Genomic DNA, 63,263 nt, shown 5'->3' with positions numbered 1-63,263 from the left:
GAGTCAGTATACAGTGGCTGAGTGGGATATCCATGTTAAACTGCGGTATCTCGGTAGGCCAGCACTGTGAAACTGGTCTAAGTCGGGACCACTACAAACTCTCACACCCATACGCGAGCATGGACGTCGCTTTACACTAATAGGTGTAATAATCGTGAACACAACGTTAAACCAGAGTGAGTCGACATCACTGAAAGCCAACTTACTGACAATGAGAGATTGTATGAACGACACGTGGGGTGTGTATTGAAACCGTGACAAACCAAATGAGGTGAGGTGAGGTGAAATGGGGTTTAACGTCGCGTCCAAGATTATTGCATTTATATAGCAACGTGCATGTACGTGTGTGTGTTTGTGTGGCTGCTTGTACCAGTCCTGACTGATGCCGATTTATGGTGCTAGCTCACTGAGATACCATGCCGCAGTTTAACACGAATACCCTACTCAGACACAGTATACTGAATCCAAGCCGACCTGTCCTTGTTTTAGCCCCTTAATGCCGAGCGCTAGACAGGGTAACAACAAGTACCATATTTTAACGTGTTTTGGTATGACGCGACCGGGGATCGAACCCCGTACATTCCGCTCTCCGGGCGGACGCTCTTCCACAAGACAGACATGCAGGCAGATACATACAAACATCTCCCTCCCAACTTGGCTCATCCATGACGCTATGCAGCAATATTCAAATATAAGGAAGAAATGAATTTATTACGGATGTCCCCAGGTATCATGTTGCTGTCAAACCTAGAAACATAATCGGGGCGAACTTGAAGTCGAACCCACATTCAAGTTGTAGCGCCTTAGACGACAGGGCCACCCATGCGCCCCCAATGAAAAGGGTATTCGTGGTGATGGACCTCTGTGTCAAAACCACAAGCATTGCGAAGACGGTAATAAAAGGATCGAGCCACTCCATCATGTCCTTGACCTTAAACTGTGGACTTGTTGAGTGAGATAAAATTAAGTGGCTTCTCTACACTGGTACAGCCTCACCTCATAAACGAATCACTGATAAATCTTCTCAATCATTACACAATCCTCAATACTGTTCTTTTTGTTTATGTATATCAAAATTATTTGGTGAATCATGGACTTGAGCTACTTTCAAAGATTTTATGCACGCTTCTTTAGATTGAAACTGTTGTTGACTCTCAATGCAATTTGTGCAGTAGGGTAGAATGGAGCTCTGAAACTCATTGATCAGGGAACCATAAAAACAGTCTTCGTATGTCACAGCTGTAGAGGACTGACAAACGTGACCAACCCTTTTATGGCATTTAAAAAAAAAAGAATTTGTTGATTCCTTTCATAAATATAATTTATTGTACAAACACTTTATATGTGTCTCTGTTCATGTTTTTGATCTGTTCGTAGGAAAGTCCTTTCATTGTAAAACTCTTTCAGTCCGTAGATAGGAATACTTTGTCGACGAATGCTGAAACAATTTTGAATAATTCTTCAGTCCAACCAAAGTTGTGTTCCTTACTGAATTTTTTTTTCAAATAACTAATTCGCACCTTCATTTAGTTTGGTGTAGGTTATTTTACTATTTTGACGTCAGCTTTAGCCCATTGTCGGACTTTCGTGTAGTGTGAGATTGTAATTATACACCAACTCAGATAAATAAAGCGACAAAACCTTTTCCATATCCAATAGAAATCGCTATCTATCGATTGTACAATTCCGACTATATCATGAGGATGTGTTTATGAATCACTATCAAATAGTAATGATAACAGGCGTTCGCGAAAAGGTGAGCGTATCCTGTCCCTCCGGTGGCACACGTCACAAACACATGCAAAGGCAAGTCAATTTTTCACCTCGCCCGTGAAGATCAGGGGCCGAAGAGGTCTACAGCAACACATGCTTGCCGTAAAAGGCGACTATGCTTGTCGTAAAAGGCGACTAACGGGATCGGGTGGTCAGGCCCGCTGACTTGGTTGATGCATGTCATCGATCCCAATTGCGTGGATCGATGCTCATGATAATAATCACTTGATTGTCTGGTTCAGACTAGATTATTAACAGACGTCATATAGCTGGAATATTGCTGAGTGCGGCGTTCAACAACAAACCAACCAACAACCAATTGTTCACCTGAAAAAAACATGGGAACATATGGTACAAGTTATAGAAAAATGCATCTGGCATCATTTTTGCCACTGACACGTCAAATTTGGAAATGTCCTCCACATATCTACCATAAAACCTTTTGAAAGCCTTACTGAGGCCTTGAATGTTGTAACCTTGATCAAACAACTTCTGAGTAAGAGTCGTATGACGCTCTTTGAAATCTTGTTAGAAAGAGCATGCTCGATCGTATCTAAAAGTTGCGAAATGTAAACACCAAAGGCTGGACCTGCTTGAATATTGTTCGACATGAAGGGAAAATTGATTATTGGAAAGTTGAAGTCAACCCTCTTGTCATACAGTCTTGTGGAGAGTGTTTTGTCACTCTGAATCTTTATGTACAGATCTAACTAGGAAACAGATGAGGCGGTCTCACTGGTCTCCTTTATGTCTAGTTCAGGTGGGTAAATCAGTGGAAGGGAATGGGCTATTTGATGGTTATTGAACGATATCAGATCATCTAAATATCAGGAGTTTAAGTTAAACTTCTTGGACAAATAAAAGAAATTCCGATTCATATGCATAAAGAAACAGATCCGCAAGAAGGGGAGCACAATTGGTGCCTATGAGGAATGCCTACTTCTTGCCTAAATTTCTTACCCTCCAATTTTACGCAGATGTTATCAATGAGGGAGTCAAGCATTTCACATATTGTTTTCTCAGTAAACGTCAGATGGCATTTGCTTTCATTTTTTCAGACATTGTCCTGAACGTCTGAGTATAGATACGCAACTGTATCTGTGTTCACCACGTTTGGAACAAAAGGCCTATGGTTCAAGGAATGAAGGTATTCCTTAAGTTTGTCATGTTGGATAGTGGTGTACATAGTTGAAAAATCAATTTTTTTGACAGAATGGAACTTGGTTCGACATCAATGTACTTATGTGTGTTCTTATGTGTTAAATACCTAGTCATGAGCGATCTTAATGGGCGAATTACCCTTTCCGCATATTAGGCTTTAAAGTAACTATCAGTTTTATACCTTGTTTACCTACTTTCTTTGAAAACACAAGCAAACTCCCTACCTTTGTCTACACGGGAGACGACCCTTATTGAAAATGTTTCAATCCTTCTACCACCATCTCTGGTTTTCTGTTCTTAAGGGGGGCACGGGTGGCCCAGTCGTCTAAGGCCCCGCGATTCGCTGTGCAGAGTTGCGTCCCTTGGGCACGCCAGAAACCTATGATTTCGGGTTCGAATCCCGGTTCGCCCCGATGATGTTTCTAGGTTTGTTAGCAATATACCCGTGCTCGTGGGTTTCATCGAAGTGCTAAACGTCTGAGACTTGCATCACTTCGGGCTTTCCTCCCACATTAAGCTGACCCGCCGTGATATAACTTGAATACTGTTAAAAGCGGCGTCAAAGCCAAGTCACTCACTCATTCTGTTCTTATGTGGCTTGACCCACAAGAATCGCAATAAAATGTGTATCACTATGAGTAAATAATGCACACCATGAATAACGCACGCTGGAATGATAACTGACGTCAGCAAGGTCCATGTCCAACATTTCATCTAGCTCATTGACTCGTACAGTGGTCTGGGAAACCTATGCTTCACTTGCTTGTTCAATGAATTTGCATACTTGTCTTGTCCAGAAACTCCTTTACTTTCTTCACACTGATATATTTCTGAAATTTTGTTGTCTCATAATAGGCGCGACTTTTTTAGGATCAAAATATAATTCTTCCTGAATTTTTGTTGGGAAGCTAGACATGACTGTAAATGATAAAGAATAACATATATACTACGTTAAATATATATTAAACTGTTAAATTGGTACACTGTATGGATTTATAAAATCGAGTTTGTAAGTACATTACGTTTTCTTTCCACTGTGCAGTCATGAGGTTTTCTATTCCTTCAGTCAACCAGTTTGTGTACTGTATTAAACCGTTGTCACCGCCTCCTACGCCCTGTCTGTACAAGATGAATGTGCAGATGTGTAGTTTGCATAAATTGTCTAGTCTGCTTTTTAATTAGCAGATCCAACTGGAACTCATCGCCCAACAACGCAACATGGTTCTGAATGTGAACCTTCTCAGGTCAGAATATCTATAGTTCGCATGATTCGCATGTCATGAGGTCTAACAGGTACTAAGCTTCTGATGCTTGTTGTAAGAGGCGACTAACGGGATCAGGTGGTCAGGCTCGGTTGATGCATGTAATCGTATCCCAAGTGCGTGGATCAATGCTCATGAGGTCAATCACTGGATTATCTGGTCCAGACTCGATTATTTACAGACCGCCGTCGTATAGCAGGGATATTACTGAGTGCGGCGTTAAACAACAGACACACTAAGCTTCTGGTCAAAAGAAAGAGTGCCAACATTTCCTTTGAAATTTATTTTGTCGTTCTCACATAAGTCAAAATCAATTTCATGGCCCTTAGGGTGAATTAACAAAAAGCAATCAAACACATATGGAGTCATTACTGTCAAGAAAAAGCAGATGCCACAAACAATCACTACGCAGGAAACAAGGGGCGCGTTGCAAGCCACGAATCGCTCAGATAAAGCAAATTAATCGCTCATTCTGATGTCTGCAACAGCTTGCCCACTCTTCCAAAATGGCGGCGCAACTAGCGCTTGGTTGCCATGACGTAATGAAGAATGTAATAGAAGAGGCTCGATGACGAGCTGATGGAATTTATGACTACTTTGAAGATGTAGAGCAGGCTGAGGAGGATGGGGTCTTCGCTGCCGTTGCTGATTTCCTCGTTGATCCACTCAAGAATCTCTTGTTCCGCTGTCAAAGTAAGCCGCCATTTTGGTTTGAGAACGAAGCGACCTCAGCCAGCGATTGTTTCGCTTGCAAGCGGCTGAAAGTTAGCGCACTGTTGTGAGGCGAATCGCTGTACATCGCTTGCAAGCGATTGGCGCTTTGCAACGTACCCCAGAAATCAGTACAAACAGAGCTAAACTGTGAAATCAGTAGCCACACTAAATCAAAGAAACATCAATACATTATATTGAAACACACAGTTTTAGGTTCGCAATCAAACAAGGCAATACAATGGGTCAAATGAGGGGCAGCAGCAGTAGGGCTTGTAATTAATGTTCAAACATTCACGAATGTTCAGTATAATGTCTTTCAAACATGACTGTCCAACTTCTTGAATCAGATTAGTATTGGATGCTGTTGGAGATTCGGTGATTACAGAAAATGTTGTTTTGAAGTAAATGAGGCAGACCTCATGTCGAAAAAGGCCTCAACTCACACTCTTGTGGATCTTATATATGGAACCGCAATCCTCCTTGAAACTGTCCCACGTCTCGAAGGATCAAGCATGTTATGTTTGCAAACAAACAGGGATGGTAACTCTTAATTCCATTCACTTGCTGCCGCCGACATTGTACTGGTGCTTCAATCATTTACTGCCACTGAAAATCACTGCAAGTAAACCTGCGACGATCTCTGCTGCAACATACCAGAGTGTTGGAACAGATATGACTGTAGCTGTGCTGGACACTATTTCTGTACTGGTAGCTTGTTTTGATGGAGGTGAAGAATTTTGTGTTGTGCTGGCTGTTGTAGGAATTGTTGATGTAGTTGTGGTAGTTGGCGTTGTAGTTGGTGTAGTTGTAGTTGATTGCGTAGTAGGAGAAGTCTTCGGTGTAGTTGTGACAGTTGTTGGTGTAGCTGTGGCAGTCGTTGGTGTAGTTGTAGTCGTAGTTGGTGTAGTTGTTGTAGTTGTAGAAGTTGTTGATGTAGTTGTGGTAGTTGTTGGTGAACTAGTGGAAGTTGTTGTAGGTCTAGTAGTTCTTGGCGCTGTTGTGTTAGTTGTTGATTTAGTGTTAGTTGTTGTGATAGTAATTGGTGTAGTTGTGGTAGTTGGTGCAGTTGTAGTAGATGCTGGTATAGTTGTTGTAGTTGTTGGTGTAGTAGTTGAGGTTGTTGGGGGCGTAGTGGTAGTTGATGGTGTAGTTATTGGTGCAGTTGTGGTAGTTGTTGGTGCAGTTGTGGTTGTGACAGTTGTTGGTGTAGCTGTTGCGGTCGTTGTGGTAGTTGTTGGTGTAGTTGTTGTAATTGTGGTAGTTATTGGTGCAGTAGTTGTTGTTACAGTTGTTGGTGTAGCTGTGGCAGTCGTTGTAGTAGTTCTTGGTGCCATTGTGGTAGTTGTTGGTGTAGTAGTTGAGGTTGTTGGGGCAGTCGTGGTAGTTGATGGCGTAGCTGTTGGTGCAGTTGGTGTAGTTGTTGGTGCAGTTGTGGTAGATGTTAGTGTAGTAGTGGTAGTTGGTGTAATTGTGGTAGTTGGTAAAGTGGTAGTTATTGGTGCAGTTGTGGTAGATGTTAGTGTAGTTGTGGTGGTTGTTGGTACAGTTGTAGCTGTTGTAGTTGTGGAAGATTGTGACGAAACTTTGCGACAAGTGTCACAACACCTCCCAATGTAGTCGGGACCGGAAGTGATACAGTTGCTATAGGCACATGGGCCAGTCAACGTGTTGTCGCCATAGGGACAGTCTGCAACATAATCAAGCAGCATTTAAACGTTCAAATATTTGCTAATTGCTATATTGATGACAATAGTGTCGAGCATGTTCGTCTTTCGATTATCATAACCATCGTGTAACATTTCACTAGACCATGGTTAATGTGGAAGTAAATCCCAAGGTAATGCAGAGGGAACATGTTTAACCCTTTGGTGAATCCGATGATCAATGGTAGCACATGGTGGTAAGAGGCATAGATTCCATTCGCGGATAGATTCACAGTAAATTTATGCAACTCCGCATAACTATTCTTTTCAACTATAAGACATATTTCATCACTGAGACCAGTTCTCACATGTTAAGTCATCACCTAAATTATAGATACCAGACACTGCGATGACGGACGACTAAGCGCTGCAGACAACAATTATGGAGCTTTGGAATCCAGTACAAAAGAGGAATTGACATGTCTTCAGGTTTAAGAGTCAAAACAAAAGGTGTTAGGACATGCTATACAGTCTAATAAATTGCAATATTGACACTCGTTCTTCAGGAGACAAGGAAAGCCATGCACTTACCTCTCTTTCTATCTTACTCTTATCATCAAATATTCTACATTATATGAACTGGATTCCTTATTAACTGCACCCCCCCCCCCCCCCCCCCCGCCCCCCATATATCATATGGCATACATCAGACACTTTAGTGTTGAAGCTTGGATTTACAGTTAAAAAAATCTGTTAAGTGGCGAAATCAACCGAAACAAAATCAGAATACGGAAGAAATACACACTTTGGGTTAATGTATGCAAAGTATTGTACCATAACATATATAACCACCAAGTAAATCCAATTTGAAACAAAATAAAACTGTTAATAGATATGTTGTAATATTGTGACTGATTACACGTGGTCCTTTCTGAATAGTTCCTAATATAAGTAGACATGATTTTAGTTTCCTGTAGAGGACACATAGAGGAGAGGTAAATATAGAATAGTGTCAAAATGGTAACTTATGATAATACTGACAATGGCCAACAGTGTGCAGAAATATCTAGCATTTATGTTTCTACGAAGCAGTTATTAGAAGATATATTACTATGAACTAATGAGCCATAATGCTCTGTAGGTTACCCATGGCTCCTCTATTCTTTCAAACATTAGATCGTAATCCAAAACCCAAACCAGACCTCACCAAAACCCCTATTGTCTGTACTTACCACCTCCTGACGAGTGGGCTGAGCAAGTCTCACAACAGCCATAGGCATTGTTTTCATTGTAACAAAGACGTTTCCGTTCCTGAGTAATACCAGTGTCACAGTCAGAGTAACGATCCCCATATGTGCAATTGGCTGGAAAACATACAATTCAATAATATGAATATTGACGAAATACACACTTTGTGTTAAAGGCATGAAACTTTGCATGTCAAACTGTTAATAAACCAGTTGTAATTTTGTGATTGATAATATCTGATCCATTCTGAATAGTTCATAAGATTAGCAGAATTGTGTTAGGATTCATGTTAATATTGACAATGGTTAGCATTGTGTAATTACACCTGTCATTAACGCAATAGATATGTTGTAATATTGTAACTGATTACACGTGGTCCTTTCTGAATAGTTCCTAATATAAGTAGACATGATTTAAGTTTCCTTTAGAGGAAACATAGCCGAGAGGCATATATAGAGTAGTGTCAAAATGCTAACTTAGGATAATACTGACAATGGTCAACAGTGTGCAGAAATATCTAGCATTTATGTTTCTACGAAGCAGTCCTTGTTTTAGCCCCTTAATGCCGAGCGCCAGGAAGGGCAACAACAAGTACCATCTTTTAACGTCTTTTTGGTATAACGCTGCCGGGGATCGAACCCCGGACCTTCCGCTCTTCGGGCGGATGCTCTACCACTAGAACACGGAGGCGGTCTGCAACACCTATGTGAAACACCCTTGCGACTATGATATATATACCCGTCAATAACCTCAATGTTGCAGATTAGAATTTGAGCAAATCACTAATATTGTGATAGATAATATCTGATCTATTCTGAATAGTTCATAAGATAAGAAGAATTGTGTTACGATTCATGTTCATATTGACAATGGTTAGCATTGTGTAATAACACCTGCCATTAACACAATTATCGTATATCCAAAATAACGACTTGCAACACCAATTTTATGAATAACATATTACTGCTTCAATAATTAGAGAAGTAGATGGTACATATTGATACGCTGGATTGATATATTTGATATGGTTTTACGCCGCTTTTAGCAATATTCCAGCAGGGGACACCAGAAATGGGCTTCACACATTGTACCCATGTCGGGAATCGAACCCGGGTCCTCGGCGTGACGAGCGAACGCTTTAACCACTAGGCTATCCGACCGCCTCTGATACATTGGACTGAAGAATTAGATTTATACATTGTTTTGACACATCGTATTGATACATTGGGTTGATAGATGATATTGATATGCTGGATTGATATTTTGTATTGATACATGAGATTGATAATGTGCACTGGTTTATTGGGATGATCTGATACACTGGACTGACATATTGTATTGATACATTGCATTGATACATTGGACTGATACCTTGAACGTAAACATTTGACTGATACACTCGACATATATAGTGGACACATTTATTTGAGTGATACACTGGACTGATACATTGGATTGATATGCTGGTCTGATACATTGGATTGGTACATTGAACTGGTACATTGGATTGAAACAATTGACTTATACATTGGATTGATAAATTGGTCTGATGCAATCAATTAATACATCGGACTGATAAAGGGGACTTCTACATTGAATTGATTCATTAGGCCTATACACTGGACTAATAGATTAGGTTGAAGTGATACATTCGAGTGATGCATTGAATTGATACATTGGACTGATACAGTGGACTGATACATTGAACTGATACAGTGGACTGATGAATTTGGTTACAGATCCGGTATTAAATCAAGTATTTTTTATTGTATGTTAAGGGGAGATATCCCAGTTTGGAATTGTTGAAAGACATCTAATCATTTAAAAAGTATTTTATTCCACAGAATAACTTACTGCCACTCATTAACGTTAACAAATTAACATTTTAATAATTTCAACCTCACATTTCAGTGTGCAAACTTTCGACTTACCAGTGTCTGTATTTATAAGATTCTCCGAAACTCAAACCGTCCAAAGGTCTCTATCATTGCTTACCTACTGCCGACTTGAAAAGTGGGCATGTTTCACAACAACCCCGGGCATTTCCTTCATTGTAGCATAAACGTTTCCTGTCCTGAGTTATTGTGTCACAGTTTCTATATCGATCTCCATATGGGCAGTTTTCTAGAGCAAATGAAATATACAAGTACACATAAGAAATATGAGGCAAATAGATACAAACGTATCTTAATCGTGAAGATGACCCGTTGGTTAACACATCAGTCAATATGCCCATGTTCAACAGACACTGATGGCAACATTCCAAATGTCACAAACCGTAGGGGAGGTACGTAAACCACGTGCTGAGTACCACAGAGGAGTGAATGTCATACTGGATTATCACGTGGTACTTGTATCCTCAATTCACATTTTGGAAGAGGATTTGTTATCTAACATACACTCAACAGTAAGTACAGTCTTGAACATTACTGCTTTATGCTTTTATTGAATATGTTTGCTGGATGTGTTTGGCTATTACATCATTGTATGGTTTTATCATGTCAGAATCGCAAAAATCAAGTAATAATATGGAAATGGGGGTGATTTGTATTTGAGACAGTTCGTGTTTTGTTTGATTCTTGTTTCTAAACACTAAACTATTGAACAATAGTTTATCATTGTTAATAATTCTAAGATCCTACATTTTGGCTTCAATCACACTAACTAAAATCTTCAGATTTTCAACAGACGTCCTCTTCACTGTCAATCACACAATTAGTTGTCGCCAAGTAGTCTCGTAACTACCCAAGCCAAGGCGTCTTAATGGCGGGAACACCATTTTCATCTACTACTAGAGGTAGACGAATTCGAGACGTGGGAGGGAGTAATGCGTATGTAAAAGAGGTAGTATTTTTAGAATTATTAACAATGATAAACTATTGTTCTGTAATTCTAGCGAGGCTTCTCCCTCTATTACATATCTGCCATAAATCCTGCATTTTGGCTTCAATCACACAGACGTCCTCTTCACTGTCAATCAAACAATAAGTTGTCGCCAAGTAGTCTCGTAACTACCCAAGCCATCACGTCATAATGGCGGCAACACCACTTTCATCTACTACTAGAGGTAGACGAATTCGAGACGTGAGAGGGCGTAATTCGTATGTGAAAGAGGCAGTATTTTTAGAATTATCAACAATGATAAACTATTGTTCAATATTTTTTACGAAGCTTCTACACCTGTTACATATCTGCCAGAATATACCAGAGGGACCCCTGTGTAATTCACAGCAAACCTCTTCTGGAAATCATTATGTACTGATTCTAATCCTACTTGAGATAATTTCCTCTGAAATTCCCCTTGAGGACTTGAAAATCAGATACTGTGTCAAGAATCAGTCACATATGTGATATTTACATTAGATTTACCACATATTTGCTGATGTTGATCGTAAATAAACCTAGATTTGTGACTTTTAATACCGACGATTACGTCACTTCCGGTATGTCACTTCCCCCTTTTGGTAATGGCGTCTTTCTAGGCCTATTTCTACCCCAAAGGCGTCATTTAGCAACTTTTTTTCCGGTGCTGACGTCACTTTCGCTTATTCTCTCACTTCCGGTCTAATGGTGATAGTTGATATTTAAGGTGCTTCTTATCCTCCCTACACCTGATATGCAGAATAATAATCAAGGGTGTCGGAGGATGAAGGTCTCCCCGATCTTGCAACAGCTTCTGAGGCAAGTTCAGAGTATACGGATGTCTGCATCTTCTGCATGAAAACTTCCAGGCTAGATGTAGACTGGGCAGATTTTCGTGAAATATGTTGGACTTGTCATAGCAGATCTCGACGAAGTGGTAACTGTATAGGTTCCTCCATTTGTAGCTTAAGGAGACCGGGGAACCACGCCCTGCTGGGCCATATTGAAGCTATCAGTATTATTACACCATCCGTCTCCTCCACCTCATGGATGACTTTGTCAAGGAGAGACCATGATGGGAATGCGTAGGCGAAAAGATTGGTCCAATCCATCGAAAGAGCGTCGATCTGGTGAGCTCTTTGGACGTGAACTGGGCTGACATAGACCGGGAGTTGGTTGTTCTGGCAGGTGGCGAATAGATCTATATGTGATATGCCCCATAGCTTTATTATCCATGTGAAGATCTGGGGATGTAATGTCCATTCTGTTGCCACTATTCTCACCCGAAAGACTGTTCAGTTTCCTGGGTATATGTCTCGATCCGGCAATTGAAGGAGTCTTCGTGTAGTCTTCATCATCAGGGTGATTGTTCTGGTTCCTCCCTGCTTCTGAATATAGACCACTACTGTGGCGTTGTCCGTGGCTATGAGAACAGATGATAGATGAAGATGTATCCACCATTCCAGGATGGCGTTATATATGGCCTTGATTTCCCTGCAGTTGATATGAAGGTTTTTCTCCTCTGTGTTCCACGATCCCTGTACGATGAGATCGTCCATATGGGCTCCCCATCCCGAATCTGACGCGTCTGTGAATAGATGGTGCTCTTGCGTCGGATATATCAGAGGGATGCCACTCATCACATGTTCTCTGTGATTCCACCAATGGAGGTCTCATAGTAATCTAGGAGTTAACTGAGTCAGGCACTCTTGGCCGTGAGATCGTATATAGTTGACACATATCTATAGAGGAAGTAGCATCAGCCTTCTTCTGAAGATCATAACCTGTAGAGACGTAAAGTTGCCTTGAAGAGACATCCACCACCTCGGCGACTTGCTGGGTTGACTTGAAAGTGATTGAATCATCTCTATAGTCTTATCGAATCGATCCTCCGATGGGCATAGATATCCCATGTCTAGCTGGAATCTTACTCTGATGTATATAATGTCTTGAACCGGAGTAGTTTCTGACTTGGATGGATTGACTAGAAGGTCATAAGTTGGACCATGAATATCAAGTTCTGATGTAGCTGATCTTTTCCTTGGTCTGCTGCTAGGAAGTGGCCCAGATAGCTTTGAATTCGAACTAGCTGGAGGTGAGCGAACTTGATGACTGGTGCTGTAATCCTGGTGAATAGCCAAAGCTCTATTGCTATCCCGAATGGTAGGACTTGGAATTCGTAGCGTCGACCATTGAAGCGTAGATAGTTACTCGAGAATGGGTTTCTCGGGACGTGAAGATATGCATCTGTTAGTCTAGGCTGATAAGCCAGTCCCCTTTCTTCAACCTAGACCATAATTTCCGTATGGACTCCATCTGGAATTTTAGTGGAGGTACCAGATCTCTTGATGAGGGTTTGTAAATTTATAATCATCCTCATCTCGCTTGTATTTTTTTCCAGAAGACCAGAGAGTAAAAACCCTTGGCTCCGACCAGGGGAAATCTTCGGCCCACGGCGTGTGTGTTCAGGATCGGGTGTTCCCTGAAGTGTAGCTTGTATCCGTGATCCACGACGTGTGGAATCCAGTGGGCGGGCATAACTCGCTTCCAATTTTTGGCGTATGACAGTAGACGCCTTCCCACTGGGCCCGGATTCGGCATTATGTTGAAAGACGATAGGCGTAAATCACAGTCCATAGACATAACTAGGATAATGGATATAATGGATAATCGTCGCACTCTGCGTATATACCGTAGGTTTCGTCACCCTCCGGTCACCATGATTCCGGTATAATCTGTCTGTGTGGCTTGTGGTCCATGGGTAGCGGAAGCCATGCGGTGGTTGCACTTTCGGCCGGCTGGCCAGTCGGCTGCCTGGGTAATCCCGTGTGTGCCGTGCGGCTGGCTTGGGAACCGTTGGCTGATGAAGGTCATACGGTAAGCCGTAGTCGGTCGGCTGGGTAGCTGTGGGTGGCTGGCCCATGGAGTCCGTGCAACTGTTCAGCGTCTGGCTGGTGTGGCTGGCTGGCTTGGTTGCCGTGGACGGCCTGTACATGGATACCGTGCCGTTCCCGTACGGTATTCTCCCTTGGTTGGGTAACGCCTGCAGGCTGACCGTACGGCCCAGTTTACTGGTCTATTGTAGATGGGCCTACGGCCGTGGAAGAAGATCAGATAGTCTATGCCAGAGCTATCTCTTTGATCTTTCCTATCTCTGTATCCATTGCTGAGAGCTTCGTCTCGAGCATGCCCTTCACCATCTCCTGCTGTTGAACAGTTGGTTGATCAGACTCATGGTGGGTGCAGGAGATGGTGGGTGGACTGGAGAGGGAGGCACTGGAGTGGAAACTGATTTTCCAGTTACGATGTTTTCCACTTTCTTCTTGGCAGCCTCGCGCCTGCTGCATTGTTCACATCTCTTCTCCTAAGTGCAGGTCATACCTCTGCACTTCGTGCAGTTTTCATGAGGATCTCACCTGACCATGAATCGGCCACACTTCTTGCACCCAGGGGTAGAGGGAGACAACATGACGACCTCACAAAATCCCCAAACACAGGCTTTGATGTCTGTTATTATAGAAAACTTATGAGAATTATCTTAGCTTAATGTGCCTTACTACCAAGTGCTAGATTGTTACTAATATTACTATGGGAGTTAACTCAAGCACACACAGGAAAAAAAGTGATGTTGCCGCCATCATGGCGTTATGGCTTGGGTAATTACAAGACTACTCTGCGACAACTAATTGTGTGATTGACAGTGAGAAGGACGTCTGTTGAAAATCTGAACATTTTAGTAAGTGTGATTGAAGCCAAAATACAGGATTTATGATTTATATATGTACCCGGGGTAGATGTTTTGTTAGAATTGTTTCTAGAACAGAAAAGCAGCGAAAACCCTTTGCTCACAGCCCATTTTCCCCGGAAAACCAGCATGTAAAATAGAACTGATATTGCCGTTGGTTAATTCTTTTTCAAAAACAAATAATTTGCTGCATCACAAATATCAGCTCAGTCACCCCCACCCCCAACCCACCACCACCACATCACTCCACCCACGATCCCATAGACATCAACATTACAAAGTATTCCCTTTTGGAACATGATATTTTCTCTGTACATATCGAATACATGAAACATGTAGATGTAAAGCACATTAGATTTATACTTTAGAAATATTGCCAAATAAAATTAAACACATTCTGTACAATATGCTTGAAATGACTTAACGAGAGACTACCATCATTAAGAAATAAGTACCGTCATTTCTCTTGTAGACAGGACAGGTCTCACAGCAGGCCGTCAAATAACCAGGATTGTAGCACAAACGTGGTGTTGCACTTATCAGCTCAGCACATGTTCTATTGGCCGGGTAAACGATTGGCTGGTTCCCAAAGAGACAGTCAGCTGAAATTGTTGGCAGGTTTCCGAAAGTGATCATTGCATTCAAGGAAAAGATGTCGTCCGAGATATTATGGCGCTCTCTAACGAGGTATTGCATACACACCCAGAAAAAAGTCAAGTACCACTTACTATTTCTTAAATTTGTATCCTGTATTAATGTTCTGACGACAAACATTTGTTTTTGTTCACCGTGTGACATACTCGAATTGAAATACAGAATATCGAATATTTATGATCATTAATTTGTTTTGTGACCGTTTCATGACAATATGACCATGACTACCATTTCAGATGCTCCTTTGCTTCTTTAAATGATATTATGTACACTTTTTTTGTATCGATTGGTGGTCTGATGTGCTACGACACATTTGGCAAAGTTGCATCCCTTAGTGCTTCCAAGATCCACTGCTAGTGGATTCGAATTCACAGATTCACCTTTGTTATGATCCGTAGTTTGTCAGCATCATACCCATGCTCCCGAGAAGCGATTCCTCTGACTTATGTGTAAACGTATACTTCAATAACTTACTATTGTTTTGTTCTGGTGCATCTATGGAAAACACACAGTGTCCAGCAACACACCACTGAAATCACAGTGCAACACATTTAACACTACTAATGATAATAATAACAACAATTTATGAAACATTCATAGCAATTGCTACACCTATCAACTTATACAATCCAATTTCATGAACATGTTTACATTCAATTTCCATTCACAGTTCCCTGGGAAGTGCATACAAATGTTAACATGGGTTAAGTACAGACACATATGCACGTTCAGATGGTGTACCTTTTTATCGCCACATGGCGTTCCGTCTGCAGCGTTTCGGGACGATTTAAGCTGTTCCTTGCCACAGACCATTCTCTTGCATATGTTTTCTGAATTACCTATGTCGATATCCTGTAAATGTCATGTTCAGTAGTGAGTAAAATGTCTATCGTGATAATAGAAATATAGCAGAAAGACAGTTTTACACCTGTCTAGTATATGATGGACCAAGCAGGATTTCTTCTAATGCTAATAAATATATTGTTCGTACTGATCGCAAGACGAAGCCTGGCCCAAACATCATTTGACACTGCGTGTGAACGTCGTAGAGCTGCCCCGGCATCGTCCCCGTGATGTTTGTCACAGAAGCCGGCTCGAGACTCGTCTGTAGGCATTGCTGTTGGGCATATGTACTGAAAAATATACGATACTGAATAGGAAATATCACGGCTGTATTATGTTATATGGATATACTCATGGGCATAGGCACCAGCACATATTGTAAAATGTCACAATACTGTAGGTGAGGTGAGGAGAAATATTCTTTTTATGTCGTGTCCAAGATTATTGCACTTATATAGCGATGTGCATGCACGTGTGTGTGTATGTGTGTGTGTGTGTGCGCGTGCGTGCGTGCTCGTGTGTGTGCGTGCGTGCGCGTTTGTGGCTCCTTGTAATAGTCCGGACTGATGCCGATTGATAGTGCCAGCCCACTAAGATACCATGCCGCAGTTTAACATGAATACCCCTCTCAGACACAATATACTGACTCCGAGCCGACCAGTCCTTGTTTTAGCCCCTTAATGCCGAGCTCCAGACAGGGTAGCAACAAGTACCATCTTTCAAGGTCTATTCGCATGACGCGGCCGGGGTCGAACCCCGAACCTTCTGCTCTCCGGCGGACGCTCTACAACTAGACCACGGATGCGGTCCATAATGCTGTAAATACGTTACGCAGAGTTATTAATTTTGCCTTAGCTGCGCCAGCAACCGACGGTCTTGGTCTCGGATTCCAGTGAACACACCATCACACATATTCACTCCTAACAATGTGTCACATTTACCAATCACCTTTCGCACTAACCAAGTTGAAAATATATTGGTTTGGAAAACATATTTTAACAGGGCTAATGGAAAACAACTCACTGAAACTCAGCTTTTATTGTAAATAATACTTTATAATTAAACAAGTTTATTTGGACTAAATCAAAGGAAATAGTAATGTATTCATAGTCAGGAAAGAAATGCCGTGGACAAAGGTAATGAAATAATTCTTAGATACACCTAACAAATTTATAGTATTAGATGACTTATCATGGGCAAGCACACAACCACTTTGGCATACACCGTAAAAAATGAATCACGTGAAAAGCTGTCGACAGCAAATGTGTGACACCCCAAAACGAGTCGGATTATTCCAGATCTTCAGTAAAAAAGTGTTCATTTCACATATAGGTTTGAGTGTTAAGGTTGTTTTTATTATAGCACCAAATTTTTATAAAAGATAGCTACAGGTTAAATCGCAAAGAAGATGAAGAACGAAGCGTGGTTTATTTCACGATAAAACATTGTTCTATCATGACGTCATTTCTGGAGATTCGAACATGCGCTCGTAATCTGAAGACGTCGTAAATTGGATGACGTTATTTTTGAGAGGTAAGTGTCAAGTGAGTTGTTCCCAATAGATGTAGCTAGACACAGCAGATACACGCAATGGCCAAACGATCGTATCCAAAAGTGGAAGAGATATGACAATCGGTATTGGAAGAAACGGTGCAGATAATCTACGTGACAGTTGTGATAATACCAAACTTACCCCCCCTTGTACACAAAATGGAATTGTCCGACATTGCCGAGGTTTGACTGTATTCAGGGAGTCATCATTATTTTAAATATTGATTACTGTCTTTAAAGCTTGTACAATTTATTGACATCCTTCAAAAGGCTGTACAAAATGTTCATATCTCATATATGATTTAAACGTCTCGTGGTCGTTGTTATATATTACAGTTTATTCTCCCTGCAGTGTTTTATTGTACGATAAATAACTCCCTCTCGTCGTTTATTTCTTAAATATGTCGAGTTCAAACGATATACATATTTCATAATGCACACACAAATCGTCTTTACAAGTAAAATTCACTTAATAGATAAAGAAACTACCATCTAACTTTTGAATCATGATCCAAAATCTAGCTTGGCTACATTTAAACAAAATGGTTAACTGTTTATAGTAAAACCTTGTTTAACTGAGGCTCCCATCAAATAAAACGTATAAAAACATGTACCGAATTCGACGTAATAAGCGCCAAGGGTGCTTTCAAAATTAGAAATAGGGGGCTCTTATTAGAATATTATTTTGGTGAAAAAAAAACTGGATTGAAAGATAAATTTTGCGGTTTAAGCTGACATCCTGAAATGTTTATATACAAGAGATACATTTTTCCAGAACTTAATTGTTCATAATTAAGGGTGCATATAACACACGAGTGCGTATTATACGCAAATAAATAAGTTTTGTGTACATTGATCAATCGGAAGGGGTGCTAATTGGGATTGTTCACCAGCCAATATATCAGCAAATATCGCCGTTGGCGCTTATTGGAGCGGGGCGCTTATTACGTCGAATACGGTAATTGATCGCATGATCAGGAACAGTTAATATAGTGGTCACCACTTCATAATACCTGTCTGCCTGTCTGTCTGTCTATCCGTCTGTTTGGAAATACATGCATGGTAACCCCATCTCCCATGTCGATGTGTGTCAGGTTTCTATTCCATTTATTTACTTTTTCACTGTTTCGTCTTTCATACCAACCCGTTTGTTAGGATTCCTTGGATGAAGGTTTGAAAGTAGCGTGACGAGCATGTAGAAAAGACGTAGTAGTTGTTGTGGTCAAGAACATGGGTCCTGCTGTACCCGCTGCCGGTCATGATGTACTTGTATGTAGAGTTACACGTGTTGTTGTATTCCCCGTCATGCCTGGCGCTGAGCCTGCGAAATACCAGGTTCGATTTACAAGATATATTCATCTCTCTTCATCATCCTATTTTTATCAATATTCTAGTACCATCTCATGCGTTTCACAATGAAGGGATTTAACCGTAGAAATTTTTATGCTGAGAAATTGCTTTATTCACACATTTAAGCGTCCGTGAAGATCTGGTGTAGAATAGGTGTACAGCAATCCTTACTTGCCCTAAAAGGGGACAATGCTTGTGGTAAGAGGCAACTAACAGGATCGGTTGGTCAGGCTCGCTGACTTTGTTGAAGCATGTCATCGATGCCCATTGCGTCCCGATGCTCATGACATCAATCATTGGATTGTCTCGATTATTTACAGACAGAGTGCGACGTAAAACAACAAACTAACCAACCAACTTGAGATTAGGTTAACGTGAATAGCAACAGATGTCCAGTACATGTGTCTTTTCCAGGTTTTGCATGTCGCGTCCGATGTATATATAAGTAATCTAGCGTAGATTCGAAATCACTGGCGACCAATAAATATGAACTATTAAAAAAAAAACATGGTAAACTATACATTAAAAACACTTACGCATGTCCGACTTCGTGTGTTGTGACGAGTATGTCGTCAACCAGGTTGTCAGTGTATTCCACAGCTGACACACTGTTATATGGTGTTTCACATATTGTTCCTACATATGCATATCCTGTGACAAAACGACGTTGGAAACTGAGCATGAAACACATTAACATATAGCAAGAAAGCGTATGTTTTTAAACCTTCTTTAGAAATATTCCAGGAATTTCACAACGGGTGTTCCTAGAAATGGGCTTCAAACCTTCTTCAGCGTGATGAGCGAACGCTTCAACCACCAGGTTACCCAACCACCTCATGTATCAAGAAATACCTGCTGTTGCCGTTTGCATTGCTTACCTTATTAAGGTAGACTCAATTATGAAGGTTACAGTGATTATATGCATTTATGATAATGCGAAATATGTGGATTTCCAGATGTATTGTTTTCTACCTGAATACACAAAACGCACGGTAGCTGGATGCCGTTTTCAGGAATGTTCTGGGACGAACAGATGAACATGAAAATGACAATACTCTTAACACTGGGTAAAGAACAACACATATCTCACTATGATTTGTTTGTAATATGTGTAAAGCAAATCCTTAGCCATTTCATATCTCAATTAAACAGAAGTATATTAGTTTTCCTGATGAAAATCCAGAGGCGATTTGAGTAATGTCTTTCCTAACACGAATAATTATAATATAATATGACCACAATTAGTTTTCCTTTTGAGTACACATCAAGGTATCCCCGAACCAAGTGTTACCAAAGGCATGTATACATTGCTAAAATATTTAGATTCTCAATCCAAAATCAAAAAGAAAATATACTACGACTCACCAAGCAGGTTTCTCGTTTGTCCGGTTTTCGCCACAATGAACAGATCGTTCCTAAAACGAATTGGTAACATGACATGATCTTTGAGCACCAACAGAGATTTAGCAGGACAGAGAATCACCATATTAATGATAGCCCTGGATTCTTTAATTGATAGAGTTAATTAAGTTTAAGCATAATTTCAGTCATATATCTACGTGTTAGATTTATGTTTGATGTTGTAAAGCGTCAGTAGCCAAATTGCCTTGTGTCGTTTTTTCTTCGATTCATTGAAAATATTTTGTTTCCGATGCTGACTTTTAGCTCATGTTTTGTTGTGAACCATGAATATGCTGCCGCCAGAAGACTCCTGGACATCTTGAGCCTGATACCATGTCAGTATTTAAAGTGTTTTAAAGCTGAAATTTGAACCGATGTCGAGTGTTCCTTCCTATAAAGTGTTCATTACATTGCTGTAAATGGCTCTACCCTTGACCCGATGTGAGGGTATCAGACGTGAACATATTACCACAATACCGGAAACATAATCAGGGCGAATTTGGGATTCCAGCCTACGATAATCTGATGTAAGTGGTAAATATTTGTAAATGCAGAAATAACGAGATGTGTACCCAGAACATTGGGGGAAAAAAGGTAGTGGGATAGAAAGAAAAAAGGTTGTTTAGAGATATCAAGAAAAGCCGATCTAGAACGGACAGAGTGAGCGAGTTCAAATTCAACCCTGCATCACCAGTGCTTCAGACAAAAAGCAAAGAGAACTAATGAATGAAAACAAACACAAGTACAACACGGGCAACTAATACAGAGATAACACAACAGGGAATAAGATGGTCAGGGAAATGTGTGAATTTAATATTCTTTAAATATACTTTAAGCTGATTGTGACAACTCACGCTGTGAACACAATAATGTGGTCATTGTCAGGGAATCCTGGTGTGTCAGCCTTCCATTGCCTTGTGCCACTGAGAAGTCTATCACCATCTATCTTCGTTTCATTAACTACAGCACTTTGGAACGGTCGTGGTAACTGCACATCCTAAAATGGTATATGGAGTAAAATGATACATACAAAATAATGATGCATGGAGTACCATGATACATACAAAATAATGATACACGGAGTACAATGATACATACAAAATAATGATACATGGAGTACCATGATACATATATAATAATGATACACGGAGTACCATGATACATACATAATAATGATACACGGAGTACCATAATACATACATAATAATGATACACGGAGCACAATGATACATACATAATAATGATACATGGAGTACAATGATACATACATAATAATGATACATGGAGTACCATGATACATACATAATAATGATACATGGAGCACAATGATACATACATAATAATGATACATGGAGTACCATGATACATACATAATAATGATACACGGAGTACCATGATACATACATAATAATGATACACGGAGCACAATGATACATACATAATAATGATACATGGAGTACAATGATACATACATAATAATGATACATGGAGTACCATGATACATACATAATAATGATACATGGATTACCATGATACATACATAATAATGATACATTGAGTACCATGATACATACATAATAATGATACACGGAGCACAATGATACATACATAATAATGATACATGGAATACCATGATACATACAAAATAATGATACATGGATTACCATGATACATACATAATAATGATACATGGAGTACAATGATACATACATAATAATGATACATGGAGTACCATGATACATACATAATAATGATACACAGAGTACCATGATACATACATAATAATGATACATGGAGTACCATGATACATACATAATAATGATACACAAAGTACCATGATACATACATACTAATGATACATGGAGTACCTAGAGACATACATGTATAACAAAACGATACATAGTGGAAGGTTACATGTCTTAAATTAGTGATTGAAGTTGTTTATATCCAACAGAAATCCTAGGCTCACATATTGGAGTGAATCAGATTGTTTAATTATTAACGATAATATCAATATTGTCTTATCATAACCATGTTTTTGGAAATTTAGTAATCCTGTGTTTGTTGTTATTGTGCTTTTGAAAATGGTTTATCTAGCTACTTTCTTTGGGGTAAATCTACCGTCATAGCTAAGCTGAATTGTGTTTGGTACATATGAACTGTGATGATAGGTGATGTCAACATAATACCTTCACACAAGGTAAACTTAGTGTCACCTACACAGTGACGCTATCAGATATCACCATCAATACAGCATAAAATAAAAAAAGTTGTTACTTATAATATAACACGCCAGTGTTTGTTTACCTAACACCCCTGGAGGCAAACATCTTACCTCAATGATATATCCTACCAGGTTTATGTTGTACAGAGGGGACGCCTTCTTATAACGGAGATCTACCTGTTATGGAAAGGGAAATAGTATGTTAAGGTTACTTAACTCTACAGGAAAAATGATAATAAGATCATGACAACATCTAAACTCGTCAATTTCTATCCGAACTAACCCATATTATCACGTAAGCGATCTATGCTAAACTGTTTAATTTACCTAATGATTTCTTGAATTGTCAAAATATAAAGTAGACACAATTTATGGATAACAGCTTCTTTAATACTGTAAACGTCGCCTTTACAGTATTCATGAAGTTGTTACTAGTAGAAACCTCACCCCGTTTACAAGATGTGCAAAGTGTCTTTTGATGCCTTGTTTTGTCTCCTGGTGCTTTAAGGCTTCGGATAGCTGGGTTGCTCTGGAATACCATCTGTCACATACAAAGGAATCAACTACCAGAAAATGCGTTGACAAGATAAATTCTCCCATGGTACACAATACAAAGGATTTATTTGCAGGGATTGAATGGCAAATGTATTTATTATGTCAGAGATATTAATATCTTGCTAGGTAAGACACATTGCAGTATGAGATTATTGATTGGTTTAACTGTTGTGAGGTAAAAGACAAGTACCTTTCATAAACAGAGAACGCTATCACCGTAATAACGTCCACGTAGATTGGCTCCTGAATCTGGCGCTTCTTCCTCAAGGATTCTGATGCCATCATCTCACTGTCACTTCCTGACTGACCGTTCTCGGCATCATCTGAATACAATACACAAATGTCCATGTGACATTTACTCATGTGATTTGTAACCTATACGTTAACCATTTCTCATTTCTGTTTCTTGATAATGTGCAATACAACTTACTATCGGTTATCAGGCCAAAATATTATTGATTGTTTAGAACCAGTCTTGCATTCGCGTATCTCTACAAATATAACCTTGAAAAAACGCCCCTCTCCATTTTCTTTACTTGGTCGTGTCATAGTCGACACTACCATGTGATAATGTCAGATAACTTTACTGTCATAACGGACCGACCATTTAATATTTGGGTGCAGCCGGGATTTTTGTGTGACAAAACATACAATATTCTGAAAGGAAGAGCGAAAGAAATTATTTTTAGAACATCCAACGGATGATTTATTTGTTTCCGTTAAACCGACGAACACCTTACCATCATTATCTATTGGTGGAATGTGTACTGGGGAAGAAGTAAGTGTGTATTTGATATCACTGGAAGCTGATTCTGTTCCTGACGGCTTCAGCTCATACATACTTGGTCCACTGAGCATGATAAACCCTTCCTGGTGTATAAACAACAATTGTAATTTGCATCTGTTTCATGATTGGCGTGTTGAATTACATTTCATAGACTCAAAATATATATCTGTTAAAACTATTTTTATGACCTTACAATACAGCTACTTTGGTGAACTTTCAAAAGATGGAACAATCTGTGGCTCGCACAATAATTCTAATCCTTGTATTCGAAATGTCCGCCTCAGTCGCGAGTGATATGAACGAATTGTAGCACATGTAAACGAAATGCATTTTATATGAGGCGTCACGTTCATAAAGACATAAACCTGTTTTACTTTAAAGGTATTATTTAAATTGATAGCGAACTCCTTCTGGAGACATTTCCTTCTGGTTCCCATCTAAAAGGAACTTGATGTATAGAACTATCTGTACAATCGACACAGGCGTTCTTCTGTTGATCTTAATTGATTATGGGCGCATCATACAGATTATATCAATTGCCATTCAACATTTTCATATTAGTTTGAAAAGTGGTGACACATACAAATGCATAATACGGTTGGTTCTCCTCCTTAATAACGCAGGTAACCTCGACGTTAGCCATGTGAATCACATCCTGGTATTCGGCTGTTCCCTGAAAGAAAATTAAAAGGTATGTGTTAATAATTACAACAGGAAATGACATTCTTTATGAATAGGAGAGTGTCGTTTTTGAATTAAGCTAATGCCTAGCTAACCCTTATGCATATCAGGTTAATATGAGCTTTATGACATATATTTTCCAAAGTTAGCAAGTGACGTATTTGCAGATATAGGTGCGACACTTCTTTCTTTGCTTTTTGAAACGCCGGTATGTATCACGGACGGTTGTTTCCTTGAAGATTAAATATTCTTGTGCTAATAAACAAGACAGAAATAAACATGGTTAAGATTGTAAAACATTTTTTGTTTTATTTTGTTTGTTGTTTAACGCCGGACTCAATATTTCAGCCATATTTCAGTGTTTTTTAAATATTCTCGTCTGGACATGACAATCCAGTGATAGACATCAAGAACATCGAGATACGCAATTGCTTTATTTGTTTGTTTGTTGTTCAACGCCCCACCCAGCACTATTCCAGATAAATGACGGCGGTCTGTAAATAATCGAGTCTGGACCAGACAATCCAGTGATTGACATCACGAGGATCGATCCACGCAGTTGGACTACCATGACCTGCATGACCGGCAAGAATGATTCCCGAAGGCCCATTCTACCACGGATCTTCATGCGTCAAATGTTTTTGAGAAGGGTAAAGTAAATTTCTATATAAAAGATAATAGTGAAAAATGATTTTATCAATTTTGAAAATGAAATATGCAAATGATATTTTGACAATTGTTTACACACCCCACCCTTTAGATAATGTAAAAATACATTTTGACTTGGTTAAATGTCAAGAATGATTATTGCATCGATAAAAGTCTCACAAACAGTTCGGGGTTAGTTTCTTGTATTTTCAACACCCGTACATGCCCTTTTGCTCATATGCTTAAACGATCTCTGTAAAAATTGATATCATGAATATTTAAAATACTACATACGTTCTCATCTAATCTGCATTATAACAACTCTTGCAACAAATACTGAGTTATGACAGCAGTCTCACCTCCAGCTCCAACACTGTATCCCTGACGATGATTGGGTTCCCCTTCTCATCCTGTCTAGATACATATACTGGGGTTGTTTTCTTCACCGACGTGCTGGTCTCCAACTGAAGAGTGACGGAGTCATTGTGTGTCCTTACACTCACTGTGAACTCCCTGGGGAGAGTACAGTCTCTCAACCCTGGATTTGGCTTGAGAATGTCAACGGAAGCTCCTATACCTAGAAAGAAGAATGATATATGTCAGATATTTCATTCCAAATGAAGGTTGTATTCTCAAATATAATTCTTCACAGATAATTCCAGCTTGGTAAGTGGTCTAATGAAGTATGTGGTATAAGAGCACTTTGGAAATAGAAAAAAATGCTATCACAACAATGCAACCACTGAGTGTTAAATACTATCAATAATAATCCAAAATTAACGCAGTAAAATAAACATATTCATGTATACCATTTCAAAAGTTATATTTAATGCATGTTACCTGTCATCTTCCAAACTAAAACAACAAGTTAATTAAGTTTATCCGCTAAGTAAAAGATATAATACCAGGATAAATTCATTTATTAGCGGCATGAAATATTGATGGGCCCTGAGAGTTACCCCCCTTTGGTAACGTTGACTATATATACAGATTCAAGTCGCGTATTGTCTCTTCTTGTCGATGTTGTCAGAACGCTATGTGCAGTTAAATGTAACCAACGTCTCGCCAATCAACAGTATGCCACGAGGCAAGAAGCTACAGAAAAGAAAGGCGAAGGAAGACGGCCGAAAGCGTCAACGAGATGAGACAGAGGGGACAGACAACGCAACACGGATGACGCAGAACACTGACGGGACAGGGACCACAGGTGGCTACAAGAGATTGAAAATGGCGTTTGACAAGACCAAAAAGGAGCCAAAATCAGGTGAGGCGGTTTCTGTTTCAACCTTTCCATCAATCAACTTAAACCATGAACAGGGTGGTCAGTCGAGTGGCCTAACTAGTTCAGAAATTGCTGAAGATATGAACGATACCCCCATTATTTGGTGTGTTCAAGACAAGATAAGCGACCCATTGCCACAATCACTGAAAGAAAAAATCTGGAATTATCATTATTATCCTGAAGACAACCCAATCAGGATTTGTTGAATCACAGCATATTGGGATGGTAACATTGGTTGGTTCTTTTGTTGTTTAACGCGGCACTCAGCAATATTCCAGCTATATGACGGCGGTCTGTTAATAATCGAGTCTGGACCAGACAATCCAGTAATTAATATCATGAGCATCCATCCACGCAATTGGGATCGATGACATGCATCAACCAAGTCAGCGAGCCACCCGATCCCGTTAGTCTCCTCTTACGACAAACATAGTCGCCTTTTACGGCAAGCATGGGTTACTGAAGACCTATTCTATCCCGGATCTGATGGTAACAATGAATAGTAGGGGTGGTATTGAGGTTATGAAAAAAACCTTCAGCCAGCATTGTCTACATGCTTCCTTATTTACATGATCGTTTCCCTAAAAGATTCCCAGAAAAGCACCAACAGTAGATTAAGTATATGAATACCAGGTAGGCAGGACAAAAATATGATGGTATAGGTTCGAGATCATATGATCAACATTTTAGAATTAGACAGGCACGCGATCCCAGCAATTCATGGGCAAGAATCTATCCAGATTATTGGCTGATGTTCAAGAACAACCACTCCAAACAGAGTATGCGGACTAGATCACCCCAGTCCAACATGCAGGGCCGTCGCCCATGGCCATGTTATGATTACAACTACCGGTAAGTATTCCCATTCTTGTATTCAGTGTACCAAACATTATCCCATGAAATCCTGCAGATTTCGAACAAACCAAAATAAGCCAAAAGTTTCAGCTTTCCCTTGAAGGTTTCTCACCCATTAAGACTAGTGTATTGAGAATTTTGCTCGAAAGGTATCCGGATCGGGATCAGGCAGCGGCAGCAGAATTAATAGAAGGTTCTACACAGGGTTTTGTTTTGAACTATAGTGGTCCTCGTAAGGAAACAGAATCTCCTTACATAAACTAAAATCTGCAGAAGGAAACACTGCGGTCACTCATGATAAACTTAATAAAGGAATAAAAGCAGGGAGAATGTTAGGTCCGTTCCAGTATCGACCAATACCTACTCGTAATCTCAGGATATCACCAATAGGTATTGTACCTAAAAAAGAACCAGGTCAGTTTCGAATAATACACCACTTATCCTGTCAGATAGGCTCATCAGTTAATGATCACATTGAGGAGAAGTCAGCATGAGTAAAATATACTAGTTTTGACAGTGCAGTTGAAATAGTTCAAACTTTAGGTAAAAGCTGCCAGTTAGCAAAGTCTGACATAAAGAGCGCTTTTAGACTTTGTCCTATTAATCATTCAGACTTAGGAATAAAATTCAAGCAACAGTATTATGTGTATATGTGCCTACCCATGGGATGCAAGGTAAGTTGTGCTCTCTTTGAAAAGTTTGCATCTTTTCTTCAATGGGCTGTCCAACAAACAATTCAAGCTGGAGATGTTTTACATTATCTGGATGACTTTCTGTTTGGAGGTGAGATGAATACAAATGAATGCAGCATAGCACTAGATACTTTTATGAATCTTTGTGAAGACTTGGGGGTCCCTGTAGCACATGAAAAAACAGTACAACCTTGTACAAAGATCACCTTTTTGGGCCTAGAAATTGACTTAGAGGAGATGTTGGTCAGGATTCCTCCAGATAAAATTGCCAAGTGTCTGGATCTACTCTCGTAATTAATGGGAAAACGCAAAATCACTTTGGAAAGGATGCGGTCTCTCATTGGAACCTTAAATTGTCTATGCAGAGCTATCCCTATGGGATGTCCTTTCTCTAGAAGAATGATTGACTCCACGAAGTATGTTCACAAACCACATGACAGGATTCGCATTACTAAGGAGATCAAACTGGATTTATCAACATGGTTCTTCTTCTTCAGAAACAACAAAGGCACATCTGTATTTCATAATAGGTTATGGATGGATAATTATCAGATGCACCGATAGTGCAGGTGCAGAAGACATGGTATTTGGGATATATTTCAACGGAAGATGGGTTTCAGAAAAGTGGCCAAAGGAATGGATTGAAGCTGGTTTCCTTTCTGACATTACATTTTTAGAACTATTTCCAATAATCATTGCAGTAAACCTGCAAGGTCATCACCTCCAACACAAGAAGGTTGTTTTCAACACTGACAATCAAGCGGTTGTGACCATTTTGAACAAATTATCTGCAAAGTCACCGCGGGTTATGGTACTCGTAAGAGCATTAGTTCTCAGCTGTTTGGAAGTTAATCTTATGGTAAGCGCTGGTGCAGACGTGATGCATCGTAAAAAAACTGTATCGTGATGTCTTCAGAAATACAATTTCTTGCAACATTTATACTACGAGATAGTAAGCCTAACGCTTACTCACCGGTGGAACGTAGACAATATCGCTAATATAGATATCACGTATTTGAATGTTAATACTAAAGACAACACTCATTATTTTTGCAGTGACGATGTAACACTTATACACGTTTATTGGTGACTTTCATAAGTTTTGCTATTAATTTTAATAACTTTGTTTTCACATATACAAGTAGCAATACCCGACTAGCCTGTCATACATACTTATGGGGCAGTTTTCAATCTTGTACTGACTTACTCTGGTGTTCCTGAGGGGAGGTTATACCCCGTTTTTTCTGGTAATGCTATTATTACTTCAATTTTATCTAATGACACCCTGTTCTCTGGATCACGGCTCCGTGACTATCCAAAACAATTAAGATGAACATTCAGATCAAGTACACGAATAAGTTTGTTTTGACGCCACAATCAATCAAAGACCAATGCTGTGCAGTTTGATTACACACTTCTACCAGGTCAACATCGTGGATCTTTTTCTACCTAAAGAGAATCATAGTTCATAATGCTCATCCATCTATTGCCTACGAAAACCGTCCCGCTCAAGATGAACTTACTTGTTGTTAAATCCATCATCTATCCCCCCGTTCTCATTTTCAATAAATGTTGTTCACGAAAGGTTCCTGAATACATTAATCGAGATTACGCTATCCGCATGGATGACCTATTTCTGCATAGATATATCGATCTAGATCGGTGACGCTAAGCCGGTGACCCGTACCCAGATCCGGACATACCAGTGGAACACTCACTCACTCACTCACTCACTCACAATCTATCAATCTATCAATCTATCAATCAAACTATCAATCAAAATGGAAATCGAGTGACGGATGCTTGACTAATTGTCAGTCTTCGTTGCTAGTGGTACCAGTTACCGGTTTGGGCTAGACGAAGCATTGACGAAGCAAAGAGTTTAATCAGACGTCTCCTTGAGGGAGACTGGTATCACACCTGTGATACCTGGCGATAAGAAATATGACATTGCATACCAGGCCAGCAGTTAGACGTATCAACGTATAATCGTAAATTCTCCTCGGCGTAATATATATCTTGCAGGTGTACGTAAACAGGATGTGTTTGGTAACTTGAGCAGGACGCACATGTGCACGAAGGGATGGTATTTCAGATGACAAATGAAAGAAGACAGAAAGATTGTGACCCAAATTTAATGTCGCACACACGAATTTTTATTAAATGAATCCTCGAGAGTCAGTAAGAAAATAGAAATAACTGCCTTTGTTCTGTAAATCTCACCAATCTCACCAGCTTTCGCCTCTTCCTTTGTGGAATGAGGTTTCACATTTGTAAAATGATCTCTGTTATCTGTCTGTACCATCAACTTAAATGCCCTCACCCCCTGCAGTTTTCCCGTCCCATATTACCAAGCAGGTGACCCACAAGGAGGAATACGGCCCTCTCCCTCAGTCAAGACTCATGAGGTATACTGTGCCTACCACAATAAGTTGTGAATACGCAGCCTTGCTGTGGCTAAACATTTTGTAACACTTTGGCAAACTTTGATATGTAAACAGCACATATAATTCAGTTTTATTTCATCTTAACATATCAGTTGAATCCCACTTGACCTTTGAAGATCCGATTTAGAATAGAATAGATTTACAGCAACCCATGCTTGCCGTCATAGGCGACTATGCTTGTCGTAAGAAGCGACTAAAGGGATCGGGTGGTCAGACTCGCTGACTTGGTTGATTCATGTCATTGTATCATTGCGTGGATCGGTGGTCGTGATATCAATCACTGGATTGTCTGGTCCAGACTCGATTATTTACAGACAACCGTCATATAACTGGAATACTGCTTCGTGCGGCGTTACATAAAGAACAACAAAAACGGAAAAACGGATCCAACTTATTTTGTGGATACCATAAAAATAAATCAAACCAATAGATCGTTTTAGCTAGCTAAATATATAAAAATAGTCGATAGTCATATTTCCCTCTGTTGGTCCCACGTGAAATGTTCTTCATGAATACTGTTAATCATGAAATTAACGCAATAATAAGTCAGCACATTAATGCGAGTATAGAAGAACCCTGGCCTCAAATGCGTCATGACATTTATGAGAGTAGCCTTGCAAAAATCACTGTAGTCTCACAATTTAAAGGCCTACGTCCCCTATAAATAGTGGACCTCTTCCAAAGGTGGCAGTGCCAACCTTGACTTCAGGCCGTTGAAATGGTACAGCACTTGGACTGCTCTTTTGAAAATATTAATAGTTCTAAGGCTTATCCATGCTCAATTTTTAGTCCATTTATTCCAGGGATTTCAGAGAGTACATCAGCCTATAAATACAATGTTCAAATAACTGCCATGAATAGATATTTGAAAAAGAAATTTGAAAATTCTAAAGAAATTCAAAACTTCTAACGTTTGACAAGTCCATCTGTGAGAGTTGGGAGGGGTGAAGGGTGTAGCCAGGGACTGTAAACACAGCCAGGTCGTGGAGGGGAATGCAGACAGATGGCTATCTGGGACCATTACCGCTGTCACCACAAGTGTTTCAGTATGAGAGTATAATGATAAATGAACGAAATGTTGGTAAAGAGACAAAACATATGCTTTTTCAAAGAAAATACTTTTAAATGCTAAGAAAGAGGTGGGATTCATAAAGTACAATTGCACATATATAAAGAAATTTACACAATAATGACAATGACACAACATGATTTCTTCTCTAACATGTTTCAGTGTAAATAAATAAATAAATAAATAAATATCACGATTGCTAGTAATTTTCTTGCATACCTATTGACAGAAAGGAATTCCTAATGTGAATAACCATGGATAAAGCTTTCTCATAAAATGACTCCAAATAGCATTTTGATAATTATAGCTGGGTTTGACCAATCTTTTCTTTCCTGGTGCATTCCTGTGACCACACAGTTCAGGGGCCAGTCTTCTGGCAGGTGGCACCCATTCACTGGTGGAGTCCCTATCTACATTCTCATTCCAGTGTAAAACGGCCAAATGACTTCTCCTAAAATATTCAGATTTGCCAAATGATACACGTTTATGGTGAAATACATTCATTACATTGTTGAAAGATTCTACATATGCAGTGTCCATTGCTGAAAGAAAATCTTTTGGATGTTTATAAATAAGACTGTTTCGAAGTGCAACAGCTAACAATTTTTCTGCTTTCGGATCAGTTATAATTATCTTTGATGGTTCATAATTTTTCTCTCTTCTGCACCGGGAAGTAGGATTGCATCTATCATGCACATTTTTGTAATTTGATTTCATCTCCCTCTGAATTCCGCAAAGCGTAATTAATGTGTGTTCTAATTGAAGAAAGTTTGTCACTCAGCTCTTCATGCCACGTGACACCATGTCTGTGCTGAGATCCACTGGAAAGTTTCTTTAGCTCTCTTTCCACAGCCTTCAAGGCATGCCAGGTGTCATTCTGGTTGAGAGTGAGATGATGGTGTGTCCGAATGTACTTGTTTATTGACATGTTTCTGTCATGGGCATGCACTCTCACAGATACAGGTCCATCTGGGTGCATCTCCAGATAGGTATTGATCCTCTCCGTACCGAGTCGTTCATGGCGCTGTGACACTGAATCCTCCTCCTTGGTAACAATTTCGTCTCTCAGAACTTGATGGCTATTTATTCCTATGCACACAACATCCGTGTGCTGAGAGTTCTTACGCCATCCATGTCGCGCATCGGTCATAATGTCAATTCCTGCCTCAGCATCCTGATCTGACATGAACGTGATGCCGATTTCTTCTCTCAAAGCATTGTCACAGCTGTCTTGATATTCCGCTGCCACACAGTTGTTATAGACAGTTTCATCACCTTGCATATTTTCTCGCATATACCCAAGAGATACATGTCCAGTATTGGCAGCTTGGCACATGCGCTCGTACTGCACATGGAGCATTCCACTACAGAAGTATCCATGGGCCATTCTATAGTTGACGAGAAACTTTTGATTTGGGAGGTATGGTGACGATGCCCATGGGGCGAGAGATGTGTTGCAGGTCTTACAGGATATATCCAAAACCGCTGCATGTCCACGGCAGTACTTTTTAACTGCAGAGAACTTTGCATTTCTGCAAGTTCTTACATGATCAGCAGTCATATTTGCAAGTGTATCCACAGACTGAACTGCTGTCATAAATATGCACTGGTTGACATCCCCCATGTCGGTAGTGCTGTAGTTTGGTGTCATGTCAGGTGCATCTTCCATAGCTTCATCTGCATCCTTTGTGTGCGCATTTATGTACAAGTCCAGAATTCTTTCAATGGCTTCTGCATTGTTCACTTTGAGACCCTGCATATTGCCTGTAATAATTTCTTTTACTCTGCACATCTTCCTCTTTATCCTGTCCTTCACATCTGCCCCACACTGAAGTTCCAGGTTGAATCTCTCTTGCCTGCCATCCTTTCGATGGGTGCTGTTATATACCGATTTCTTTCCAGGATCCATGACTAGTATTGCGATTCACTGATGTGTCTTGTCTTGTATGAAGCAAAATACAGACTGCAGTTTTTTGTCATATGGTCTATAATTTCTATGGTCCTGGGAAAATGCCAAGGAATAATTAAACAGGAAATGCCAAGAGGTGATGTTACATTTTTTGTCAAGATAAGGAAGATTCATTAAACTGAAATATTGCAAACTGGTCATTACAGTTGAATGACACTTCCTCCAGACTAATATTGATAGCGGTCATTCCTGGGACAGACAGTTTTCCTAAGGAAATGGGAAGGGTCATAAACAAAACAATGCTCGTTTAACTACAATCGCCAATATGCCTTCCATATAGTGTCTTGAACATCTCACTAGAAGGTACCATTTTGTAATCTCTCACAAGCAAGAAGAAAATGGAAAACCGTCATGTTTTATGCCTGTTGGTTACTGACGAAATGGAACAGATCATAGATGGTATATTTACACACCATGGTTGGGAACTGAAACGTGCATTGCCTGCTGATCATGCTGGAGATCTGAACTGCACATCATCTAATAACCCACAAATGACATCAGAAGATAACAGAGAAAACAGTGAAGAGAGTGATGACCGTGAAGGGGATGATTTACATGCCCCTATCCCAGCTGACCAAGGAGGAGATGGGGATCAAGAATGCCCCCACTGTTTATTCAATCCATGCATTACACATGAACAGTACAGACAGTCTTGGATGCCATCTCAGAATGCCTTTCCTAGCCTTAGAAACCGTCAATTCCGGAAGGTACTATATAAGAAATATTGGACATTACTCCGAAACATGAATGTGTGGCGTGATCCACGATATAGCACGATATATAGCCAGGAAATGTTCAGCTCTGAGACAAGACAGAAGGATGACATACTACAGGTGGCATAGGAGGGACATAATGCCCAACTGTGTTATCAGGAAAACAAGACAATGGATGCCTAAGACTGACAGGGAGGAGTATGTCGGACATCAGTGGGAGAATGTGTAGAACATTATTCTTTGGAATGATTGATAACTGGTGCAGAATTTGGTCTATTTTGTTCATTTCTATAAAAAGGTATGATTATTTTAATACTGTAATCTTGTTCCTCATTAATATTCAGTATACATACAATACAAATACTATCAATGAAAAGAAGGAAAGAATGTAACAGAAGTTGAATAGATTCAACATTCACATAATGGAATTCTTATGCTGATTTCCTATTGTCATAAAAACAACATACACAAAGATATTTTGTATTCACTGACAAAAAATAATTACTTAAAATGTTTTTTCAACACATTTTAGGAACATTTTCTGTAGAATTTTTATCATTCTTTTCTCCACTAAATTTACATTAGAGGTGCCATGCGGTGACATACGGCACACGCCTACATAGCCCCATGACCAAAGCAGAGATCTCTATCAGGCTCATATTTCAGTCACCCCTCTGCTTGGTGAGCATGGGCTAGGCTAATATTTTTCTCCCATGGGAGAAATACTCGGGCCTTTAATAATGTAGTATTGGCTGATAGATGTTCGACCAAATAATATCATTTGTTCAATCAACTGTTCATCAAATTTCCATTAATGTATGTTACATTGATAATATCTTCATGGGTTTCTTCTCTGAACGTATAGTGTTGAGGACTGCTTCAGTTGAGGATAAGTGACATAAATAATGATGATATTATTTTGATATTATTGTCATTATTATTCCTTCAGATCATTAAAAAGAGTTATTATGTTTCACATTAAACATGGAGAAAGAGGTATGGATATTGTGGAGATTATTTTTAGCATCGACATTATTAACATAATTCTTAAAGATATTATGTTTTGTTTATGGTCGCTCTCAGCAACTTAAGGATATTACAACATACATTTAAGTTCAGTTGTATTATTAAATTTGTTTTATTTTGCAAATGTTACAGAGACCTGATAAAGTAATATAAAAATGTGTAGTCGCTACTAAAAGTAATCATATGTTAGATTTATCAACCGGAAATATTGCACACCAAAGGATAATTATATATCATGACACTATTCTATTCTAAGTCAACTATATTTGTATTTGCTATTGCTACATGATTGGTTATGACACGGATACGTCATGATAAAGCAATGAGAAATTGACATTTGATATAAGACATCTACGCGATAAATCGCAAAGAACAAAGAAGAAGGAAGCGATATTTATTTCACGATAAAACCTTGTTCTATCATGACGTCATTTATGGAGATTCGAACATGCACTCGCAACTTGAGGACGTCGTAGATTTGATGTTATTTGTGAGAGGGAAGTGTCCAGTGAGTTGTTCCCAATAGACGTAGCTGGGGAAGGTAGATAAATGCAATGCCCGAACAATCGCATCAGAAAGTAGGAGCGAAATGTTAATCGGTATTGGGAGAAAAGGTGCAGACGAGAAAATTGTGAGAATATGCGGGAAAGACCAAATTCAAACCCACCTGTTCATAAAATGGATTTATCTGGCATTGCCGCGGTCGTACGTAATGTTGATATCTCATATAAAAAATAAACGAGTCGTGGTCGTTGTTTATCGTACAATAAACAACTCCGACTCGCGGTTGGTTTCTTAATTACATGACCATATACACTGACATTATATCACAGTTGATTATATCAGTTGACAAAAACGACATAAACCGTTCCATCATCACAAGAAACCCTTGCCAAAAGTAGCGCCAACTGCACGATTCCGACAACACCAGGAGCATGCATGTTTAATTATTCACCTTATAAAATGATGACACTGGGTGATCGCAAAAAGGCGAGTTCATCCCGATCCACAAGTGGCACCCGCTACACACACATGCAAAGGCAAGCCAATTGTTCAGCCGAAAAGGCACGGAAACACACGGTACAAGTCAAAATAGAGAATTGCATCAGACATCATTTTGGTCATTGATACGTCAAATCTGGAAATGCCAGCTACACGTCCAAAACAAAGACCAAGCCAGGACCCGAATCCTTTAAACCCGCCAAAACAAACCCCTGAGCACGAAGCTTGCCGAAATCAAAAGTTCTGTTAATAACATACATTTTCTCCTGACCTAAAGTAATCTATACTAGTTCTGAAGTAAATCGTATTTACCCGCATGAATCGCCTTATGTCATTTATTCCCGATAAACAGAGCATGCACACTTTCTGACAGTAATGTGGGGTAAGTCACGCACCAAACCTATACTCTCGATATACATGTTGCTCTTACTTAAAACACTATTGGGCTAACAAGATACGTATATTAAAGTGCCATGCTTTTCTGATGTGCTGTCATTCTAATTCGAAATAATGACATAAATAGTTACCACTCACCCTTCAATATTTTTCAAGGTCGGGTTAATCACAAACATATTTGAATATATACCACATCTATACTTACCTGTACTTACCTTTATACTTTAAAGAATAAGGTGTGTCTGTCATACAGACCCCGAAACAAATATTTGGCAAAATGGAGAAAGTCTCTTGGCTCCTTTTTGTTATATTTTATAACTATTGTTTAACAACTGTTTTTTTCTGTAAAATATGTTCATTTCAGAGATGAGATGTTATTTTAGCATCAGGTCTGTGGTACGTTCACTGCATCAGCGTTGACATAAAAACGATTTTTACGTATATAAATACATACAGGGGAAATGCTTAGCATTTATCTTTTAAGGCAGAATGTGGGACTTGCTTAATACATATGTATGTGGACATATATGTATGTACATTTGGATGAATATAGATATACCTCCTTATAGATAGTGATCGTAGATGATTGTAGAACGTGCACGAAGAAAATGGAATAATTATGTGGGTAATCGGGTAATCGGGTAAAACGTTTAGCAATATTCAGCCATGTTGCAATTACGATATTGGTTTCCAACATACAAGACGGACCATGAAATTATGACTTGAATTTGGACCTGGCTTTCTGGTGTGATGTAACACCCCATAATCTAATGTAGAAAAAGAGCTAAAAGCACGAATAAAGATCACAAGATGAAACTTATGTATACATCTGGGCATATATTTGCGTAGAATTACTACGTTAATTCATCAGTATATATGTATTTTGCGCAAAGGATATTGTAGATCGACGCTTACATGCGCATATAACCTATTCACCAGTGCTCTAAAATTTAATTCATTTGTCTTTTGATACATATAGATAGGAACATGGAGAGTCTGTCTGAAGAAATATAGACATGCATGGGACCTTTTGATAGTTGTATTCACGGTTAGACAAACGTTTAGTCTCTGAAAATACATTATTTTGGTTAAAACGAGAAACTATATCTAAATTCAAAAAGAGCCCAAGTGAGATGGAAAAATTTCAGCCTGAACCCGTTGAACATCTAGGCTTTGTTTCATTTGAGGCTATAGCATTGCAGCAAGGCCTGGGCGGAAGGGAAAATAATATGGTTTAGGGACTGTGAGACAAACTACATCACGGTCTGTATCGCCGTATTGATCTTTAGAGCTACGAAATTAGAGCCATCTGAGACAGCCACCCGACACATGTTTGCACCCATCAGATACCAGTCACTACTGTCACTACTTCTCTCTCCAAACGAAAAAAACCCCGAAAAATGTCGGAAGTGTATATTTTTAATCCTTCTAATTTGCTATTTAGATACATTATTTAACTTAAAAGTAATTATATAGATATCTGTGATGCTGGTACCGTTTTGTCGCCATTGTGTAGCTATTGTGGAGTTATTTTGAATATCAAATACATGTCTTGAAATATAGTCTTGTAAAAGAGTTCACCAAAGAACCATATGCAGCCATTTAATTGGCGTGTATGGATATATTATCAATTTACTTATACACACCTATTATGGACATATACAGAATTTCATTGAACCTTATTATTAAAAACATTACCCATGAAGATCCGGGTTAAAATAGGCCTTCAACAACCCATGCTTGTATTAAGGCGACTAACGTAATCTGGTGGTCAGGCGTATCCCAATTGCGTCTATCGGTGCTCTTGATGTCAATAACTGGATTGTCTGGCCCAGACTGGATTATTTACAAACCGCCGTCATATAGCTGGTTTATTGTTGAGTGCGGCGTTTAACAACAAACAATCAAACAAAAACTACTATTAAGGAAGAGTTCAGGACGACTTGCTTTATTCATATATATATGTGGACATTTGGATGATATAGATCTACCTCCTTAAAGATAGCGTTAAACAACAAACAAAATCTATTATTAAACACCTTCCAACAATGAGAAATTAAACTTATATTTCTATATATTCTGTTATATTTATAACATAATTTGATTCATAATTTAATTATTGTGTTGCTTTCTTCCCTGTCATTCAATGTACATGTTCAACCCCCTAAACCTTTAATATTTCATTTTTCACAAATGGCTACGTTAGTGAGTTGCCTAGATCTCTCGTTACCTACATACACGAACAGATTAAAATAATTTGTTTTACTATCATATTTCTGTTTATCTAATTCATAATACGAAATTGATATTTCATTGATCACAGTAGGGATCATATTCGTTTATATCACTATCTGATGCCTAGGTTTTATTGCAGAAATTATAATTGATTCAAAATGTAGGAAGATACACAATTTGCCATTATTTGACTTATACATGTAAACTGTACAAAGTATAATATAATGATCAGAATGCCTGTAACGGGTAGTATTTCAGAAAGAAACATTTGTTGATAAGTCCCATTTTTTCAGATATGCCCTTCAGAAGTAGTATTGTATATCTCCTAAGAGAGGTTTACATTGTAGTTATCATTATTTGTGGATAATTCAAAAAGCAACATAGAAAATATATATGCTACCATGACGAAAGAATACAGAGTATACATAACTCGCAATTCTCCAAAAGAGATTTCAAATCACAATAACATATCCGATATAAAGAGAGGTGGTAATGATTTAATCTCTACATTGTGCCCTTGTTCGTGAGCCCTTGTTCTATTCAGCAAACAGCCCAAAACCGAAACTCCACAACATATCCGATTACACTGATTCAGGCTGTCCCAGTTCTCCATGCGATACTGACGCCCGTTCGTCTCCCAGACCATAGAGAATAAATTTAAAAGGAATCCAGCCCAAGTCTAGAACGATTTGGCAAGCCTAGATTGACTCAATTCTATCAATGAAAGTAAGCATTAATAAAAAAATATTTTTCTTGTCTGCTTATATTTTGTAGAGACATATTTTAACTAGGAAAATTGTACTGACACCGGCGCTGTCCCTATTGAAGCTATTTATAAGAATTTCGAATTGTCGTCCATTTTTCGATGTCAATACATCGATGACAAGTGAGGATATCATAAAGTAATCGTTGATGCCGCGCTACACTATAATATATATTATTATCAAGTTGACTGGTGTGTACATTACTACAGTGAACATGTACATGATCATGTCCTAATAATTAAATGCTGTAATGTAAAATACTAATATATTATTGTGTGATGAATTTAACTGGATCAGTGGTAACATGTGATATTAATATTCCATCAATTTCTCTCCTGGTTGGTCCATCCATGTCTACAAAATGAACATAATACAATTAAAATGGAGCCTAGAACAATTCTTAATTTCAGGCTAGGGCTGTGGAAATCTAGACTTTCCCAATCATGAAAGACTTGAGTTGGTCTCATGTTTTACAGTATTCTCTTGGGTCAACGCCACAGCTCATACCATACACTAACAAGACCAGATTGCCCTCCGCCAGAGCTCCTGGATTTTGGTTATATCACCTAACATGGCCAACTCTGCTCTTAAGTAAACAAGAACCTAATCAGCGAGGGGTCCTTTATCATCCCTATGTGACTGCTCATAAAAATCTGATATCTCTTCCCAAAGACCTGGTTAATAATATATTTTCTGCTGAATATTCGAAACAGAGTGAGTGAGTTGGTACTGCATATGTTTACGGTTCTATTTTAAATGACTGCAGCGCTCCAATATGAAAACAAATTGTTTTAACGCCGCTCTCAGCAGTATTCCAGTGATATATGACGGCGGTCTGTTGTATATGAAATACATGCAAATTGAATCTTGAATCTTGAAAGTTGTAACATTTCCGCTAATAAGTATCACATGCAGTATACAGTATATCAACTGCAATATACTGTATACAACATTCAGTATACAGTGTGTCGGGAGCTCTGCGCTGGGCTGGAGCACACATTTCCTACCCCCCTCCCTTCGGGAAACACCTCATGAGGGTTGCAACGAGGTCACAGGTCAGGCGTGCACTCGTCAGTTGTCTAATGCGGTCAAGAGTAAGATCTTCCGGAAGACCACTGCACTAGAGGTATGTGGATTGTTGATGAGGTACTACGTGTTTGGAACTGGGAGTCGAACACTAAGCACTTTTAGAGAAGAGCTCACAATAAAACGTTATGGACTCGCGGACGGACTTGTGTTTTCATTTCAAGACTTACATGTATCAGGTTGAACTTCTACGACAGATGTAACATAACTAAACTGTAGGCCTTTTATACACATTTGTGATGGGGCGACAATGCGACAACGAGACATATTTTGACCTTGAAAATGTCGCGTTACTGACTGACTGATATAGGACATTTAACGTGCGCTTTCCGACTGTAGCGTATTTCGCACACGGGCCTGGCCGGACCATTTATTGTATTCCGAAAAGGGTGAAGGTGGTCGCGTTACGGCATCGTCGCCCTTTTGTAAAATAAAGAAAAGGATTATTCAAAGAGCGACAATACAAACACGCGACAATGCGACAAATGGCCAATTGTCGCGCTTTTGTTAATTTTGACACGTTTTGCTTGTATTTGTAAGGGCGTCAGTGCGACAACGCGACAATGACCCTTCCATAGTGATCCGTGCAAATAAAACTGAGTTATGAAATAGAAGTCTGACATGCCAATTAAAAGATAAAGTGTTGCAGCTTCTGATTTCATAGATCTTTAAGAAGGATTATCAATAATGGGATGGGTGATGAGTTCAGCTGCATGCCGAGTCTATACGTTGTGATTAACAAATAATGCTCCGAGTCAATACATTTTGTAAAAATGTATAATGACATGTATTACGTGAATGAACATATTGTTTATACTCGTCCATGTTTTTGACGGACAATATAATTAACATGCTCGGTAAAAGTGAGGACGGGCATCATTGTGTGTTTCCGTGCTTTGTTCAGGTGAACAATTGACTTGTCCTTGCATGTGTTTGTGACGGATGCCCCTTGTGTGGCAGGATACGCTCACCTTTTCCCGAACACCCGTTGGATGGCCTGAACCAATTCGGATTTTAATCCCACATCAGTCTGATACACCGTGATATAACTGAAATACTGAAACACTGTACAGTTGAAAATGGTGTTTAATGCGATTACCGTAGTGTGTTACTGCAACTGTTCAAATGTTGTGCAGTGCTGTTATGTAATATGTAAAAGAAAGCATTATTCAATTATCCAATTGATTTGAATAGAATATACTTGCGTCAGTGTATTTTAGTAACACCCCAAACCGTAATTTAAACACATATAATAACAGCTCATATACACGCATGGTGCCTTGACTTACTGCTAGCTTTAATAGCCCATCCCGGAATAAAATAGTCCCCCCCAGCACCCACCCCCACCCCCACCACCCCCACCCCAGGAACAGATGTTTTAGTATGTTTACAAGAAATATATTCCAAACAATATCCTCATTAGATGAGAAGAACTTTTTAAGAATTACCTCAGTAAGTCAATTACAATGACAGAGCGTCGTAATACATTTACATCAAGTACAATACGTGAAAATGGCCGACACGATAAATGTGACGGGAGATATTTCCGAAGTTGTTAATCAACCTGTGGCTATTTCAAGCTTTTGTCATCACTGATCAATTGGCCGATCGTTGAAAGGTGATTGTAAAGATGTGTCAAATAGATACTAAAGTAAATTCATAGATTGCTGTAGATTGTCAATACGATAGTTTGGATGTTTTTTTCGTTTTTTTTTCTCTGGGGTGTGTTGTAGCGAGGGTATCCTTACATGCAACCACGCTTCTGTATGAATTCGTACCAGAGAATTCCCAGGGTTTTTCCCAGGAATGTGGAAGTAGTCATGATCAAGATAGACACAATTTTATGGATAACAACTTCTTTGATACTGTATTAAAGTATTAATTATATAAAGAAGTTGTTATCCATAAAATTGTGTCTATGTTGTCATACTACCAAACAATTTAGTCATGATCAGTGTTTACGCCATTTCAAGAATACAGTCACGCGAAGAACGTCATGTGACCGACCTCTCGTCCTAGCCGTATATCTTCACATTAAAAAATTAGTTATTATTATAACCAAATGAAACACAACCCATTATCCGATAGGGGTAACTGTTCATAGCCGAGGGATATGTTACCACAATAAACTTGGTAACATTTTTTCGTTTGACTTCTTGGCGCGTGCCTGAATTCCATTAACATGTTACATATCCTAAAACTGACATATCAGCAAATCTCGCTGCACTACGCGCGACAGATACTAGAGTAAGGCATGCCAGAAATACGAAACCTAAAGCTTTCGAAAGGAAGCCTTAGGAATCACGTGCGTCGGGGGACCAGCGCCATCTGATTGGCCGTTAACAGTTGTACAAGGCGGAGCAAAAAGCATCGTTTTTCCGTCCATTTTTCGCTTGAAAAACTCGACCCTTTTCTGGACACTTTCTAGACGCTCTCCAAATAATCAATTTTAATGAATTTTTAGTCATTTTTCCGTCCAATACGGACAAAAACGACGTTTACGTGTTTGCAGTGTTATGCACGGTTTGCAGCATGTCTGCTCATCACGCTATGAAGCATGCTTGTTCAAGGCCATGTTCTCGCTTACATTTTTTGGATTTCTCTGGGTAAGTGAGGTCACACCGTCAGGATCAAAACATGAGAGCAGATAACTGTTTGGTGATGTCACAGTCCTAGATGACGATATCACTCTAAAAATACGATTTTCTTAAACTGATCAGACTGGTCATGGCCCAACTCTGCAAATAGCCAAACTTAGCACTCCGTCGTGCGCTGTTTACAATTTGAGGTCATACATGTCAACTCGACCGAAGCCATCACCTCCTCAGCTGTTTCTTCACTACAGTACTAGCCCAGTGACTCAATTTGGCTTAATTCAGTATCTCGTCATCAAATTCTTTAAATGTTTACAGAAATTTGGATAGTCGGCTGATCGATTGTGTACTGGGATCACAGAAAGGCAGTTGGAAGACCAATAGGTTTACATCTGTTTTTGGAAAAACCTGGAGGAGGGATAACTTGGCTTGGGAAAAGGGGGATGAAGTGGCAGCAAATAATTCCATATCTCAGACGAAAGATCCAGAGGTCACCCCCCCCCCCCCCCCCCCAAAAAAAAACACTTGTTATACAGTTGGGGTCCAATGACCTTGTCGATAGAAGTGGTAAACAGTTATGCTCTGTTATAGAAGCGGATATTCAAGCTATCACTAAGCTTATGCCCCAAACCAAGTTAATGTGGCCAGAGATGCTTCCTACACTACACTGGCGTGGGGCCAAGAATAATGCTGCTATTGAGCATAAGTGCAAAAGGGTCAATCGGTTTGCCGCTGTGGCTGTTTGTAGCCGAGCGGGTACTATGGTTAAACATGACATAACAAGTCAAATATCTGGCATGTACCGTGACCCGGTGTATGATAGGATCCACCTTTCTGATTTGGGTAATGAACTTAATTTTACAATTTTGCAAGACAGCATTGAAAATGCTTTGAATACCATTCATATGTTGGCTTTCTAGCTTATTAATCCGAAAACCTGGTGGCTTGCTGGTACATGTGGTGGGGCATTCTTGTATAGACAAGAAGTGGTGGCGGGGAGACTGGGGTCAAAATGCTTTAGCTTGTTGTTATTGCATTGAGTTTGCTTCGCTAGAGTAATAGCAGGGTATGTGATACCCTACCTGTTAACTACTCTCAGTATCACCAGACAGTGTGACACTCCTACTGGTAATACTTTGATTTGTATGTGCGTACACTGCTTGTGTACTAGGTTTTTGCTGCGGTGCTTAAGGAGGCCCTATCGATGTGAATGTTGATATCATCGTAGGTGTGTGCTTCCTTTGCTTTGCTTGGGTTGCCCAGGTACCTTCGGGAAGGCACCCACTATAGGTTTTGGGTCCCTAGGCTCCCAGCTACTGTCCAATTTGAAATAAACTCTGCCCATTTATTTCCACCAAACTGTTGTTTTTGTTTACTTTCTGATGGTTAGCATAATAACCCTGCAATCTAAACGTAAAAGAATTCAGTGTGAAACCAACAAACAGCAAAGAAATGGTATAAATTAACTAGGTGTCTTATAAATGGAAATTATTGCAAAGTATTGCAATGGTATTTTACAATAGTGTGGCAGTATAAAATTCAATGGCAGTTCAATTACAATGGAAGCATGAGGTGAGGTAAGGTAAAATGGGGTTTAACGTCGCGTCCAAGATTATTGCACTTATATAGCGACGTAATGGAAGCATAATAGTGACAATAATATTCACCTAGCAATAACAATGGTCAAGCTTCCAAAGTGAGGCCTAGGCTGGATATCCAGGGTAAAAAAGTCATCCTTACACAACTGCTGGTCGTGATGTAATGTGAAATGCTTGAGGCACCAGCTTGCCGCTTTGTATATAGTCCAAATATGTTCTAGAAGGTACTATACAGTGCTGGACAAGTCTAGCTGTTCCAGAAGATTCTATATTACACTTGACTCCAAAGGGCATCCAAATAGAGTAACTTCCACACCACTGCTATAGCTAGAAAGTACTGCATTCCTAACAACTACTTGTTGTCAAAACAATATGTTATCAACTTCCACTGAATCTCTACAGAAACAATGAAATACAATTACAACAGATTCAACACTTAATGACACTGCCCCATAACACTCTCCCCTTTCAGGGAAAGAAGGTTTGAACATAGCGATAACTTTCTTTGCTAAATAAAGTGCAAAAACATTGGACATGATAATTATGATATTTTACAAAAATGCAAAATCATGTTTGCAGTCAAAACTGATCACATTCTTCCAACTGCACCAGCAATAATGTTGTCTTTGCCTTTAAAATCCTTAATGTCTAATGAAGACCCTGCAAAGACACGCTCAAGTGCATCAGGTGATTTACTATCAGTTTGAAATCTTTTTCAAAATCCTTCTCAGTTTCAAGACAGTAAGTCCTTGTTATATTCTTAAGAGTCTCTCAGAAGCTTTGTGAAATTCAGTATTATATGATCTAGACTTAACCTGAATTTGGCTTACTGCTGCTGGAAAATACATGACATGAAATTAAAGCCATGATTTGACTGAATAATCCTGGACAAACAAACCTCAGTGAAGACCTTTACCAAAGCCTTGAACAATAACCTAAGCCATAATTCTCCGTAAAGGAATAGCCTCTGGAAACCTTGTGGAAGCACACATGATAGTAAGCATGTAATTATTCTCCTCTGACCTAGGTTTAGGCAACGAACCAACACAATCAATAATGACAATTCTGAAACGTTCTTCAAAGGCCGGTATGAGTTTCAAAGGTGCGTTTGGGATTTTCGGATTAGGTTTGCCAACTTTTTTACATAAATGGCATGTTCAACCACATCATGCCGCAAATTAGGTCAAAACAAATGGGATAAAATTTTGTTTACATCCCAATGACCTGTCAAACGAGTTTCATGTGTCTAACACAAAACATGGTTTTTTATATGAATTTGGATGAACAATTTGAGGAAAAGGTTTCCATTTATTATTAGCAGGAACATCTGGCGGATTTCATTTCCTCATCAAAACTCATTTTTTGAATGATAGCTAGCTGACACAAACCAATTACCAACAAAAGGTAACTACTCATCTCACTACTGGTCTACAAAAAGCTAACTCCTCTTTATCCGAACCTCGCAAGGCTGTGATCTGTTATTTACAAAAGCATTACGGGAAGAAGCCAGCTTTTTACCTTCGGAATTAATATACCCTGACTTACGACAATATCTACATGTAGGCTCAGGCGAAAATCTAAAAGTATTTTTAAAACGAACTGGAGTAGATTTATCAATAACTATACACAGTGACCCGGGCATGTTCTTGGACCATACAGAATCAACCTGGTGCAAGTTCCAGGCCACAAGAGTAACGCCGCATCAGCAATCTTTCATCTATTCGCGTCGAGAAAATGTATAATCTGACCATATGTGAAGTCACAAGACTAAAAGCGCGTGGCTGTATGTCATGAATATTTGGCAAATGTAAAATGATTCACAGAAACATTAACTTTACTTTACGCCCATCACATATGGACATTAACAATATTTACAATAGATGAAGTTATGTTCTTTGTAAATACGTCACATGTACTTAACGCTGAATGACATCTGAAGTTGAGAGGTATGAGGAGTACTTTACTTTTGCCCTGATGTATAATCGTGGAGTCAGTCTACTGATAATATTAAATGTAGTCAACCGATGCGAATATTAATCACACTTTGCAAAATCCAACATATAATAAACGCAGTTTGCTGTTGATAAAACATTCACATCAACAGGAACACTTATGTGAAATGTAATACAATGAAGTCATGAAATAACATGTACATTCTGTAACTTATAAAATGTAAATGTTGATTATCCGCCGAAGAAGAATCCATTGGGCGTAGAGGACAATATACAAAATTATAATAATGGACCACTAGAAATAAGTGATGATCCCTGGAATTCGCGAAAGGGGTGAGTATGACCTGCTCGATCGGGAGCACCTGTCATTCACACAATTTTCATAAAAATAGTAAGTATTTATTGCCTGACGCCGAAAAACAGTTCTCTTGCCATGCGACGGGGTAGAATAGGTCCTCAGCAACCCATGCTTGTTGTAAAAAGCGACTTTGCTTGTCATAAGAGGCAACTAATGGGATCGGGTGGTCAGGCCCGCTGACTTGGTTGATGCATGTCATCGATCCCATTTACGTGGATCGATGTCCATGCTATTAATCACTGGATTGTCTGGTCCAGACTCGAATATTTTGCAGACCGCCATCATACAGCTGGAATATTGCTGAGTGCGGCATTAAACAACAAACTAACCAACCATGCGACGGTGGCCTGTAAACAAACGAGACACTTCATCATGACATTGTATTCAACAAGGACAAAGTGTAGGTAGCTGATAACCATGATGTCTGCTGGTATGTAGAAGCTAATATGTCAATTTCATGCACGTACATACAAATATGATTAAAAATTAAAGTTTGCTCAAACCCCATGTGAAGTGTAATGAGGTATAGTTTTGCCCTCATATTTAAAAGTTAAAGTACGTAGAAGCTTACGTACGAGTTCTTTGACGTAATATCAGTTCAAGGCAAAACACACCTTATCACACTGGTTTTGTCTAATCCAGCCTCGATTACAGGCAACTGTCATTTTGCCATCTGTGGTGTTAACAAATCCATATCTATACTTGTTGACACCCTGGCTGGCACTCGGCATTAAGGGGATAAAACATGGACTGGTTGGCTCGGAGTTTGAGTGAGTTATCCATGTTAAACTGTGGCATGGTATTTCCGTAGGCTAGCACTGGAACAAACCACCACATGCACACGCGTGCATGTGCGTTGCTATACACTCTGAGTGTAATAATCTTGAACTCGACGTTAAACCCATTCTACCTCATATCACTGAAACACTGACATAATAAATAAATCAGATAAAACCAAAATACCTGACCGTGAGATTCTATGAGAGCTTGTTATCAAGCAAGTGTTTCATCTGACTAAATGCTTGATAACCTTGTTAGAACCTACACCAAAACGTCGCTCCTAATTGTATTAAAGAAGTCGTTCATCCATATATCTTATCCTTACTTAATGACCATGAGAGATTGTATGAATGATATTTGGGGTGTGTATTGAAACCGCGAAATACCAAATGGATGCAATGGACATATCTGACAGTGAAAGACCATATAAATGACATCTGGGTGACGAGTAACTTACGAGTGACGGGTGCCACAAGTGGGACAGGATACGCTGACTTTAAACACATGTTTCTGATAAAGTCTGATATCGTACAATGCAATTTGCCTTCCGTTGAAATTTCTTATGTTTTATGGAACGTTTTGTGCGGCGTTTATTTGCCATCAAATTGAGATAATTCACAAAAAGTATATCTTAATGGGCATCAGTAAACCCTTCTTTACACATTAGCTTAAACGCAAAAACTATATCCCAATATATTGGCATGCCATAGGTTACTAAACGTAAACGACATGTTTCATAATATATGTTTGTACTCACTGTCTTGGCACAATCCAAACTGGCTTAACGTTAGCAGAATAAGAATCTTCATTTTCTCAAAATCCTTTTTCGGGTCAGACTGCATTTCAACATTTAACCAGGATGTATTCTTGAAATCGGTTAGCAAATTTCCTCCACTGAGCGACAGCGTAGTGTTTACTTTGTACTCTTCTCATGATCAGTCATGACTTGAAATTTATATCCTTGCTGAGATTGAAATGTATACAAAAGGAGTGTCTTTGATATTGCCCTTGCGACTATGTTTGTTTGATAGCGTCACAATATGAATATGTCACGTGCTTGTGTCATCCAATACTGGCTCCTAAAGTGATGTGCACAGAAGGGACACAGATGTAAAATTTATATCCTGGTTTAGATTGAAATGAATACAAAGAGAGCATTAGTTAACATTGCCATTGCGACTATGGAGTATTGTACTTAATGATTGTTTGGTAGCGTCACAATGAAAATATGTGTAAAATTCTTGTGTTACCCAAAACTGGACCCCACAGTGATATGCATAGAAGGATACATTTGCATGTTTGCTGTTGGCTATTGTTTTAAAGTTTTAAGTTGGCAAAGTGAATATTTCATTAGGTATGAAATTATATTATCAACTATTTGTTTGCCATTTATAATGAACGTCTCATGCATCTCGTACGAGTCATTCAAAAACTCACAGAGTATAAACCCTGGTTAATGACAGTAACGATAAGTTCATGACACGTCAAATAATGATCTTGACCAATAGAGGATTGGGATCGTAAGACTTTTACCGTCTCGTACGTATCGGAAATCCCGCGGCAAGGACAGTAATGACATCTCTAGTGTATATGCCATGCACAACGTGTACAACTGATCACGTGGTTTATTCTTTACGAACCGCTCACTTGTTACTTTCCTCACTGAACTCACTCAGAAAACACTTCCTCTTTTCTGCATAAGGAAAAGGTCTCACTCTCTCAGGAAACGCATTCTCCTTTTTGGCTGGGCGGTGGTGCATGTAGGTCACACAAAAGGTAACCGTCATCCTGTAACTCGTAACGAAGCTAGCTCATCCATGCTTCTATTTAGTAATATAATGAGACTTTTCAAGGATGTCTCCTGGTGTGATTGTGTAAATAGAAGCGACAAAACCCATTTTTTTCATTTTTAAGGCCATGTAACATGTGAAGGGCGGTCGGGTAGCCTAGTGGTTAAAGCGTTCGCTCGTCACACCGAAGACCCGGGTTAGATTCCTGACATGGGTACAATGTGTGATGCCCATTTCTGGTGTCCCCCTCCGTAATATTACTGGAATATTGCTAAAAGCGGCCACTCGGTCACCCACTCTTATAGTGGGCGTATAAATTGACCATGCATTAGATGAAGTTCTTAGATTTGTTAATATTTTGTGTATTTAGTCCAAACATGCTACATCCAAGTTAACTACGGATATACTTTGCAATGCATTCTGTATTTCAAGCCAATCGGTTTCTTTATCCTGCAATATGTATGTGCCATCGGCACTGCTTTACTTTTTGATACCATTCCAGTTACTGACCATGAATGCCATATGCTACTCCTACTCATCCCACTCGGACGCTGTAGACATTAATCAGTCGCACTAGGTATCATTTACAAAAATGACTACCGTAAATCTTCCATATTTGGAGACGTTTGATGGGAAGCAGATCGTGACTGTCGGGTGACTTTCAGCCATATGACGACGGGAACACGTTGATTTAAACAGGTGAGTCATGAATATAAAGTTATATTTAAAAGCAAATTTGAAAAACTTATTTTGGCATACCAATAGTATGTACAACTGTTGAAATCACGGGCTTCGTTGGCCCATTTTTGAAATTTGCAAACACATAGTTGTAGTTGTCTTTCTCTGCATATCCTTACCACGGCATGAAATGCTGAAATCATCCACAAAAGGTGTCCCATAACACAAGCGTTTAATACTTTAGTGAGACTATGAAGTTTGATGCTAAAAAGTTTGACAGATCGGATGCTGCCTTGAGCGACGCACTCATCTTGATCGAAATAATCACACAGGGCAGAGCCCACTCGTATCTGAAATGGTCTCTGGGTCGAAAAAGATGGATACAGCATTTTGTTTGTTGATAATGTTTTTTTTATAAATGATTCTAAACGCACCAAATAATAAATGGTACTTCTGTTTTTTTAACCCACACTGGATGTTACTCAGGAGATTATTGGTCTCCAACTACCAGACTAATCGATTGTTGACCATGTGCTCCATGGTTTTACAATCACTGCTAGTTAATAATATGTAACGGTAATTGGGTGGATCAGTGTGATCCCAGGTATGCTTGGGTATTGGAATGATAATGGCATTATGCCACAAAGGCGGAAAATTTCCAGTTGTCCATATTTCATCAAATATGTTAAGTAGTGTTTCAAAATTTGAATCGGGCAAGTGTTTCAGGAGCTGATAATGAATGTTGTCGGTTCCTGCTGCAAACCTCCTTGTTTCAACTCCAGGATCCGCCACTGTACTCTGAGCTAGACAGGATATTGCTGAAGAGCAGATTCTCCTTATGCGAGCCAGCTTGGTTTATCGCCGCTTCACACATTGTAAACACATGTTCATGATATATTCGAAATCAAGCAAAGGACTATGTTTTTTTGCAGCGATTTCTTGAATATCGAAAGGGTTTTGTCACTTTTGTTTAAGAACCGCCATATTGCACTTCTCTTTCCACATTCGGTAGCCGTTGATTACATATTTACTCATTGTCAAGCCAAATCTTATTGCATACAATTACTTAATCTTTTTCCCTCCATGTCCGCTCTGCACTTGAAGTGACTGAGTGAGCAAGTTTTTCGCTGCTTTGAACATCATTTCAGTTTCATTACAGAGACGTTGAGAAAACCCCAAAGTATATAACCCAGGTGCATGTGCCAATTTAGGCCTATAGTATTACCGCCTCCGTGGTCTAGTGGTAGAGTGTCCGCCCGGAGAGCGGAAGGTCCGGGATTCGATCCCCGGCCGCGTCATACCAAAAGACGTTAAAAGATGGTACTTGTTGTTACCCTGTCTGGCGCTCGGCATTAAGGGATTAAAACAAGGACTGGTCGGCTCGGAGTCAGTATACGGAGTCAGTATACTGAGTGGGGTAGTCATGTTAAAACTGCGGCATGGTATCTCAGTGAGCTAGCACTATAAATCAGCATCAGTCCGGACTAGTACATGCAGACACACACACACACACACACACACACACACACACACACACACACACACACACACACACACATACACACGCGCGCGCGTGCGCGCGTCGCTATATAAGTGCAATAATCTTATTAAACCCAAATTCACCTCACCTCACCTCCAGTATTTTGAACACAAACATAATAAACATTACCCTTGTGATTAAATTAATGTGAACAATATTTGATTTTTTTAAACTTAGCGAATTTCACTGTCCACAGAGACACTAACATGTTAGTAGACGTTACTAACCAGTTCGTAAATATTTGCAAATTGGTTAGTAAGTTGCCTATGTGGATAAGTAGTTTACTAATAAGTTGGTAGAGATTACGGCCCATCTTTCACAGAACTACTCTTTTACAATTTGCAAAAAACAAGTAAAAGACAATGAATATACATGTATTAGATAACATATAACGATTTTCAGCCGCATTTTAAGTTTATTTACACAATAGTACAAAAAATTAATGGAAAGGTAAATAAAATATACATATGTTTATTTACACTTGCAAACCTCCCTTCATGATTGAGTACATGCCATAAAGTTCTCAAATTTTGTAAGTCATGAAGAAAGTACATCAAGAACGTTACAAAAGCGATATACACCTAACACTCTGACTCATAGAAACTGGTTTCGTTTATATGTTGTAGTAAATCGGTTTGTGAACTGTGCGATATGAACAGTAAAGAGGTCAACGAGAAATATATCTGACCACATATTGTCAATATAGAACGTCAACGCAAGAGAATAATAAGTCTATGAATGGATCTCTGAAAATCAATGATGATACCAGGAATGTAAAAAGGTATATGTAAGTATGACACGCTGATTGGCCTGTGGTAATAAGTGAGCTGTAACGATTATGAATGAAAATGGTCAAATATTTCATGTCATTTTGACTGAATAACATACACTTTTAAATAAATAAACCAACATCTAATCAGATCAACAGACTAATTGATATGGGAGGAACAGTGGTGAAAAATACATATGATTGGTAATATCGCACATCATTTCCAGAAATTGACAATAAATGTCAGGCGAACAAATAGGACCCGACTACTTTTTATTTCAATATTTGAAGGTGGGTAAGTCTGTAGACCAGTTTCAAAAGTCAAGTCAATGTCGTTGCTTAAAACTATGATTGGGTATGAGTGGGATGAACTGTACTGGGTATTATTGCCTAGGTTAATCGACCAGCATTAAAACGTGTTGAGTATGAGGAGAACCCCCTTGAAGACACTCCTAGAGGCGGAGCCATGTAATCCAAGTCTCCGGTTCGTGTTGGCGGAGGTTTTCGTTCTGTCCCCATTCTGCAAATGCCTCTGAAATAAGGGACACACACATTAATCCAAATTATCACAGACTTAAGATAGCGGAAATTTGTCTGATTGTGTACTCTTTGACATTATTACAGTTTCTAGAAGGCTATCTGTTACAAGCGACAGAGGACTGTTCGAGATCTTTAACGAATTTTAATCTTCTTGTCAAGTGGGAATTGTATACCTATCTGAACACTGGACTGTTTCATGACCATCGACAGTGACAAGATCCTGAACATTCGTGTGAGCACACACATTCATTAAAGGGCCGCTCCCACGTATGTAACCCATCGTTTTGCCTTGTGCTTCAGTATAAGTTATTGATTATTCATTGATCTTAAGTGATTATTTACTGATTGCACAATTCAGCTCCGATACCGATTATGATATTAATCAGTTTGGAAATCACACCAGAACAATATTAATTGTTGGAATGAACTATTTGGCTGTAGTTTTGTTTGTGGAGTATTCACAAGTGCCTCTGACGTCTAAGGCTTACTAAACTGGTTCAATTGCTTTTTGACAGCAAGCGGAGGAGGTCATGGAGACATGTACTTCCAAAGTTTGTTTTGAGAAATAAAAAGGTAATAAACACTTCTGTTTATGTTAATTTTGTTGAAAGCAATAATGCTTCACAAACAAACTTCACACAGTGCCATGTGTAGTGCCATCCGATCGCAGTCAACTACCGTCTGTCTATTCGTGTTTGTGGACAACGCCCAGTACAAAGAGTTACATTTTTAGCACAACGAGTGGTTAAACTAGCAGGATTAAATATTAAGATGACTTCTCTTATAAATTTGATAGTCGAAGCCTGACATCGATTTGTGCAAGTGGTTCCTAGTTCTGTGCAAGCACACCCTGTCCCCGACATCTACAGGAACTACGGCATATGCCAACACAAGCACGAAGAAGCACATTTCCAACACATTTATGTAGATTAACTCTTGAAGTAAAATAACTGTACGCACCTTTTGACAAAGACGATGAGCGCAATGAGGATGACAATTATCCCGAGACCGAAAGCGGAGCTCGCCCCTATGATGATTATTTCATCTGGAAACAAACGAATACTTCATACAATTCACTACCTGATAATACTGATTATTTTTATTTTTAATTAATGTAAATGCAAAAATGAATGATTTCCTTGAAGGAAGTAGTACAAGTTTCTGTGAAAGTCAGAAAGACAGCGGTAATCACTGTTTCCAAGACTTTTCTGTCTCCATATTCTTTATTCTTAACATGTGTTTGTTTCCGTTTTATGATGAAGTCAGCAATATTTAAAACTGTCACTGTGATTAATCGACTCCAGGGCAGACAGATCGGCAACTGATGGGATGAACAAGGGTCCATACCTTAAGGGTACTTTAACATACAATCAAACAAGTCATCGACCACCCGATCCAATTGTGTCACGTTAATGACAAGCATGGTTTGTAGGGGTAATTTGTAACTCTTTGTAATTTGTGTACTCACCACTGAGAGCATTGACTGTCATGGTAGGAGGAGATGAGCCTAAAGTTGTGGATGTAGGTGCTGCCATGACTGTAGCTGTGCTGGACACTATTCTTGTCCTGGTAGCTTGTTTTGATGGAGGTGAAGAACTTTGTGTTGAGCTGGCTGTTGTAGGAATTGTTGATGTAGTTGTGGTAGTTGGCGTTGTAGTTGGCGTAGTTGTAGTTAATTGCATAGTAGGAGAAGTCGTTGGTTTAGTTGTAGTTGTTGGTGAACTAGTGGAAGTTGTTGTGATAGTAGTTGGTGTAGTTCTGGTAGTTGGTGAAGTTGTAGTGGAAGCTGGTATAGTTGTTATAGTTGTTGGTGTAGTAGTTGAGGTTGCTGGGTGAGTAGTTGTAGTTGATGGTGAAGTTGTTGGTGCAGTTGTAGTAGTTGTTGGTGTAACTGTGGTAGTTGTTGGGGAAGTAATGGTAGTTGTTTGTGTAGTTGTTGTTGCAGTTGTGGTAGTTGTTGGTGTAATTGTGGTAGTTTTTGGTGCAGTTGTGGTAGATGTTAGTGTAGTTGTGATAGTTGTTGGTGTAGATGTGGTAGTTGTTTGTCTAGTAGTGGTAGTTATTGGTGTAGTAGTGGTAGTTGTTGTTGCAGTTGTGGTAGTTGTTGGTGTAATTGTGGTAGTTTTTGATGCAGTTGTGGTAGATGTTAGTGTAGTTGTGATAGTTGTTGGTGTAGATGTGGTAGTTGTTTGTCTAGTAGTGGTAGTTATTGGTGTAGTAGTTGTAGTTGTTGTTGCAGCTGTGGTAGTCGTTGGGGGAGTAGTGGTAGTTGTTGTTGCAGTTGTGGTAGTTGTTGGTGTAATTGTGGTAGGTACTGAGGTAGTAGTGGTAGTTGGTAAAGTGGTAGTTGTTTGTGTAGTTGTGCTAGTTGTTGATGTAATTCTGGTAGTTGGTAAAGTTGTAGTTATTGGTGCAGTTGGGGTAGATGTTAGTGAAGTTATTGTAGTTGTTGGTACAGTAGTGGTTGTGACAGTTGTTGGTGTAGCTGTGGTAGTTGTTGGGGGAGTAGTGGTTGTGACAGTTGTTGGTGTAGTTGTGGTAGTTGATGGTGTAGCTGTGGTAGTTGTTTGTGTAGGTGTGGTAGATGTTAGTGTAGTTGTGATAGTTGTTGGTATAGCTGTGGTAGTTGTTTGTGTAGATGTGGTATTTGTTTGTGTAGTTGTGGTAGTTGTTGGTGTAGATGTGGTAGTTGTTTGTGTAGTTGTGGTAGTTGTTGGGGGGGTAGTGGTAGTTGTTGGGGGAGTAGTGGTAGTTGTTGGTGTAGTTGTTGCAGTTGTGGCAGTTGTTGGTATAATTGTGGTAGTTTTGGGTGACGTTGTGGTAGATGTTAGTGTAGTTGTGATAGTTGTTGGTGTAGATGTGGTAGTTGTTTGTTTAGTAGTGGTAGTTATTGGGGTAGTAGTGGTAGTTGTTGTTTCAGTTGTGGTAGTTGTTGGTGTAATTGTGGTGGTTTTTGATGCAGTTGTGGTAGTTGTTTGTGTAGGTGTGGTAGTTGTTTGTGTAGATGTGGTAGTTGTTGGGGGAGTAGTGGTAGTTGTTGTTAAAGTTGTGGTAGTTGTTGGTGTAATTGTGGTAGTTATTTGGGTAGTAGTGGTAGTTGGTAAAGTGGTAGTTGTTTGTGTAGTTGTGATAGTTGTTGGTGTAGATGTGGTAGTTGTTTGTGTAGTTGTGGTAGTTGTTGGGAGAGTTGTGGTAGTTGGTGGGGGAGTAGTGGTAGTTGTTGTTGAAGTTGTGGTAGTTGTTGGTGTAATTGTGGTAGTTATTGGGGTAGTAGAGGTAGTTGGTAAAGTGGTAGTTGTTTGTGTAGTTGTGATAGTTGTTGGTGTAGATGTGGTAGTTGTTTGTGTAGTTGTGGTAGTTGTTGGGGGAGTTGTGGTAGTTGGTGGGGGAGTAGTGGTAGTTGTTGGTGTAGTTGTTGCAGTTGTGGTAGTTGTTGGTGTAATTGTGGTAGTTATTGGGGTAGTAGAGGTAGTTGGTAAAGTGGTAGTTGTTTGTGTAGTTGTGCTAGTTGTTGATGTAATTGTGGTAGTTGGTAAAGTTGTAGTTATTGGTGCAGTTATGGTAGATGTTAGTGAAGTTATTGTAGTTGTTGGTACAGTAGTGGTTGTGACAGTTGTTGGTGTAGCTGTGGTAGTTGTTTTTGTAGGTGTGGTAGTTGTTGGTGTAATTGTGGTAGTTTTTGGTGCAGTTGTGGTAGATGTTAGTGTAGTTGTGATAGTTGTTGGTGTAGATGTGGTAGTTGTTTGTCTAGTAGTGGTAGTTATTGGTGTAGTAGTGTTAGTTGTTGTTGCAGTTGTGGTAGTTGTTGGTGTTATTGTGGTAGTTTTTGCTGTAGTTGTGGTAGTTGTTTGTGTAGGTGTGGTAGTTGTTGGGGGAGTAGTGGTAGTTGTTGTTGCAGCTGTAGTAGTTGTTGGGGGAGTAGTGGTAGTTGTTGTTGCAGTTGTGGTAGTTGTTGGTGTAATTGTGGTAGGTATTGAGGTAGTAGTGGTAGTTGGTAAAGTGGTAGTTGTTTGTGTAGTTGTGCTAGTTGTTGATGTAATTGTGGTAGTTGGTAAATTTGTAGTTATTGGTGCAGTTATGGTAGATGTTAGTGAAGTTATTGTAGTTGTTGGTACAGTAGTGGTTGTGACAGTTGTTGGTGTAGCTGTGGCAGTCGTTGTAGTAGTTGTTGATGTATTTGTGGTAGTTGTTGGTGCAGTAGTAGTTGTAGTAGTTGTGGTAGTTGTTGGTACAGTGGTAGTTGTTTGTGTAGTTGTGCTAGTTGATGGTGTAGCTGTGGTAGTTGTTTGTGTAGGTGTGGTAGATGTTAGTGTAGTTGTGATAGTTGTTGGTGTAGCTGTGGTAGTTGTTTGTGTAGATGTGGTAGTTGTTTGTGTAGTTGTGGTAGTTGTTGGTGTAGATGTGGTAGTTGTTTGTGTAGTTGTGGTAGTTGTTGGGGGAGTAGTGGTAGTTGTTGGGGGAGTAGTGGTAGTTGTTGGTGTAGTTGTTGTTGCAGTTTTGGTATTTGTTGGTGTAATTGTGGTAGTTATTGGGGTAGTAGTGGTAGTTGTTGGTGTAGTTGTTGTTACAGTTGTGGCAGTTGTTGGTGTAATTGTGGTAGTTTTGAGTGCAGTTGTGGTAGATGTTAGTGTAGTTGTGATAGTTGTTGGTGTAGATGTGGTAGTTGTTTGTTTAGTAGTGGTAGTTATTGGGGTAGTAGTGGTAGTTGTTGGTTCAGTTGTGGTAGTTGTTGGTGTAATTGTGGTGGTTTTTGATGCAGTTGTGGTAGTTGTTTTTGTAGGTGTGGTAGTTGTTTGTGTAGATGTGGTAGTTGTTGGGGGAGTAGTGGTAGTTGTTGTTAAAGTTGTGGTAGTTGTTGGTGTAATTGTGGTAGTTATTTGGGTAGTAGTGGTAGTTGGTAAAGTGGTAGTTGTTTGTGTAGTTGTGATAGTTGTTGGTGTAGATGTGGTAGTTGTTTGTGTAGTTGTGGTAGTTGTTGGGAGAGTTGTGGTAGTTGGTGGGGGAGTAGTGGTAGTTGTTGGTGTAGTTGTTGCAGTTGTGGTAGTTGTTGGTGTAATTGTGGTAGTTATTGGGGTAGTAGAGGTAGTTGGTAAAGTGGTAGTTGTTTGTGTAGTTGTGCTAGTTGTTGATGTAATTGTGGTAGTTGGTAAATTTGTAGTTATTGGTGCAGTTATGGTAGATGTTAGTGAAGTTATTGTAGTTGTTGGTACAGTAGTGGTTGTGACAGTTGTTGGTGTAGCTGTGGCAGTCGTTGTAGTAGTTGTTGATGTATTTGTGGTAGTTGTTGGTGCAGTAGTAGTTGTAGTAGTTGTGGTAGTTGTTGGTACAGTAGTAGTTGTTGTAGTTGTGGTAGATTGTGACGTAAAATTGCGACAAGTGTCACAACACCTTCCAATGTAGTCGGGACCGGAAGTGATACAGTTGCTATAGGCACATGGGCCAGTCGACGTGTTGTCGCCATAGGGACAGTCTGCAACATAATCAAGCAGCGTTTAAACGTTCAGATATTTGCTAATTGCTATATTGATGACAATATTGTCGAGCAAGTTCGTCTTTCGATTATCATAACCATCGTGTAAACCTTTCACTAGACCATGGTTAATGTGGAAGTAAATCCCAAGGCAATACAGATGGAACATGTTTAACCCTTTGGTGAATCCGATGATCAATGGTAGCACATGGTGGTAAGAGGCATAGATTCCATTCGTGGAAAGATTCACAGTAAATTTATGCAACTCTGCATAACTATTCTTGTCAACAATAAGACATATTTCATCACTGAGACCAGTTCTCACATGTTAAGTCATCACATAAATTATAGATACCAGGGTACCGTTTCACAAAGCAGTCGTAAATTTACACGCTCGTAGATTTTACGCCATATTTGCGCAATGTTTACGCCATAGTCTAAGACTGTTTCACAAAACTACACTAAAACTAGCGTTACCTCGGCCAACTTACACGCACGTAAAAAATACGATTGGAGCTCTTTCACTTTGTGAGGTAGGAAAATCCGCACTAAAGTTGTATACCGTGGCAGGTGCTCTGAGCAGACGACGAAGCGCAGTAAAATGGAGGACATTTGCGACAAGAAATCGAGGAAGAGAAACTTTTCGGCCACAGAACTCGAAATTCTTACAGAAGAAGTTGGCAGCAATTCAGATGTGTTGTTTTCATCGTTTTCTTCTTTTTCACAAAAAATCGGAAAAAGAAGATATGGGAGGATATTCTGACAAAGTGAGTGCATTTCACGGCATTGAACCCACATCTGTCATATGAAGGATGTGTTTTATTTGGAAGTGATAGACCTATGCCATTTAGAGTTATCGGGCTTGTTGTTATGCGGAAGGAAACACATAGCGATAAAAGGTGACTGTAGATCTACTTGAACTTGCAAGAGGCCTATCTTTATTTGTTAGTGCAAAATTTGAAAAGGTGGGAATTATTGTTATTGCTAGGGATACATATCTGAAATATTGTGCATAAGTGCATATACATGTATGCACACATATAAGAGGTCGCGGAAGTATCACTATTTTCACATTATAAAACAAATTGTATATAGACTAAACGTAAATTTCCTAAATGTCCGGCTCAGTGATTAGGAATAAAAAACGCCAAGGCAATTGTCAATCATGGGTGACATCGAGAAAAACATATTATATAATTTTGAAATAATTTTTGTTTACAGGATCAACACCAATAACACGGAGGTAAGGACTGTGCCTCAGCTGAAAAAGAAATGGCAGGACCTCAGGGCTGCAGCCAAGAAGAAGGAGGTGACAAGGAGGAAGGAGAGTGTGAGAACTGGTGGAGGTGGCCCTCCTACACAAGTCACTACTGTTGAACAGAAGGTATGAAACACAACAGGAAGAATATGTCAGATCATATGTAATAGTCTAATTGCCCAAATAGTCTGGTCATTCTGTAAGTTAACCTCAAGAAAATTGCAACAGAATATTTTACGACTGTTTCCTTTTAATTGAATGTATTTGAGTTTGTATTAAAAAGTCTACCAAAATCAACCTTCGGGAAAATGGTTAATTCCCGCATCAAAAAAGTTAAAACCAACGTGGAGAATATGGCATCTACGGGCCGCCGTACATCAAGAAGAGCTCGCAAAGAGAGATATTTCGTAGTGATCCTGCTACTGCCTTGGAAAATATTCAGAAAAAGAACAACGATAACGGAGCCGTATTATTTCTTGGTAAGTTGACAATTACAATTTCAATTCATCCAACATTGTTACAATTATTAGAAACATAATTATGTGAAAAATTATATCGAAAAGTGGACCCTCCTTGATGAAATAAAAATGTATGGAAGCCCATGAGTGACATGATGTATTATCATTTGCGTAATGCGTACGTAATTTGCAATTCATTAAATTCATTACGTTTTACAACCAATCTTGACAATATTGATATCGGAACAAGTTACCTTTTTCTAAAACACCCGATATTGACATTTCTCGTCTTGAGTGCATTTGTTTTACTGTTTAAAGTCACAAAATTAACTCTTTTAACCGGCTTGTAACTTTTTTTTGTCTGGGAAATTGGTGAAAAAAGGAACCAGGACAATTCAGCAAATGCAGATGTAATTACTTGAAATATATGGGAATTTAAACAACTTTACTCTCTTTTGGCACGATGCTGTAAGACATTTTTCATCTTTCAGAATTACGGCTACCATTCTGGAACGGCATGATCTCAGACAACAGCGCCAGTGGATTCTGTCTCCGTTTCTTGACTTGAAACTAAATTTGTAGCAGGAGTAGACCAAATACTGTCCCCAAAGATTGTTTGGAATACAGCGAGGCACTTGTGTGTTTATTCGCCGAAGGCCCGGGTTCGATTTCCCACATGGGTGCAATGCGTGAAGCCCATTTTGGTGTCCCTCGGGGCAATCTCATTAAAATCAAATCTTTGCACTCGCTAGTGAGAACTAAGATCTGATTTTAATGAGATTGCTCTCGGGGGCACAGGTTGCCCAATCGTCTAAGGCGCCGCGATTCGCTGTGCAGAGTTGCGTCCCTTGGGCACCCAAGAATCCTATGATTGTGGGTTCGAATCCCGGTTCGCCCCAATTATGTTTCTAGGTTTGTCAGCACCATACCCGTGCTCGTGGGTTTCACCGAAGTGGTAAACGTCTGTGACCTGCATCATTTCGGTTTTTCTCCCACATTAAGCTGACACATCGTGATATAACTGGAATAATGTCAAAAGCGGCGTCAAACCCAACTCACTCACTCAGGTGTCACTTGAGCGTTTGCCATATTGCTATGCTATGCAATAGTCTATGATTATCTTGTACTTATACTCAAATTGAATAGATTTGCTCACTAAAATAAATGAATCTATAGTCAGTATAGCCTGTGTTCACTCAGCATATCAGCGACAGGATTATAGATAACCGGGTGACATGAGTCTCGCCGGGGCCCCTTTCACCAGAATAGACTATAGTCGGCCAACTACCCAGGCCATGCGTTACCAAGTTCCAGTTATTTATGACATTAACATATTTATTTCCATAAAGTTGAGGGATTGGCAAACAACCAAATTTTGCTCATCTGAATGCCTCTCCCAAACATGATACACATACAAATTACAATGTATTAAAGTGATATGAGAAATAGCATACATGATATAATTGACATTAAAGATAATCATTATTCTGTAAGTGTTTTATTACTGGATTATCTTTCGAAACTACAGCTACGTTATATTATTTACATCTAGCACAACAACATCACAGTATCATATATACTTGCCGTAAAAGGCGACTGTGCTTGTCGTTAAAGGCGACAACTAACGGTGGTCAGACTCGCTGACTTGGTTGATGCATGTCATCGATCCCAATTGCGTGGATCGCTGCTCATGATGTCAATCACTGGATTGTCTGGTCCAGACTCGATTAATTACTGGCCGCCGTCATATAGCTGGAATATTGCTGAGTGCGGCATTATACAACAACAACAAATTTAACTTCTGAAATATGCAACCAATATACTTACTTAAACGAATGAGTGTTCAACTATCAGTAGTTGTGAATAAGCATCGGAGTTTATAAAAGTTGGGATTTATGCGACAATAGTTTGGTAATAATGTTCTTTCAAATCTAAAACAAGTATACTGGAACATATGATATTCATTTCCCCTTGTTCGCGAGTCACAATTCGGGCAGAGTCTCAATCAAAGGAACATTCTGCCACGACCCGTTTCTACGGACAAAACAGTATTACTAGTACGAAATTGTAAAACTTGCACTGAACGACACTTGACTTATCAAAATCATCCATTGTCTTTGAATTATATAAACGTCAAAATTTGCATCCAAATAACATAAAATAGCAAATATTTCAGTCGGAGGCTTGGAGGCTTGCTCATTGTTACCTCAGACTGCCACTGGCTACAATCATTAATGGCTATGTATGACTGCACCCCCCCCCCCCCCCCCCACACACACACACAATTAGGTGATTTGTTAGTACATTAAGTTCTTAAAATGATATATGAACTGTGATTATCTTATATTTGAATATAATATGTATGATTTCATTCCAATATTTGAAAATCTATGGCAACATTTAACTTCTCGGCCACTCTTCATATATGTCCTCTATTTGACCTTGAATTATTATAATGAATTAAATTATCCCTGTGATATTTTTTATGAAGTAAATAAAAGTTGTATACCCAGATAGTTCTTTAATTTAGTTATATTAGAAAGAAAACTATAATAAATTTGAATCTCTTCCTTCCTACAAATATCCAAGAATACGAAAATACGAATTATATAGGCCTATATCTTGTGACCTTGAGAGAGGTCATTCCCATGAGTTGATTTTGGTAGACTTTTTTTTCCTGAAAGCTGATATGCTACCAAATAACATAAAGTATGAATTAATTCTGTTGCAATTTTCTTGAGGTTGGCCATTTATTTCGACCAAAATGACCAGACTAAAATGCATGACATATGGAATATGCTTGAACATATGGATTGGGCCAGAAATTGTGATATGATACC

At 39.2% G+C, this 63,263-nt stretch overlaps 2 protein-coding genes across 2 annotated transcripts; both read right to left on the bottom strand.

Moving 5' to 3' along the window:
• Nucleotides 1-5,033: 5,033 nt before the first annotated feature.
• On the bottom strand, nt 5,034-48,762 carry LOC139458628 (uncharacterized). The gene is made up of 19 exons (XM_071240051.1): nt 48,678-48,762; nt 25,462-25,679; nt 24,357-24,446; nt 23,727-23,856; nt 23,177-23,309; nt 22,879-22,972; nt 22,543-22,608; nt 21,062-21,204; nt 20,172-20,221; nt 19,343-19,457; nt 18,601-18,777; nt 16,054-16,195; nt 15,804-15,914; nt 15,537-15,591; nt 14,864-15,010; nt 9,797-9,925; nt 7,786-7,929; nt 5,950-6,597; nt 5,034-5,709 (listed from the first exon to the last, which is right to left on the bottom strand). Exons 1-19 carry the CDS (start codon nt 48,760-48,762, stop codon nt 5,504-5,506), a joined length of 2,883 nt encoding a protein of 960 aa, XP_071096152.1. The 3' UTR covers nt 5,034-5,503.
• A 3,755-nt stretch (nt 48,763-52,517) lies between these two features.
• On the bottom strand, nt 52,518-59,319 carry LOC139458627 (mucin-2-like). The gene is made up of 4 exons (XM_071240050.1): nt 59,199-59,319; nt 54,706-58,707; nt 54,198-54,282; nt 52,518-53,229 (listed from the first exon to the last, which is right to left on the bottom strand). Exons 1-4 carry the CDS (start codon nt 59,317-59,319, stop codon nt 53,088-53,090), a joined length of 4,350 nt encoding a protein of 1,449 aa, XP_071096151.1. The 3' UTR covers nt 52,518-53,087.
• Between the last annotated feature and the right edge of the window lie 3,944 nt (nt 59,320-63,263).

Source organism: Haliotis cracherodii, unplaced genomic scaffold (assembly GCF_022045235.1).
Source record: "Haliotis cracherodii isolate W230 unplaced genomic scaffold, xgHalCrac1.p SCAF_13, whole genome shotgun sequence".
In the NCBI taxonomy this organism is placed as follows: domain Eukaryota; kingdom Metazoa; phylum Mollusca; class Gastropoda; order Lepetellida; family Haliotidae; genus Haliotis; species Haliotis cracherodii.
This window is presented reverse-complemented; position numbering and strand designations above follow the sequence as displayed.

Excerpts from the sequence above, each read along its gene's own strand:
- LOC139458628 (XM_071240051.1), bottom strand. The coding sequence starts at position 48,762 with ATGCAGTCTGACCCGAAAAAGGATTTTGAGAAAATGAAGATTCTTATT. Across the intron at positions 23,857-24,356 it reads ACCAACCGTATTATGCATTT|GAAGGGTTTATCATGCTCAG; the intron begins GTATGTGTCACC and ends TTTATACACCAG. Across the intron at positions 6,598-7,785 it reads AGCCCACTCGTCAGGAGGTG|ACTGTCCCTATGGCGACAAC; the intron begins GTAAGTACAGAC and ends ATTATGTTGCAG.
- LOC139458627 (XM_071240050.1), bottom strand. The coding sequence starts at position 59,319 with ATGTCCTCCATTTTACTGCGCTTCGTCGTCTGCTCAGAGCACCTGCCA. Across the intron at positions 54,283-54,705 it reads GACAGTCAATGCTCTCAGTG|ATGAAATAATCATCATAGGG; the intron begins GTGAGTACACAA and ends GTTTGTTTCCAG. Across the intron at positions 53,230-54,197 it reads CTCATCGTCTTTGTCAAAAG|AGGCATTTGCAGAATGGGGA; the intron begins GTGCGTACAGTT and ends CCCTTATTTCAG.